The 60,948-nt window shown below is 41.6% G+C and overlaps 1 long non-coding RNA gene across 2 annotated transcripts; it reads left to right on the plus strand.

Annotated features, from left to right (window-relative positions):
- Window positions 1-28,059: 28,059 nt before the first annotated feature.
- LOC144232071 (uncharacterized) lies at window positions 28,060-52,692 on the plus strand. 2 transcript variants are annotated; one of them, XR_013335305.1, is made up of 4 exons: window positions 28,060-28,196; window positions 43,169-43,256; window positions 50,678-50,869; window positions 52,343-52,692. It is a non-coding gene; the product is annotated as an uncharacterized LOC144232071 (long non-coding RNA). The 2 variants fall into 2 exon arrangements; XR_013335306.1 differs by lacking the exon at window positions 52,343-52,692 and adding an exon at window positions 50,976-51,132.
- Window positions 52,693-60,948: the final 8,256 nt, after the last annotated feature.

Genomic DNA, 60,948 nt, shown 5'->3' on the forward strand with positions numbered 1-60,948 from the left:
TCTTTTTTTGCTGTCTGACTCTTTTACAATGCTCTTCAGTTAGCACCATGATAACTCAACCCTGTTTGATCCTTACAGAAGGCTGATAAGGGGCATTTCTACGGTTATGGGTGTGTAGGGTGGGGTGCTGTTGGGGGAAGTTGATCCCTGCTCTGATTCTACAGAACTTGTCCCCTCCTCCTACAGACTGTGTCCTAACAGGTCCAACGTCTCAGATCCTGAGGTAAGCCTGCCTATGCCCTCTGGAAGAATGAAAGGTGAGCTACATTGCTAAGCTGCTCGCCCTGAAGGAGGAAACATGGAGATGCTGGGAGAAAGATCTGGGTATGGGGAGACTGGTGCCCAAGGCATGTGAAGTTGGGCAGAGTGCTGAGTGGGAGCCTGAAGAGAGGCGACACACTGAGTGGGGATAAAGCTGGTGAGGGTTGGGATGCCTGGGTGGCTCAGTCAGTGAAGCATCCCACTCCTGGTTTTGACTCAGGTCGTGATCTCACAGTTCATGAGTTCAGGCCCTGAGTCGGGCTCTGTGCTGAACATCACAGATCCTGCTTGGGATTCTCTCTCTCCTTCTCTCTCTGCCCCTCCCACAAGCACTTTCTCTCTCAAAATAAATAAACAAACTTAAAATTTAAAAAAGATGGTGACAACTGTGGACCAGCAATAAGAGAAGCCTCTTCCATCTACTCTTTGGAATCTTCAGGAACATCTTCAATCTTAATGCATTGTAGGGTTGAGTCTTTATTTCAGTAAATAGAGAAGCAAATTAGTACAGTGAGGACACAGGTCTCCTCACCATGAAACAGTCCATATGTATTCTCTTTCTCCTTTCTCTGTTTTCCTCCCTCCTTCCCCTGCCTTCCTTCTCTCCCCTCCCTCCTCTCTCTCTCCCCCTCTCTCTCTCTCCCTCACTTGCTCACATGCATTGTATATATTTATGGAAGCATTTTCCTTGTATAGATATGCAACATATGACAAAACATGCCAAAATCTTAACAGTTTTTAATTCCTCATGGTAGGGTTACCAACCCTTTTTATTTTTAATTTTAATTTTTTTTTGTATTTTCTAAACTTTGTGTAAGAAATGTATTAATTTTATCTCCAGAAGAAAATGAAAGGAAATAGCTCTTTATCAGTCATTTCACCTGAGACTTTTATTTCTTTAAAGTTTATTTATTTTGAGAGAGACTGAGCAAGTAAGCGTGCGAGTTGGGGAGAGGCAGAGAGACAGGTAGAGAGAGAGTCCCAAGCAGGCTTCAAGCGCTCAGCATGGAGCCCGATGTGGGGCTCGATTTCAGGAACCCTGAGATCATGACCTGATCTCACGAACCCTGAGATCATGACATGGGCTGAGATCAAGTCAGACGCTCAAACGACTGAGCCACCTACATGCCCCTTTGTCTCAGGGTTTTAAAGGGAGAGGAAAGGGAGAAAGACTTGTGAGAACACTGAGTATTTGAAAGGAGCTAAATGCGAGTGCTAGCAGGAAAACCCAGGGTCCAAAATCTTCCCATAGTTCGCTGTCACTGAGGGATGATTGGTTAAGGGCGTTAGAAAAGCATAAATATAGCATTGCATTTCCTTCCTGAAATCCCTCAAGGGAAAAGGCATGGGGTGGGTGTAGAGTGCAGGGTTGATGAGACGGTTTGGTTTCCCACGTTGTGTTCCAACGGAGAAAGGAGGTTACTTTAAATATGAGAAGGTGAGGAAATGGATATTGAACATGAGGTTCTGCATTTTTGTTTTACCTTATTTTAAAATACGCAGCATATTTGCATGTCCCCCTGCCTGTGCTCATTTCAGACAGTCTGATTTCTCTGAATCTCCAATTGCCATTTTATAGAGAGTTTGTTTCAGGTATGGGTTTGTTTTTGTTTTTGATTTTGTTTTGTTTTTGTTTTTTAGCAGTGGTGAAAATATGAAATGGAGAGGAATGGGGAGAAAAGCAGAGAATAGACAGAAGGTCTGGGGTCCTTCATCCAGTTCAAGGAATATTTCAAAAGTGCTTACTTGACGCTATTCATGGTAGCAGCAGATCAAAGAATAAGACAGAAATGTTGTCCCTCGGGGGTACTGTCTATTACAGCATGTATTGTCCCAGCAGCATGTTAGAATCACCTGGGGACTTTTTTTTCTTAATTAAAAAAAAATGTTTTATTTATTTCTGAGAGAGAGAGAGCTTGAGCAGGGGCGGGTCAGAGAGAGAGGGAGATACAGAATGTGAAGCAGGCTCCAGGCTCTGAGCTGGCAGTCAGCACAGAGCCCGACCCGGGGCTCAAACCCACGAACTGCGAGATCATGACCTGAGCGAAAGTCGGATGCTTAACTGACTAAGCCACCCAGGCGCCCCTGGGGGCTTTTTTAAAAACACTGATGCCAGAGCCCCACCCAGACCATTGGATCAGAATCTCCAGGGATACAGTATTTTTTTATTATGTTTTTTATTTTAATTCCAAAATAGTTAACACACAGTATTAGAGTAGTTCTAGGTGTGTAATACAGTGATTCAACAATTCCATACATTACTTAGAGCTCATCAGTCATGATAAATGTGCTCTTAATCCCTGTCACCTATTTCACTCACACACACCCCACCTCCCCTCTGGCATTCACCAGTTTGTTCTCTCTAGCCAAGAGTCCCTTTCTTGGTTTGCCTCTTTTCTTTTTCCCTTTGCTTGTTTGTTTGCTTTTTTACGTTCCACCTATGAGTGAAATCACATGGTATTTGTCTTTCTCTGACTGATCAGTATTTTTTTTTTAATGTTTTATTTATTTCTAGGAGAGAGAGAGAGAGACAGCGTGAGCAGGGGAGGGTCAGAGAGAGAGGGAGTCACAGACTGAAACAGGCTCCAGGCTCTGAGCCAGCAGTCAGCACAGAGCCCGACGCGGGGCTCGAACCCACGAACCGCGAGATCATGACCTAAGTGAAAGTCGGACGCTTAACCGACTAAGCCACCCAGGCACCCCTGACTGATCAGTATTTTTTAAAAAAAACACTTATGGGCGCCTGGGTGGCCCAGTCTGTTAAGCAACTGACTTCAGCTCAGGACATGATCTCACAGTTTGTGAGTTCGAGCCCCACGCTGGGCTCTGTGCTGACCTCTCAGAGCCCGGAGCCTGCCGATTTAGTGTCTCCCTCTCTCTTTGTCCCTCTCCTGCTCACGCTCTGTCTCTCTCAAAAATAAAAATCGAACATTAAAAGAAATTTTAAAAATCACTTGAGGTGACTCAAGTGTAGCGAAGATGGAGAACAACAACTGAAAACAAGCACAGATCAGGCAGGTGATTACAGCTCCACGTGCTATAACCCATGAGCCAAACAGACAGATGCATCCTGGTTAGTGAGGAGGAGGAGGAGATCAATTCTGGCTTGGGACGGGATGTCTTCTCAAAGAGTCACAGAAGAAGGAACACTTAAACTGACTCTGGAAGGATTAGCAGTTCACCAAATCAGACAAAGGGAGTGGGGTGCAAGGAAGTCAGCCCGGGGATAGGGTGCAAAAACAATCAGCCCATGCCAAGGCCTGGAGGACTGAAATGCCAGAGTGTATATACGCCCTGGAACTGCGTAGGGAGAGGCCGGCAGTATATTAGCTCGCTAGGGCCGCCATAACAGAATACCACACAGTGAGAGGCCTAAAGAAACAGAAATTTATTGTCTCCTACGCACTGAGCCGCAGCGTGGAGCATGTAGCTATTGTGACTTGTTCTGGCGCTGCAGCCCCAAGATGGGGTAATACAGGACTTTACACACATTCGAGGAGCCTTGAGACCTGGGGATCAGATGATACGCCAGGCGGGAATAGGAAAGGGGGCCTGGATTAACTCAGGAGGTGCCTGGGTGGCTCAGTCGGTTAAGCGCTGACTTCCACTCGGGTCATGATCTCGCAGTTCGTGAGTTCGAGCCCCGCGTCGGGCTCTAGGCTGACAGTTCAGAACCTGGAGCCTGCTTCAGATTCTGTGTCCCCCTCTCCTTCGCCCCTCCCCTATTCATGCTCTGTCTCTCAAAAATAAATATTTTTAAAAAAAGTAACTCAAAGGCAGAACTGGGAGGGTGGTGGGTTTTTTGTTTTTTTTTTTTTAAAAAAAAAAACCAGAAATGGAGATGTCCATCTTTCAAGGAGAAGAGTGAGTTTAGTTCCAGGTTTGGTGAGAAGGAGGTGATAGAAGGTGTCCAGTGGAGACCTCAGCAGACCCCTAGAGACACAGGACTAGAGCGTGAAATGACCTGGGGCTGGAGACCTGGAGAAGAAGCCCACCGTGAGGAGCAGAGAGTCGAGACGCTGAGCCATCAGTGGTCCCGAGGACAATAACCAAAAGGACAAGAGGGGGCTCCTCCATTTCACTCTCCTGGCACATTAACCCTCTCTTGTCCCACTGGTGCACAGGCACTAGTTCTGGAGGTCAATGATAGATGATGTCTTGGCTTCTCCTCGGCCGGCTAGGATGGCTGTGACCACTGAGGCACGGAGTCTCTCCGAGGCCGCCATGGGCTGTGTGAAAGTGTCAGAGACCAGTATCCCAGGGATGGCAGATGTGTTGTCCTTGAAAGTTTGGAAATTTGAGCTGCCCTCAAAAGCCTGGCGTGTAGTTTCCCCTAACATGTGTTTCAACATTCTGCTGGGCCTCTAAGAGGAGAAAAATAAGGCCTGTAGAGGTACTGGGACCCACATGGGTACAGAATGACTCTGAGGCTTCCTTGGGAGGTCCCTCTAAAAGTTGGCTTGCCACTGCTCCCCTCCTTTCCACAAGCAGATCTAGCCTAAAGGCTGTGCTCCACAATTTGAGCCATTAGACAGGGAAAGCCCCTTGAATGACACATGGAAAGACTACTGGATTAGAAGTTAGGAGACCGCAGATCTAATCCTGCTCAGCCTCTGGAACACTCAGCAAATCACTCTGTGGACACTGAGAAGAAACAGACCCTGAGTCTATTTTCTTCATCTCTGGAATGAGACAGGTAGACTATATTATCTTTGATGTTCTTTTCTTTTCTTTTTAACATTTATTTATTTTTCAGAGATAGAGAGCAGGAGCGGGGCAGGGTCAGAGAGAGAAGGAGACACAGAATCTGAAGCAGACTCCAGGCTCTGAGCTGTCAGCACAGAGCCTGACGCAGAGCTTGAACTCACAAACCATGAGATCATGACCTGAGCTGAAGTCGGATGCTTAGCCAGCTGGGCCACCCAGGGGCCCCATCTCTGAAGTTCTTTAAAGCTCCCAAATCCCCTGATTTGTGTGTTCTAACTGGAGCTCAGACCGAGGACATACCCAAAGTGGGCAGGTCAGTCTGAAAACAGTGGATTTGTGAGGATGAACAGGTGACTCGATTCTCTTCTTGCTGTTTTGCCTTCTCTGGCCCCATAGCTGGTTTCCTTCCCTGTCATCCTCTGTCCCCTGATGTTTACTCAGAGAACTACAATCAACAAAAATTGCTACACGCAAGCAGCTTGGGCTTGATTGACTTCTCGGTGATTAAACCACAGTTGCTCTAAGAATCTGGTTGCCCTTTCTCAGCCACGGCGGCACCACAGACGAATTCCTCCCGTGGCAGGGGACCCCGTTTGCCAATTCATGCAGGTAACAAGCGCGCTTTTTCCCTGGTCATGGGAGTGTTCCTGCTGTGGTATGAAAGGAAGGCATTGTGAGTTTTATTATTATTTTCAAACGAAAATGTTTTGTGTCATTTGTGTGATGACTTCCTCCGTAGAATGGGGTGGAGTTGTGACTAAGTTCAGGGAGGACTTTCCAGGGCAGAGGAGGCCTCCTGATAGCTATGGGAGGACACTTTTTCTTGAACAGCAAATACCTTACTTGACTAATTCCTGGGGGCCACGGGATAGTCATCCCATGTTCCACGGTTTGAACTTTGGTTCTTGAGATGTAAACATGAAACCAGAGAATACCAGACCCACGTTTCATAGAGGGAAGTACAACACTGATGCTCCTTCATGTGTAAATACATGCATTTGGTACCTTCTAAGGAAGATACTGGGGACCTTCTAACCTCTGGTGTTCCACATGGGTTCCTTCTTAATACTTCAGATTTCCCCATTGTATAATGCAGAGTGGTGTCTAATGCTAGAGACTGGTGCTGGGCTGAGTTAGAATGCTTTCGGGCATTAGTACTTCCAAAGAGCAGAAATAATACTATATTTTAAAAACCCTATATTTAATTTTTATGGTTTATTTTCCAGAGATAGAGTGAAGTGGGACAGAGAGAGAGGGAGACACAGAATCCAAAGCAGGCTCCAGGCTCTGAGCTGTCAGCACAGAGCCCGAAGTGGAGCTTGAACCTATGGACTGTGAGATCATGACCTGAGCCAAAGCTGGACTGAGCCACCCAGGCACCTCTCTCCTAGTTGTTTTTATTTTTATTTGTTAGTTGAAGGAAGTGTTCTTATCTTATCTTATCTATCTTCCAACAAAAACCTAGCTATTAAAGAGAGTAGCATAGTTTTGAATCCATGGACAAGATAGCTTAAACATGTATAAAGGTACAGGGGGACCATAGGGAAATGAGCTTTCTGAATTCTGAAGTTAGACAAAAATTGGAGCACCCCCTCATAGCATCCACTCCCTCATTCACCCCCCGACCTTGTCCCTCAGCCTGGGGTTCCAGAAAAATTTAGGAAGCCATGCTAGGTGTACGGATCACAAGCCTGGCCGATTCTGTAACTCCGTTTGTAAGGACATTTCAAGTAACCTTCATAGTCATTTTCTTTCTTTCTCCACTCTGTCTCCTTTTCTCTAATTGGAGTCGCATATGCTCCAAAATGTAACAACTGTTTGAGAGGCAAGATTTAATCATTCATCAGACTTATTTTCTAAGTTAAATGGCACAAATTTCTTAATCTTTGCTTCAAATCTTGAAAAAATATTTTTAGACGTCTGATGAATTGTCAGTTTATTGCTAATTCCTAGAATGTTCTCATTTCATAACAACTCTCAAATTGTGAAGATTCCTCTTCGATCAGCTCCTGCATAATTCAGAGCAGAAATACACATGTGTATTAAAGCCCCAAGTGACCCCTCACCTGACCAGAGAGCTCCTTTTTTCGGGCTGTTTCATAGAAACAAGCATCCTGACAACAGCCACCCAGAATCCACAATGGAGGAGACAGAAAAGCTGCAAAAAGCAAACCACAGACTGAGCAAGTGCATTGGGCTGGGGCCAGTTATAAAAAGACCAAGTAGTGCTATACATCTTCTTAGCTTCTAGGCAGTCAGTGGATTTTAAATGCCTTAAAATCAATCATTGATTTTCACCATAATGACCATGGGTCATTTAGAAACGATGCTGTTCACAAAGGGGATGAGCAGTATCATCCATTTAAAGAGTTGGAGAAGTGTGTTTCTTACTCTAGAATGCTCTCCAACGGGGGTGCCAAGGTGGCTCAGTCCGTTAAGCTTCTGAGTTCGGCTCAGGGCATGATCTCGCAGTCTGTGAGTTCGAGCCCTGAGATGGGCTCTGTGCTGACAGCTCAGAGCCCGGAGCCTGCTTCGGATTCTGTGTCTCCCTCTCCCACTTGCTCTCTGTCTCTCAAAAATAAATAAATGTTAAAAAAATTAAAAGGCAACAACAACAACAAAGATTCAGAATGCTCTCCAACAAAGTGTATTGTAAGCAAATTTAGTCTTGGCATGAAAAGTGGTCAATCAGCTAGCAATTTTGTTGGTATGTATTGTCAGGAAAATGTAAGCCAAGAGATTTTTTTGTTAGCAATGCAAAAAGGAAGGACAGTGATGGGGAAAAAGAGGAGGGACAAGTCCCCTTGGGCACTTGAAATAGGTAGAGGGCTAGGTAGAACCAGGTAGGGGTAAGAAGGATGTGCCTGACTCTGGGCTTTTATTCCACTCAGAAATTTATTTTGAATACTCAATTTGAAAATGCATAGCAACTTCTGGGTTAAAAATGTCACCACAAGGGGCACCTGGGTGGCCCAGTCAGTTAAGTAACTGACTTCAGCTCAGGTCATGATCTCACTGCTCATGGGTTCAAGCCCCGCATTGGGGTCAGAGCTTGGAGCCTGCTTTGAATTCTGTGTCTCCCTCTCTCTGCCCCTTCTCCTCTCTCTCTCTCTCTCTCTCTCTCAAAAATGAATAAATATTTAAATGTTACCACAAGTCCTCTGGATGTATGTTAATAGTGTAGAGCAGGGGAACGTCGAATTAAGGTTTCACCTCAAAAGTACCTCCCCATATAGGCAGTAGCTTTCCCGGCTTTTAGCATAAACCGCTCTGTCTAGTGGAATACACACCACACTTCCAAGGACAGATGGGGAGAAATTCCAGGAAAGCCACTAGTTCGAAATTATACCTATATGCAGCAACTGACTCAGCTCTGATGATGAATTCACCTTTATCAAGATCACTTGTTTATAAATATGGAGCTTAGGTCACATCCTCCTTGAGCTACCAACTTGAACTCATCTCAACCCTGCAAAGCGCTGTGAACGTTCTCCGTAAATCATCCATTTAACATTCATGTAACAAATCCTTACTGAGAGTCAACCATGTGCCAGGCAGTGTTCTAGACCTGAAAAAATTAGACCAAAATTCCACCCTAATGGAGATCACCTTTTCTGGAGGATATATATAGTTTCTGTATGTGCTGTATTTCCTGGTTTCTAACCAAAATGAAATCAAAGAGAGTGAAAAGTGAAGCAAGAACAAAGAACACTGATGGAAAAAATAAAAAGGGTCCAGCTGCACCAGAGGGCTCAGCGGTGAACTCTCCCCAGATCTGTTCTGCAGCAGAATTAGCAGGAAAACTGCTGGAAACACAGGTCTCACCCAAGGCTCCTCCTAATCAGTGTTTCAGGTCCAGGAATCTATAGTCTCTCTTTTTTAAAAAAAAAGTTTTTTTTAATGTTTTATTTATTTTTGAGAGAGAGATAGAGACAGTGTGAGCAGGGGAGGGTCAAAGAGAGAGGGAGTTACAGAATCTGAAACAGGCTCCAGGCTCTGGGTTAGCTGTCAGCACAGAGCCCGACGCGGGGCTCGAACCCACGAACCGTGAGATCACGACCTGAGCGGAAGTCGGATGCTTAACCGACTGAGCCACCCAGGCGCCCCAGGATTCCATATTCTCAAAAGTTCCTCACGTGATTCTGATGTGGCCAGTCTGGAACTGTGCCCCAACTTGTGTTTGGAAATCACTGAATTAAATGTTCCCCCGATATTTGTGTCTCTCAGCCTTCTTGCAGGAAATGAAAAACACATTTAGTTGGATAAATTGAGAGTTTACAATGGGATGATTTACAAATGGGTGGTCAGGCTATTGGGGAAGCCCAGAGGATGGTGCAGAGCTCCAAGGCTGGTCAGGGAAATAACCATTAACATCTCCAAGCCCGAAGGAGTGACAGGAGTAGGGAGCCAGAGACCTGGAGGCAAGGAGGGTTGGGTGAAGAGGGTTCTTGACAGAAGCCATGACTTTCAGTTCCGGGAAGCAGTCAGCTGGCTTGAGCCAAATCCAAGGGCCAGGAGTCCACTGATGCCAACCACAGAGGCCAGCCTCCGGGGCCCAAAGATGGATGGAGGAAAAGATGGACGGTGAAACTGGACAGGCAAATAAAGGTGTTCATTCAGCTCAAGGCTGAATATATGAAAATAGGAATATATGGAAACATAGTAACTAAATTAATCTGAAGCCATATTCCTAATACTTCATAGCAAAACTGTTTTCATGAGTTATCCAACTCTTAGCCCCTTGCTAACTTTACTTGGTGCCCCAGAGATAACAAAATGGTGGATCTTGCTCTTCCTCTCGTTTTTCTTTTGATAGAAGTGAATATTTGTTGAGTAATCATTATATTTCATATATTGTGATCATTGTAATTTATAAGACGTTGAAGAAGGAATTATTATTTTACAGAAAAGGAAATCAATGCACAGAGAGGTTAAAAAATTTACCTTGGGCCACACAGTCTATAAGCCTAAAGCCAAGCTTCAAGGTCAGATTTGTCTTATATCACTGCCCATGCTGTTAACTTCTGTGCTATTTTGTTAAGCGTCTCCAGGAAAATGTAAAGCCTAGTCTTCCTCAGAAACTTGGAAGTGTATTCTCTAGGCCTTTTGTCAAAAACAAGAAACCACAATTTCTTGTATTTTTAAATACAGTCTCATATTCGTTCAGTACCTCACTAGTTTTTGTGTTTGAGAAATATATATCTCTACATTCATACTCAGAAAGCTACTTGGGCCTTGTGGATGGGCCATTTATTAGTTCGTGGATCCAGGCTGAAGCAATGGGTTGTTACGTTATCTCTGTGCTCTGCTGGTACTTCTGTGTTCAGAACACACCTAGTGTGACTGACTGTCCCAGTGTGTCCCCACGGAGGGGTGTCCCAGGTCATGGAACTTTCAGTGTGAAAACTGGAACAGCCCCAGAAAAACCAAGATAGTTGGTAAATGCCAGTTTGTTTGCTCATTTGTTTTTAAGATAGTTTCCATTTTGTAACTGAGAGCCTCACGATAAGTTCTAAAAACACATTTAAAACCATTTTAAAAGTCCAATTTTCTTCACATTTTCCCTTCTGTTTAGGCCTTGGTTAGATCTGTTCCTGCAGTATTCAAAGTCTAGTTTCCGGTCCTTATTTAAAACAAATAAGCTGAGGCACAGAAGTCACAGGAGAGGACAGTGACAGAGAATTCAAAGAAGGTTCAGCCCAGACAAGTTATGGGGGCGGCCAAAGACGGGGTGGCAAGCGATGGAAGATGTGGGTCATCCTCAGTAGAGCCTAGACCCTCGTCTCCTGCAGTGTCCGTCCTAGGCCTGCTTGGCTCCAAATATGGAGCTCATTACATGATGTTGTCATAGATTGTTGATTGCTGGTCTCCCTCGGTTGAGAAATATCATTGAGGACAAAGGCCCAGCCACCTCAGGATTTAAACTGGGCCTCTTCCATGGCAGCAGCCCAATGGCTTGTTGGGTAATATCCGGGATGTAAGGGAGGTACATTTACTCAAGATTTGTGCCTGCATTTTCTCTACTCATCATAGAACTTGGCTTAGGTATCACCTTTGAAACATGTGAAGCACTTGAGGTAGGGATGGGGAAGCAGGGTGCCTCACGTCATGAGGAAGTTTCCAATCTCATTCTCCCGAGATTTCTGTGTCCCAGGGACTCTGCCAACTCTCCCCAGCTCCACGAGAGTGGGGGTACAGAGATGAAGACAGCCCAGGGCCCCTGGCTTTCTGAGGCTCACGTCGGCCTTCATGCTTCCTTGTTCTCTGGGGGTGCCAGACCAATGAAAAAAAGTTTCTTTTGAAGAGGGCAAAGATTCGGTTCCAGTAAGTGACTGTAGAAAACCTTACAGGAATCCATCCATCCTGGGTGGTATTATTACTTTTTTCAAACTTTTTAAATGTTTTATTTATTTCTGAGAGAGGGAGAGAGACAGTGTGAGCAGGGGAGGGTCAGAGAGAGAGAGATACAGAATCTGAAACAGGCTCCAGGCTCTGAGCTGTCAGCACAGAGCCTGACGCGGGGCTCAAACCCACGAACCGTGAGATCATGACCTGAGCCCAAGTTGGACACTTAACCAACTGAGCCACCCAGGTGCCCCCTGGGTGGTATTATTAAAGGTAGTGAGAAGGATGTTGAGGAAGGAACTAATTCTCACAAAGCACTTATTTTGTGCCAGGGACAGCACTCGCATTTTATATGTCCAAATGAGTTTATTCTCTGCCAAACTCTTATGAGATTAATTATCATTTCCACTTACAAGTAAGGCTTATCCAAAGTCATACAGCCAGCGGGAGGCAGAGGTAAGATCCGAAACCAGATCTTTTAACCTCAAAAACCTCCATCCTTGTTTGCTAACATACAGTTGTGAAGCATCATGGCTGCCTCCTGGTGGCCTTGAAAGTCTCTGGACCGGCTCCCTGGGCCACCAGGTTTCTTCTGGTGTCTGATGTTACCCAGATATTAAGCATGACCAAGAAATGTTGAGGATTTCCAGAGAAAGCCTACAAGATGCATGGAGCTAGTAGTGAGGAGGTGAGGGAACCTTTCTAAGAGGGGGACCTGAAGAGTAGCCAAAACCATGGTTTGGGGACTTCCTTATATTATCAGGGGGAAGAAATCCCATTTATAAGTGCTAAAGAAGTCTCTGGTTCAATTTCACCAGTATCAATTATTCACAGAGAATTAGCAACTGGTGAGGATTTCCCCACCCTGTTCAGCCAACAGCTGGCTTTCTGCCATGCCCAGCCTTGGGGTTTGGGTTTAGTCTTTTGAAGATCAGTGCCCTCTGGAGGTTGAAGTCAGAGAAGCAAATGCAAGAGAGAAAAAGGACGCTCAAAAACTTGTCTGCCTCTGGTCCTTATCTAAGTCCCTTCCTCGAGATACATTAAAACAAAGGCTGGGGGACTTGGGAGGAAAAAAAAAATTAGTTTTCTAGTGTGACCCGAGTGTGAAATACCTTGGAGCCACTCTACTGGGTTAGTCATGAGGAAGTCAGGTGGTGCCTCAAGTCCAAGCCCCAGGTGCTGGTCTGTTTCCTGTGCTGGCTCTTTGCACGTGCTCTATCCCGTTGGCCTGGCTAATGAGGTCTGGACAGTGACTTGCCCGCAAAGCAGATTCCCAGTGAAAAAGCATTAACACTACGCATTGGAGGACTCGGTGTCAATGTCAGTGTCTTCTGTGTTGAGAAACAAGAAGGTCTGGAGTGCAGAATTGGATTAACATTAATACCCTGTTCCTGGCTGGCTGTCCCAAGGCAGTGGTGGCAGGGGCTGGGAAGAAACCAGCTTAACATTTGTGAGCACTGATGATCTCCCAGGCCCTGCTTTAACTCACTGATTTCCTTAAGAGGAGGAGTGCTGTCTTTTGGTTCTTTAAAGCCCTTGGTGAATTTATTTTGGAATCACCAACTTGTCTCTTCAATAGGATGGCCCACAGCAGGAGGAGCTGCTTCAGGTGAGAGTGTCCAGCAAGGAAAGGAAGTGGTAGTATGGGGGCGCCCGGGTGGCTCAGTCGGTTAAGCGTCCAACTTCCACTCAGGTCGTGATCTCACAGTTCGTGGGTTCGAGCCCCATGTCGGGCTCTGTGCTGACAGCTCAGAGCCTGGAGCCTGTTTCAGATTCTGTGTCTCCCTCCCTCTCTGCCCCTCCCCTGCTCACACTGTCTCTCTCTCTCTCTCTCAGAAATATATAAAACATTAAAAAAAAATCTGAATCGGAGCACGGTCCCAACAGGGTGAGCCTGGCAGATTGTGTGCCCGCGGTTAGGGTGGAGGGTCATGGGAGCGATTCCCAGTCTTTAAGCCTCCTCCATTTTCCTCCCAGCAAGAGTGATTGATTTAGGAAGGTCAGACTTACCATCAGGTCTAGGAGGCTTCTGCTACTAGTCTGGCCCTGCCTTGAACACCCACATGGATAGCTGGGCTCTGACTGTGCTTCTTAGTCCCAGATCTGTGCCTTCTTCCTGTGGCTGAGGCCTTGGCTTGGTAACTGAGGCAGATGGTGCCCCCCCCACCCACATCCCACTACCTGATGCCATTTCTGAGTTCATTGGTTCAACTTGTAACCACCAGCACCTGTGTTCACTTGCCTGCTGGCTTTATCTACAGGAAGGGACCCACTCTGGCCATGTGCATAGCAAGCCAGAAGTGCCAGGGAGATGATGTCCACCTCTCTGGTAGTCTTCGACCAATAACTATGGGAAATCCAACGTATCATCTACGGAATGTAAAGACAATGTGAAACCCAGCACATCTGCAAGATCATGCTCAGAGGCAATGTTTAAAAGGTTTATTCCTTTGGGTCCGCCTGGGCGGCTCAGTTGATTTAGTGTCTGACTCTTGACTTCCGCTCAGGTCATGATCTCACAGTTCTCGGTTTCAAGTCCCACATCGGGCTCTGCACTGGCAGCATGGAGCTGCTTCTCTGCCCCTTCCCCGCTTGTTCTTTCTCTCTCTCTCTCAAAACAAATAAAACTAAACTAAAAAAAAAGGTTTATTCATTTAAAATGTCCATGAGTGTCTTAAAGGCAAAGATCAGCCCTTAACTACTACTGAAAACCCAATGCCAATTTCAGGTAATAGTTCTCTAGAAATCACTGCCGTGGTGTTGGGCAAAACGGTAGAGCATTAATTGGAATCTAGAATCAGAGGATTTAACAGACTGTCGTGTCTTCCACTCAATCCCAGTAACTCAGAAGTGGTTTTGTATTAGTTATCACCCTCTGTGTAACAAACTGCCCCAAACTTAGTGGCTTAAAATAAAACAATAATAATTTCTTACCCCTCACAGTATGGGTCAGGAACTTGGGAGTGGCTTCTCCCAGGTGGTGGCTCAGAGTCTCTCATTAGGTTGTAAGCAGATGTTGCTGAGGACGCAGTCATTGGAGGGCTTGACTGGGGCTGCAGGTCCATGTCCAAGGCTGCTCATTGACATGCCTGTCTGTGGGTGAGATGCAGCTGTTCTTCATGCGAGCCTCTCTGGAGATCTGCTTGACCATTCTTATGGGGTGGTGGCTTACTTACCGCAGAGGGCATAATCTAAGAGGGCAAGGTTGGAGCTGCAGTGTCTTTTCTGACCTAGCCTCCGAAATTACACATTGTCATTTCTGCTCGATTCTATTGACCACACAAATCAGTACTGATTCACTGTGGAGGAGGGCTGCATAAGGGCATGAGTAGCAGGATGTGAGGATCGCTAGGGATCTGGAAGCCAGTTAGCCTGGGTTTCCAGGGTAAAGCTCACTCTCCACAGTGTTTTAGGTGAGGGACATATGAACAATGACAGATTCAAGTTACACTGGAAAGTGGCTGTTGACTGGACAGCCAGAACCATTGAAAATGCTTTTCTTACTTTATAATTTCCCATAATGCTACCTCTGAGAATAGATCATGATCTGTAACCTGTTTGTTAAATATTCTACAGCCTCCAGTAAAGCTTTGCCCTGACATGGAGGTGGACACACCTTAGAAATGTATATACTGAGTCACACTTGAGCCAAACAGAAAGTTTTGCTTTCGATGAGGAAGTGTCAACTCTCAAGTGCCTTCCTTTGGAAACCCCTTTAAAACTCTAAACTCCATGAATTCGCAGAGATGTAAGTCAGAACCTTGAGCCCAAGAGTCAGGCTAGGGCATGGGCAGGGTGTTACTACCTTCAGGCATTTTCTGGGCCAGGATGTGGCTGCACAGAGGGGCCCTTTGTTATGCTCCGGGCAGATGGAGTCCACTGGGCCTGATTGCTTCAGGGCTCATTTCCTGAACAGGAAGGTTCTACCACCTGGTGGATGGATCTCTCCAAAACAAACAGGCCTCACACCTCCAAAACTTGAGCCCTGTGCTGAGCCCTGAGTGCTGGGGAACCGAGATGGACCCAGGATACACCATCAGTGGTATCAACTACCACGGCTCCAAGATGTTTTTACATTCATTAACTTCTTGCTACCAGAGAGGTCAAGTTCCCTCTGCAGGAATGGCGGAAAACAAAACAGAACAAAGCAAAGCAAAAGAAAACAGAACAACACACCCCCAAACCTAAGGAGGCAGCATTAAAAGGACCCAGGGAAAGTGAAATGAGAGCAATAGGCATGCGCAGCTGATTTCTCAGTCATGGACACGGCCTTACTCTTATCTTATGGGGAGTAGTTCTGTGAGCTGTTCAAACATTCAGTGCTACGGTACGTTTGCTTCATGATGTAATCTGTTAAAATATATTCCCTTTTAGCTTTTCCACAAGAATCTTCTGAGGTTGATATTACTTGCCTCTGGCTACTCTAACTAAAATGGCAAACCCTCCCTCTTTCCTTCTCCTGCCTTATTTATTTTTTCATAGAGCTTATACCATCTGGTGTTATATCCCATGTCCCCATATTTGTTTATTTCTGATTATCTCTTTGCCTGTCCAGAGGTATAAGGTCTCCAAGAACAAGGATTCGGTCAGTTTTGCTCTTTGCCACATTCCCAGAGTCTAGTAAATGCTTCATAAATAATTGCTGGAAAAAAACCTTTTGCGTTGAGTCAGCTATGAGAGGTTAAATGACATTCTGCAGGCCCATGGTATCCAAAGTTGATGCACTGTTTGTTTGTTTGTTTTTTTTGTTTGTTTTTTTTTTTTTTACCATGTTGTGCTGCCTCTCTGTTTTCTGTTTCAGGAGCCCAGGTTTTAGGAAACTGAGGTCACAAAGCTGCCAAGCTGGATAATGAAAGAGTTCACACAAGAACCCAGGTCTTCTGGGATTTCATTACTCAGCCTTGATTTTTCCTGCCATGGACAAACTAAGGATTTTGCCTCAGTTTATAAAGTTAATAATGAGGTTAGAAATGTTCGTTTGCTTTTCCCGCTGTGGCCGATTTGCTTCTCAGGTGGTTCGTGGGTCTCTAAATACACTTAGGGTATAACTCAGCATTGTTACAATCCGCCCCTCTGCCCATTCCACCTCTGTAATAAACATGGCACATAAGGAAATAGCTTGAAAGCGGTTACACATGGCTTCTCAAACGTCTCTATCTAGGTTTCTACATGGGAAGAGCTTACGTCTACAGCTCTAAGCAAAACATCTGAATCAGCGCAGGGATGAAGTCCAGTGGAAGTTCAGAATAGATCTCACTTGTCTTATTTGTGGATTTTCAGGGTCATTTGACAATTCTTTCTCCATCTTCGGCTTGCCCTCGGTCTTCTTCTTTGCCCACCACCTGGCTTTCTTCTTTGCCTCTGCCTTTCTCTCTCCTGAGAGCTGAACATAGCTGTCAGGATTGAAAACACCCAGTGAACACCCAAGAGCATTGGTTGCCAAGTTGTGGAAGCCGCAGCAATCACTCCCTTATGGCCATTTGCTCACAGAGCCAAGAACAACCAAAAACATCAGCTGGGAGTCGACCCTCAAAAGCAAACAGATTGGTCCAGCTTATATCTCTGAAACAGCTTGCTGGGAGAGTCTGTGTCTTCTGAGAAGAAACACATGTTTATACCCAAACGATGCAGTTCAGCATGTTCCTCTTGGAAGAGTTAGAGCCCATGGGTCTTTAGCACTCATTTGGTGGATTTGATACAGTGGACTCACCTTGCCCATCACTACTGGGGTGAACTGCTTTTCTAAGTTCTCCCTCTGCTCTATGCTTTAGGAGCCCATGAAAACAGCACTGCCTGATCAACTATTAGAGAAGTGCACCAATGAGGCAGAAAATAAATGAAAGATTGTTTTGTCCCCAGTTTACATGGCATCAAGTGATTGATAGTAAATTTTCCTAATAATGTGTCACATTTCCATATTGTTTTTTTTTTTCCCTTTGGAAAGATACCATAAAAGGAGAAGAATCAATGGAAAGAGCTCATGAGTCTTGGAATGTGGGTTCAAATCCCAGATTGACCATTTACGGACTTTGCCCCTTTGAGTGAGGTGGACTCACTGTAAGCTCAGAGCTTACACGTAAGGACACAGAACCCCAGAGAGGTTAAGTCATTGGGGCAAAACCATGACACTATTGAAGGGCAGGGTTGGAATTGGAGCCTGGATTTTTTGAGATGTGTTTAGACATCAGTTATAAAATGAGATATTATATTAAAACTTAATAAGTGCTAGGTTTATCATTACTATTTTTGTCAAATTCTCACTGATTATGTCATAAATGCAGGATTAGGTGATTGGGATACAAAGAAAATAGGAAATAAACCCTGACATTGAGGGACTGTCAGAGACTGAGAATCTCTTAGGGATCTTGTGTTCTTTGGCACATAAAACTTGCCTTCCTAAAATAGAAATAATGTTCTCGTTTAAAAAAAAGACATTAAAATAGTGTAATTAGTGTTTCATTTGGTGAAGGAGAAAGTATAACGGAGGCTACCCCAAAGCATTGTGCAGATCAAATGAAATAATATCTAAGGCTCTTGGAAAATAAAAAGCAGGTTTTAGACATAAAGCATTGTTGTTCTTGTCTATTGTTATTAAATACCAATTGCTTTTAAGGTGCTGCAATCCTGAAGAGGAGACTGAAAGATCGTGTCCTCTAGAAGAAAGGGTGTAGAAGGTGTTGAGTAAGGGGTAGAATGAAAGACACATGGGAGTTCAGAGAAAGACCCACCGTGGTAATATTTACAGACTGTCTGAAACTCAGAGATGCCTAGACTACAACAAAGGACCTTGGAGACAATTCATCCTCATGGCACTTGAAGTGTAGACCTAAAGTATTTGAAAGGTTCTTAAGTCATCCAGTTTATCTTGGAAGGGTGGGGCTGGGTACCGAGGGTACATGTAAGTGTTATCTTTACAGAGAGGAAATTGAAGTCTACTGTCATGCCCAGAGTCAGATAGTAAGGTTGAGGTAGAGACCAGATATCTCCAAGTTTGCTTAATGAGAGTGGAAAGAAACAAGAGTTTAGAATCAATCCCTCCCTTTACTAGGGACGAGACTATAGACAATTACATTAAACCTTTTAGGGCATCATTTTTGTTTTGTTTTGTTTTGTTTTGCATCTGTAATAGGAGGGAAAAGAATAAAGCATCAATTACATCTCTTGAGTTGGTTTGGGGGAAAGTGAAATAGGACAGGCAAGGATACACATGGTACAGAGTTGTGTTTACATGTGGAACAGAACTGTGTTTCTTTCTACCATCTCCATCAGTTGTGGTCATGAATTGAACCCCTTCTTTTCCCAGCGAAGGCAATAGATAGCTCACATGTTATAGGCCATAAGGAAAGGAAAGTTGTATTTCCCTCTTAACTGGAATAAAAGTGTAACCTCCTTCAAAGACAGAGCTGGTGGGCTCTGTCACAGGGCGTAGAACTAAGAAGGTGCTCCAAAAATATTTATGAAGCTGGAAATATCACAACATTGTTAATAAAACTTCAAATTGTCCTTCCACCTGCCCTATGCCATTTTTACCTAAGAATTATCCAACCACTATTATTTGAGAGCTTTCGGTTTTTGGTTTTGTTAAGTGGTCTCTATTGAGCCAACCTTTGTAAAGATAAAAACGATGAACTCCAGACAAAAGATACTGAAAAAATCAATTACTTGAAGTTACTACAAAGTGAATCAAAGCACATAGACACTAGAAGAGTATGACAACAGACAAAGTAGAGAGCACTGGGTGTATTCCCTCCTGCCCCCTTTTCTAATAGCTGTTAGCCTGAGGCAGGACCCCAGTCTGTGGCTTGTGGGGGTGAATAAAGCAAGTGGAAAATCACATCTTACTGGTTTGAAGAAGAGAAAATTCTGAAAAAGAAAGGATCAGAGAAGGAAAGCCCCAGACTCTAGTTTCTCAACTGCCTAAATCTCTGAATAGTTTCTGAATCATGCATGCACAAGGAATTGACTTTACAAAATATATCAATACTCTTCAGAGGAACATAACAGAATCCAAATTCTCTAGAATACATTTTTCATAATGTCCAGCATATAATCCAAAAATTGCGGAGATATGAAGAAACAGAACAACATCATCTACATATAAAGAAACCCAAATTATAACATTGTCATGTGGAATTTATGATGTATGAGGATGTAACACATATTAAGATTATAGTAAAACTGATGTGGATTTCTGTATTTTACATGAAGTGGTACAATATTAACTTGAAATTGATTTTAACAAATTAAGAATGTATATTGTAATCTCTACAGCAAACACCAAAACCATAATGCATTCGGTACGACTAGAAAGTCAACAAATTACAATTATCTTCATTGGATTCAGATATGAATCTCACAGCAGATGTTCAGACCCATCCCACAGCAGGCTCAGATTATAACCATGGAACAAAAGGGTAGCAAAATCCAGATGTGAGCATCCAAAACAGCTCCTCAGTGACCTAACTCCTTCTGGCCTTAATGAGAACAAGAAGGAAAGAAATGGAGTTCAGAAGGGACATCCCAGATTTAATGATGTGAGCAAAACTAAGGACACATAAACAGAAATGGGCAGAGTCAGTAGAGTGGAAGGTGGAGAGGGTGGAAGAAGCTCAGGATGCTGGTGCGTCAGCCTGATTTCTGCAGTTGGTTGCCCTACCACTGAGAGAAGGCTGGTAAGGCTTTGGGAAGTGAATGCCAGTCATAGCCAACCACAGCCAGCCACTTTGGACTAATTTGGGTAAGCCAATGGCTAAGCAGGTTGCTAACCACATTTCTAAGATATTGCTAGAAGAAGGAAAAGGGCAAAACCACGTTCCTGACCCTCTTCAACCTTGTGTTTTTGCACCTGTGTTGGTGTGTTGCAAAGCAGGGGGCATTGCACAACTTATTTGCGCCCAGTCCTTCAGTTTGTTCACAGACCACACACTTTATTAGCAGATGGTTTCTGAGTCAGTGTTGGTTGCTTCAAAATCAATAGCTGTGAGGGAATGAAGGCGCCTGAAAAGTACATACTAGGACAGCCCCAAATTCCTTTTGTCTAAACAAGGAACGGTAATGACTGAAGTAATTTGGGGGAGACAAATGAAACTAGGAACTTCAAACCACGTGTGAACATTTTGGAAACTCCTTCATGTAGTTTTCTAGAATGTATATGTCTGATTCTGTCCTAAAGGTAACCAAGTCTTGCCCTCGTTCCGATTCAGCAGCATAAGAGGAGGAATTGCTAGGTGGAGGGAGAACATAGCCCTTTCCAAAAAAGAATTCTGATTTGGGGGAGAATTCTTTATTGGAGCTGGTGAGAGTGGGTGGAGAGGGCTAAGATAAATAATAAAATAAGAATGTGAATGGAAAGCAAGCTGGTCATCAGACAGCAGGGCTGATGGAGAGACGGGTAAAATAGGTGAAGGAAATGAAGAGGTACAAACTTCCAGTTATAAAATAAATGTCATGGGGATGAAAAGCAGAGCATAAGGGAATGTAGTCAATAATATTGTAGTAATGTTATATGGTGACTACATATATATACACACATTGTACATATAACTACATATATGTACACATGACTACATATATACATATATGTACACACATACATAGATGTATCATGTTGAGCATTTTGTAATGTATGTAATTGCCAGGTCACTACACTGGACACCTGAAACTAATATAATATTATGTCAACTATACTTCACTGTAAAAAAATAAATAAACATGCTATTCTGGGAGTTTCTACTAACAAAATGACAGTGTCAGCCTTCAGATTTTCAAGGAGAATAAAAGAGATAAAATACTGGCTGGCTACACGGGCAATTGTATTTTTGGGTTCTATAAAGGACTAGACGGGGTCAGGAAGCCCCAGATGGGAGATGCTGTCGAGACCATGCAAGTGAGTGAGAGCACTGGAATAAGGTCAGGTGCGGGAGGCACAAAATTTGAAGGAGTGCCCCCCAAAATCTCAAGAATCAAGAATCAAGCAACCATGAATTATTTTTATCAAAGATACAAATTTTAACACCAAACTTAATCAAATTTCATGAAAAACAATCCACGATGAACAAAAAAATCAAAAACTTTACATAAAAGCAAGCTGCTGCTGCCTGTCTGTATCATGACCCTGAGTTACTGTTCTGCAGTGACGGCCATTTCCAATCAGCCCTTGGGTCCTGGGTCTGCAGACCCAGTGCGTGTATGATGGTTGGTAATGCTGAACAAAAAAACAGGGCATCACACGACTTTATGTATAGATAAATTTTTTAATTGTAGAACTTTCACCCATGTTTCTACTTGGTTCAAAGTCTGGGAGGATGTGTCGGTGGGAGTACAGAGGTGGGCACATCATTCCTTCGTCTTTGGTTTCGACAGGGCACAGCCCGGCGTGCCGCAGAGAAGGATGTGCTGTGAACGCAGCCGAGGAGGGAAGAGCCGAGAACACTTTTACTGAAAGCTTGCTACACAGAGGGCTTTTGAGAATTCAGGATGTGTTGATTTACAACTGAGGGTCTGGGGGAATAGCTGGCTGTAAATCCATAGAATGAAGACCTAGCACAAAGGAAACAGGGGACTCTGTGTGATAATGGAGCCCAGAGAGTAAAAAGAGAGCTTTGGCTGCCAAGTGAGCCACGAAGCCTAGTCCAGCCACTGACTTCCCATGTGCTTGCCTGCATTAAGCCCTCCCTGAGCCTCAGTTTCTACACCACTAAAATGAAGTGGTTCTCACATTTGTTTCCGCTGGGAGCCCTTTCTCCAAGTAAACCTTATGTGGCAGCTACAGGCAGACGTAGAACTGATCTGGTTGAACTTGGGGTGTGACCACCCTCGATCCCCCACAGGGGCCTTTATGGAAAGCTCCTCCATCATCTCAGGGCTCTCCAAGCTGTATTAGGGAAACGCTGATGTCAATTCTAGTTCTAACGTCCTATTCTAGCCCAGAAGAAAGCTCTGCCTGTATTTGCATGTTGACAATTTGACAGTGAAATGTTTACTCATTTTAAGGAGCCAGAGGAGCCTCCAGCCTTTGGATTGCACTTTTGGGTGCGCCCTGTTCTGTTTCTAGGCTTCCAGCCTACAGGGCCCATGGAGTTAGCAGAGGCATCAAGAGGATTTAGTCAGCCTTGCTATGGCCAGCACAATTATACAGTGGAGTGAGGCCCACTGCCAGGATTTTAACATGAAGCAGGCCCCCCTGGGACCATAGACAAATGGCCAAGGGTTGTCTACGCATGGCCAGGAGCCAGCGGCAGCCAGCTGGGCCTTACTTCCTGATGAATGTGACAGTTCCAGACCTCTGAGTGTTCCAGAACTGAGAGTGAATGAATTCTAGTGGTATTCAAAACAACAACAAGGTCTTTGTCATCTTTCTTAAGACTGCTCTCCTCTTGATTATGTTGGCTGGTATTGATCTTCAAGGATGTAACAGCCTACTTTAAAACACAGGTGGCAAGGAAGCAATAGAAGCTATAGAAAGGGAAGGAGTTCCAGGCTCTAACAGATCTAAGTTGGAACCCCAGTCCTGCCTCTTACTGGTTGTATGATCTTGGTCTGGTTTCTTTTAACTTGTCTGAGCTTCAAATTTCTTAGCTATACAATGGAAATAAAGTGCTATAAATGGGATTACATGAATAAAATACTATTAGCAGGCATTAGCAGGTGCTCAGTAAATGTTCCCTTCCTTTTCTCCCCCTCTTTTCTGCAACTCTCATCTCCTTAAAGAAATAGGTCTAGAAAAGTTTTATGTTTAATTCAGCTCTGAGATCCCTTGCATGGGATTATGCTGATTGTTATTTTTTCTTTTCCTATTTTCCAAGTTTTCTATAGTAAATGTGTATCAGGATGTTTGAAGTAGTCCAGGATCTAAACAAATGTAGGGTTGGGAAGCAGAATGGGATTTGCCAATGTGCTAATTTCTTTAACTTATAAAGGGCTTCTAGAAATTAATAAAAGAAAGACCAACAATCCAATAGGATTCTGAGTAAAGGAGAGGACCTGGCAGTTCAGAAAGTAGGAAATGCAAAGGACTCTTAAATACATAACATACTTCCTATCATCATTCTGAGTAAGATAAATATAAATTCAAATTACACAAAGATATCATTTTTTTTCACCCATCAAACCTCTAAAAATACATGTTTGAAAATATGTTCTGTTGGAAAGTTCTTCAGAGGGTAATCTAATACGTTTACATGTATCACAGATATATCCATGCCCATGAGTTCATGTGGAAAGATCTCCAAGATATACACAACAAAGGTAAGCTGTGTATATTAGAATATGAAAAATAACCAACCTTTTATGTAAAAGGAAGACAAAAAGGAAAACCTACATTTATATTATTTTCCTGATACACAACAAAATCTGGAAAGATATGCTAAGAAAAGTTGTGGGAGCTGGGCAGATGACTGGGCTGGAAAAAAGACTTCACCACATATCTTTTATTTGTTGTTATTATTATTTTTAGAGAGAGAGACAGAGAGAGAGAGCATGTGAGCAGGGGAGACGGAGAAAGAGAGAGAAAGAGAATCGCAAGCAGGCTCCAAGCTGAGTGGGACTTGGTCCCATTACCTTGGGAACATGACCTGAGTGGAAACCAAGAGTCAGACACACAACTGACTGAGCCACTCAGGTGCCCTTTCACTGCATATATTCTTATATTTTGTCAATTTTTAAGTTTAAATGTTGCCCCAACTTAAAAATATTTTCAATAAAAAAAGTATGTTAAAAAAAGAAAATGAATTGGGCACCTGGGTGGCTCAGTTGGTTAAGTGTCTGACTCTTGATTTNCAATAAAAAATAAAGACAATCATCTCCCAACATAGAGAACTTTATTCCTGATACACAGTGGGTAGAGTAGTCTTCTAATTTGCTACAATTTTGATTCTGTGGGAGAGTTTACCAATCCTTTACCAAAGCCACACTCCATCAGTACGTTATTTTTATAACTTTTTCTAAATCTATGGCCCTTTATATAATACATCATCTACTGGTGAAGCCAAATTTATTTTTTTTTAATGTTTTATTTATTTCTGAGAGAGACAGCGTGAGCAGGGGAGGGTCAGAAAGAGAGGGAGATACAGAATCTGAAACAGTCTCCAGGCTCTGAGCTAGCTGTCAGCACAGAGCCCAACACAGGGCTCGAACCCACGAACTGTGAGATCATGACCTGAGCTGAAGTTGGACGCTCAACCGACTGAGCCACCCAGGTGCCCCAACATTTATTATTACTAAAAATGATAGTGCATCATAATTGCATCACTCAGAATAGGGGTGGCTTCAGAATTTTTTGTTTAGGAAGAGGTTAAAGACAATGAACTGGTTGGAAGTTGACAACTAGGGAGGTGTGTTAAAGCTTCACGTGCTAAATACTTTCTTTAAATCGAGTCATGGTGACAATTCCAGAGTGTCCCCCACCACTCTGCCCCCAAGTTTTCAAGCTGCCCCAGCTAATAGCATGGAGCACAGACACAAATTGTCCCAAACAAACCTTGCTCAAATTATAGATTTGTAAAGAAAATAAATGATTGCTGTTGTTTTCAGTTACTAAGTTTGGGGTGGTTTCCGACACAGAGCCCAAATCCCTTTTATCCAGCCAGTGCATGGATCCTCCAGCTGCTGTGAATGTGGGCTGCTAACCATTTACAGCTGCTTCCTTCTCCAGAGAACTGCCCTGTTCTGGCTGGAGTCACAAGGGAGGTCATGTCCAGCACCCCCACCCCAGGGGCAGCCTCCAGCCAGTGACTGATTGGGGGAAAAAAGGTGGTCTCCTTCCCTCCAGGCAGAATTGATGCTATGGTACAATTTACACTCCAGTGCTTCCCCAGTGAGGCTGCGTTCTTGTCTAGTGACTTTCCCTACCCCGTCCTCTTCTCTCTTTCCCTTTCTCATGAAAGTTGCATCAATGCATCGCACGGGCTGTAATCCTTGTCTCAGGCTCTGCATCTCGGTCTTACCTTAAACAGACGCTAATGGAAGTTTTAAGAAGTGTGAGGGAGGGGCGCCTGAGTGGCTCAGTCCTTTAAGAGGCCAACTTCAGCTTCGGTTATGATCTCATGGTTCACGAGTTCGAGCCACGCATCCATCTCTCTCTGCCCCTCCCCTGCTCGTACTCTGTCTCTCTCTCTCTCAAAAATAAATTTAAAAAACATTTAAAAAAAAGTGTGGGGAGAAATCTTTCCAAGCCATCTCTTGATACCTCACCTGCCCAGAGATACCTTTGTTAACATTTTGGTGTACGTGAAAGTATCTAACGCTTGTAGAGTATGTATAACATTCCCTGGTACATAGTAAGCACTCAGTAAATGCTAGCTATTATTATCATATTCGCCCAGTACTTTTTCCTGTATTTAATAATCATATCAATTTCTGAAGCACCTACCATGGGTCAGGCACTGTTCTAACATATTTCGTGTATGATTCCATTAGTCCTCACAGTAATCCTGTCTAGTGGGGATTATCATCTCAAACAAGGCAACTGAGGCTCAGAGAGGGTAAATAACTGATCCAAGGATGTACAGCCAAAAAGTGGCAGAGCTGGATGAGTTATATATATATGTCTGTGTTATATTTTAATCATCATTTTACTGATAACTTTTTTGTGGCCAACTGCCTCAGGGTGGGGCTGGATACTTTTCTGCTTTGAAGAACCGCAAGCTTGCATAGTCATGCACTTCCGGCTGTTGCTATTTCCACCCTGTCCTGGGAACTGCCCTCCTCATAATCTCCGATGGTCTTTTTTCCTGGAATGGCCTCACCTCTTCTCTCCACTTGTCCAAATCCTAACCATCCTTTAGGAGTTACATCAAATCTTACCTTTCCATGTAGTTTGCCCTGATTTCTGTTGCATTTGCTCATCTCATCTGTAATGACCTCCTACAGCATTTGCTGAATGGCCAAGTCATTTTGGTCCCTATCAATGGCCTGACACATTCCCTTTTAATAGAGGTTATGTTTATGGATGGGCCTGTTTCCTGAGGTGGACTGCAAGCTTTTTAAGGACAGGTTCAAGACTTACTTCTCTGTTATTTCTCTAATATCTTACTCAATGCTTGCCACAAAGTAGGATTCTTAATAAAAATGTGTTCACTGGAGGAATGAATCAATAAACTATGTTGTGGGTGTTTGTTTCCTGTCTTTTTGTCCATATTGTAAGATCCCTCAGGCCCAGACCTGCTTTCCAATGTCTTTTGTGACCTTCGTGTTTAGCAAATGGTAGGTCCAGGGCAGAAATTTCGTGAAACTGAACAGGAACTGTCTGCCCCAAAGAATTGGTCACACTTGGGTCATGCTCTGGGAAAAGGACAGCTCTCTTTCAAAGGGAATCAGTCCCATGTGACATCCTACATGGAATTAGAGGAATGTTTCATCTTTGAGTTTGTTGCATGGCCAGCCCTATGTGTGCTATTTCCATAACTCCGCATGTGACCAAATGTCCTTGACTTGACCTTGTGGGAATATGTAAACCATGAGATTCAAAGAGGGATGTTTGTGGGAGGAGGGGATCATGTGATGTGGAACAATCTTTATTTGCAATTCCCTGACTCAGGAGTGATTTCTGAGAAGTGGCAAGGGGTGACTCTACAGAGAGCCTTGGCGGCCTCTACAAAGACAAGACTTTTCACGGGGTGGCACTCTGCCAGCCTGACAGGAAGTAGAAAACAAAGGGGCAGCTGACTCCAGGTCCCATCCTGACCAGCAACAGCTTTTCACAGGCAAATTTTTTAGCATAAAGCTTCTCCTTCTGGAGTTGAAAGCTGAGCTAAAAGAAGGCTGGAATGTTCCGTTGTACTGGAAGACCACATTCACCTATTTCTTATTTTATAAATGAAAACTAAGTTTTAAAATGCATCAAAGAGCACACAATTCAGAGTATCTCAGTGCACACTTTTCGTCGTAAACCATCCGACTCTCCTCAAGTTTATCTAGTTCGTAAACAGACGTGATCAATATTAGGGTTTGTTCAAACACATGCATTTATGTTCAAAGAATAGGAAAAAGGCAGTGAGCCACAGGGGGGTTAGGAAAGTTCGTTATGCTTTGGAGAATATTTCAATCTTGCTTTTCGAATGGGACGCCCGGATAACTCCATCTTCAACCTCAAGGTCACTATGCGGACACACTGCTTTAAACCAGAAAAGATGAGGGCTCCTTGGTTTGGGGTCAGGATTGGGATAGGGTAGGGAGAAATTCTGGCATCCACAGCTGTAGGAAGTGCTTGTTCTGTCTTAATTTTGTTTACTTAAATAGAGAAAAAGAAGTCTACATATCTCTTTGAAGCCCTGTGGGACTGTTTTTACTGGGAGCACACAGAGAAAGCCCGTGATTGTTCTTGGAATGCTTGTCTCACCATTTATTGTCCTTGGATTCAAGCCTGCTTTGCATTTGGGATAAAGATTCATTCATTCTCGTGCCAAGAAATAAGGAATTCTATTGCCTTCCTGCCCAAATTGTTTCAAGGCGATCTTTCTTTCTGAGACCAACAAGCCCAGATAGCATCTTGCTTGGCTCCATGATCTAGTCGCCAAAGGAGATGCCATGTCCTTTTCGGTCAGAGCTTTTCTGCCACAGTACCCGTTACACGGGGCAGACCTGCTCCCCTCAGCACCAGGAGGCTCGCTCTGTTCACAAGGATCCTTGACAACCTCCGCAGATTGCCAGCCCAGGCTTACGGTAATTCTGCACCGCAAGAATTGTTGCGTCACTTCAGCAGACAGAGTGATGATGAGCTCTCGGGGGGGCTGCTAACTCGATCCGCAGGGAGAAATGAGAGGAGCGTTATTGCGTGCTGTGACATGCCTCATCCTAGAATCTTCCATGATCATTCACAAGAATAAAGGCCAATTTAATTAAAATGAACACAGAAGTGTGAAAAATAAAGGGCAAAGAAACTCCAAGTAAGTTGGTTATCTCGTCAGAGGAAAACCACCCCCCGGGGGACTGCAGCCTCAACAAATTCCTGGTTCGTTTCTGACAACGTTCTGGTTCGTTTAAAGGGTTTAGTGCCAATCAGCACGACAGTGGTCCTCTTGTCACTTCCACATCTGCCCCCCCTAAACCTTCCTCACTCCCCTCAGACTTTTCCCCTAAGTCCCAACTGTTTCCTTCAAGAAGATCTCTTTCCCTGGATGTCACATGTAGGCAGCTGAAACTCAGTATAATCAAAATTGCACTTACCTTTTCTATAAAACCAGTTCTTCCCTCCCTACCCCCATCAAGGAAATGATAGCACCATCCATCTATTTACTCAAGTCAGAATCCTGTGTTGGGGGTGGGGACGGGGGAGGGTTATCCTAGCTTTCTCTCTTCCTCTCACTCCGATAGCCAATCAGTTGCCAGACTTGTACACTGGACCTTTTCAGCGTCTCTGGCATATCTGCTGGTCTTTTTCCCAGCTCTCAACTTCCCAAGAGCAAATGCTCTTGCCCGCAGTTTTTCGCTTTGCAGTGCATCTCTCCAAAGCAGCTGAAGTGAACTTCCTTCAATAACTCCCTATTGCTTTTAGGATGAGGTCTCTACTCCTTAGTGGGACCAATAAAGCCTGATAGCATATCTCCAAGCCTACTCCTCTGTTCTCCCTGTCTGCCTCTCACCTAAATCTCTTGAATTCCACTCACCACACATACATATACTGTCTTTTCACCTTGTCCAGAAAGAGGCTTTGTTTTCTTTTCTGATTTCCTGTACTTATTATTGGTCCATTTACTTCTACCCTCAACCACTTCAATGTCACATTATCTGCATATCTGCTTATCTCCTGCATAAGTCCTTTAATAACCCAGTACCAGGGTTATTCCACCTCTGAATACTAGGAGGCTTTTCCTGAATACTACCTATCTCCTACCTCTGGGTGTAACTGTTCTCCTCTGTGTCTCATGGTACTCTTACATTCTTCATCCATGGAATCTCTAGCCCTCGATCACCAACATTGTTCATTTTTGTTTCAGCTCTTTTTACCATGCCAGCATTGAATAAATGTTCCTCTGAATGAACGAACGAATGAATGAACTCTTAGCATTTCTAGTTGGATAAGGGTAACTTACAAATCTCAAGTACTGATAACTGAAGAGTTTTTCCCCTAGAAGATAAATCTGCTATGAGAAAGGAAATAAAAGCCGTTTGGCTTACCTGATATTTTTAATAATCAAGAATATGATTTTTCTCTTATTGAGCATTTATGGCGTGTTTCCTGAGGGTTACGTAGCAGAAACATACCCTGCTCTTAGTCAAAATTAAAATAGCTCTGTCAGGGTAAGTGCTTTTAATGTTCTTTAATATTTTGGTTAGAGAACACTTCAGCAATTTGAATTGAAAAGTGTTGCAGATGGATTTGTATTTGACTTGTATGTACTAGCAACACAACGAACTTGAATGGGGGTGTGGGCTGTTTTACTTTTCGGAAGCACAAGTCCACTCGTTGATAGCTGCAAGGGTCACATCCTCAGGTCTACCTTTGGAGAATATTTGCCTAAAGGGGACAGAGGAAAGATACATCATATCTACCACTATTTACTGAGCACTTAGTCTGTATTGGGTACATTCTACATACAATATTTACATATTTACCACATTCATTTAACATTTACAACAACTTCTGGGTGCAAGGGTTCATTTACAAAAGAGGAAACTGAGGATCTACACATGCCATCCAGTAGAAAGATTTCAGCCCAGCTGTGGATTTTTATCAGTGGGTTTTGGTGATGTTTTTGTACAGAGTAGGGTAAGGAGGCAGAGATGCTTGCCTGCAAATCCTTGCCAAAAACCGGCCTTTCAAAATTGCTAATTATCTTGGTTCTTGCTCTACCCAGAAACTTTCATCCTTTCTAACTATCTGCCATAAAAACTTGATTGCATCATTCTACTGTGATTCTTTTTTTTTTTTTTTTGAGAGAGAGAGAAAGAGGGTGCAGGTGAGGAAGGGCCAGAAACAGAGAGAAAGAAAGAAGGGGGGCTCATCCAAAGCAGGGCTCATGTTCACCCAATGTGGGACTCGAACTCATGAACTGTGAGATCATGACCTGAGCCGAAGTCAGATGCTTAACCCATTGAGCCACCCAGGTGCCCCCATTCTACTGTGATTCTCACATCACTAGTTTTGATGATCCCTGACTACTTACATGTCAATTTGTTTCTTTTGCTCAAATTTAACACCTCTGAAATTCAACTTGAGCCAGATGTTCTTTTCAAAATCAAATACTAACTCTCCGATCTTATAATCCATGTTAATAAGTAATTGGAGGAGGGTTAGAGAATCTCTATCTTTCCCATTCATATTGAAAATTCATAAGTTTGTTCTTGAAACTATGCCATACTGTGCCAGTATTGTTTATCCAAAGGATGGGTCTAGAATCAATTTCAAGGAATGAAGTGGGAAAGGGTCATGCCATGTTTGGTTGGAAGACATGCAATTTTAGGAAAGTATGAGGCCTTAAGTTGGGAAAAAGCCCAGATTAGTTAGAATACTGCTCTCCAATAGAAATATAATATTAGCTCCATAGTTAGATATGTAATTTAAAACTTTCTAGGAGACACATTCCACAAAAATAAAAAGAAACAGGTGAACTTAATTTTAAAAATATACTTGAGCCTAATTGATTTCAAATATTATTATTTCAACATATTATCAATATAACAAGTATGAGGTGTTTTATAATTATTTAGTACCAAGTCTTTGAAATCTGGTGTGTACTTTACATACTTGAGCAGCCCACATTTCAGGAGCTCTATAGATAGACGCTACCCTATTGGATAGCACAGCTCTAGAATCCCAGGGTAGGAAGAAAACCTGAAGTTATCAAATCCTACAACTCTTTGTGGGCTGAAACCCATAGAGAGAATCCAGACTAAGTGGAGCTTGGCCCCTGAGTGAGCACATCTAGCAACACAACTTTGCTGACCTCTAGCAAGCTTTTGGACTCCGATCCCCCAAGTTGAGAGAGAACAAACCTAATACCCCTTTCACAGGAGAACTTTTCAACTACCTTAAGAAGATCAATGTAATCCCTGAGTTTGTTCTTTTGGCTCAGCTTTCCTCATGTTTTCAGCTTCTCTCTGTGTGCAGTGGAGGATGTCCAGAGTCTGAGGGCATGGACATGATTCTCTCTTAAGTGTTTTCCACCTCAAATATTCTCTGTCCCCAAATATTTAGCTGCCAACTTAAAGACTCTGTTTATAGTAGAAGTGAAAAGCTTCAAAGGAAGACATAGGCCAAGTAGATTGATGAGCCATGTGTTCGTGGGCACATATTAAGGGACCTAGAATCGATTAAAAGGGAAAATTGTGATGTTTCTGTGCAAGTCCATGCTTCCCCTTGCTATGGTTCGTAACTCCCTGTGTGATATACTTTTCTCTTTTGGGCTACTAAAGTTCTTCACCTGGTCCACATATACAGAGCCCACCTCCCAAAATGTCTCAGAAAATAATGAATGAGTAGTCATTTATTAGTGTGATTTCAAGCTAGTGAGTTTCTCTCCCAAGGATAATTGCAGTTAAAACCTTATCTCTGGGGCACCTGAGTGGCTTAGTCGGTTAAGCGTCTGACTTCAGCTCAGGTCATGATCTTATGGTTTGTGGGTTCGAGCCCTGCGTCGGGCTCTGTGCTGACTGCCAGTTCAGAGCCTGGAGACTGCTTCAGATTCTGTATCTCTCTCTCTCCCTGACCCTCCCCTGCTCACGGTCTCTCTCTCTCTCTCTCAGAAACAAAACATTAAAAAAAATTTAAAACCTTATCTCTAATTATAGGTATTGAAGACACAAAATACCTTTCTCATCCATTAAATCATTGTTTTAAGCAAAAAAAATCATATTTAGTTCTTTGGTTTGTCTTGTAGATTGAACAAGTAGCATTACTTAAGCAGAACATACCTTCTTCCTTCACTTTTTCTAGGCCTTTCAACTATTTATTTAACAGCTGATAGATTATAAAAGGGTCACCATCTCCAGTTTATGGTATTAGGTTCAGCAGTAAGGACTTAACCAAGAACTTTGAATGGATTTGCCCAAATTCTTCACTGCTGTTAGAAAAACAATTCACATTATTATGATATACACAAAGATGGAGGGACCCTTAGAGTTGGAAACAGAAATCGTATCCTAAAGGAAATAGTTGGCAAATTTTTGCCAAATAGGTAAAGGATACCCTTTGTTTTTTGCAGAACTGATAAACTTAGGATGATTTAACTTATAAATTCAGGAAAGATGTATGAAAGCATTTATTAAAGTTGATTATAAAATTCTTTCAACAATACAGTCTCCTAAAGAACTTTAGGAGATAACTTAATTTACAAAATACAATTTACCTTTTCAGAAACAATTTTTTTTGAGTAAACTTAGACCTACCATTAGTACCTATTTGTATATGTTCTAACATCCCAAAATTAAAATTCAGAAGTCTCCAGCCAACCATGTCAACATCAAGAAGTCTTTGAAAAACAGTCTAAGAAAGCAGAAACCTAAATAAAGGGAGCTGGAGAACAGTTATGAATGAGAAGGGGTATGATAAAAATAGGATAAAAGGATTCACTCATTTATTCTCCAGCCCTTTTCCAAAAGGGGGGAAAAAAGAAAATGGTGGTAAATAACACTCTGGGATTGTGTTTTCAAAAGATGGCCACATCTCCCATTCCACATGCCTTTCTATAATGTGACCTTGTTATGCCCTCATCAATAGGTGGGGTCTAATTCTCCTCTGCTTGAATGCAGAGTGGTATTATGACTCATTTGGAACCCACAGAACTGGGTAGAATTCTGTTTGCATGACTTTTGTTTGTTTGCTTTCTTAAAAGCTTAGCGGGCACTCTATTTACCGTGCATTGCTGCATGATGTGCCCTTTTACTTCTTTTTTAAATTAAGCTTTTAATTTTGATGTAAAATTGTAGAATCACTTACGGTTGTAGGAAACAGTAGGGATATCCAACATACTTTTACCCCTAATAGTAACTGTAAACATCTTGCAAAACTACAGGTCACCATCACCGTCTAATATAGATACTGGCATTGATACAGTCAAGATACAGAATGCTTCTCTCATCACAAGGATCACTAATGTTGCCCTTTTATTGTCACATCTATTTCCTTCTCACCCACACCCCTTTCTTAAGCCCTTGAAGCCACTCATCTGTTCTCCATTTCTATCATTGTGACATTTTGAGGATATTATGTAAATACAACTATATGGTATATAATCTTTTAGGACTGGCCTTTTTTTATTCAGCATAATTCTCTGGAAATTCCCTCAGAGGATGTTGCAGGTATCAGGAGTTTGTTTCTTTTCACTGCTGTGAAGTATTTCATGGTAGGGTGCAACACAGTTTGTTAACCATTCCGCTGCTGAAGGATATCTGAGTTTCCAGTTTTTGGCCATTAGTTTTTTTTTTTTAAGTTTACTTATTTATTTTGAGAGAGAGAGAGAGAGAGAGAGAGAGCTCAAATAGGGGAGGGGCATAGAGAAAGGGAGACAAAGAATCCCAAGTAGGTTCCTTGCTATCAGCCCCAATGTGAGGCTGGATCCCATGAACTGTGACATCATGACCTGAGCCAAACTTAAGAGCCGGATGCTTAACCAACTGAGCCACCCAACTGAGTGAATATAAATATGAATTTATAGGAATACAAATACATTCATATTATTTATGAATAAAGCTGCTATGAACATTCACATACAGCTTTTCGTGTGACCATAGGTTTACACAAATGCCTGGGAATGCAATTGCTAGTATATAGAAATACAATTGATTTTACATGGGAAGTCTGCAGCTTTGCTAAATGTACATATTAGTTCAAACAGTTGTGTGTGTGTGTGTGCACATGTGCACGTGCATGTGTTCATTTTAGTTTCTCTGGGATTTTCTATGTAAGCAATCATATTATCTACAAATAGGGACAGTTTTAATTCTTAATTTCTGGTCTATATACCTTTTATTCCCTTGATTGCCCTTTTGCATTGGCTAGAATTTCAAGCATCATGCTGAGCAAGAGTGATGAGAGTGGATATACTTTTCTGTTTCCAATCTTAGAAAAGCACTCAGTTTTTTCCTATTAAGGCTATTGTTGGCTGTAGGCATTTTGTAGATGTTCTTTATCAAATTGAGGAAATCCCTCTTTATTACAGTTTTCTAAGAGGCTTTTTTAATATCACAAATAGATGCTGAACTTTAATATGTTTTTTGCATCAATTGATATGATCATTTGATATTTCCTCTTTCACTTGTTAATATGATTGATTTTTCAATATTGAAATAATCTCACATTCCTGGAATAGGCTTCACTTGGTCATTATATATAATTCTTTTTCTATTTTGCTGAATTCTATTTATTAATATTTTAAATTTTTGTCTATATTCATGAGGCATACTGGTCTATAGTTGTTTTTTTTTTTTTTTAATTCTGTGTTTGTCTATCTGTGTATTTGTCTGGGTTTCATCCGTGTAATACTATCTCTATTAAACAAATTGGAAGTGTGCACTCTTCTCCCATTTCCTGGAAGAGATTTTGTAGAATTTATATTAATTCTTCTTTAAATGTTTTGTAGAATTCTGCAGTGAAATAATCTAGATCTGGAGATTTTTCATGGGGGAGGGCAGTTTCTAAATTATAATTTCAATTTCCTTACTTCTGGGGTTATTCAAATTGTCTATCTCATACTGGGTGAGTTGTGGTGGTTTTTAAAAAATAGTCCATTTCATCTAAGTTGTCAATTTTATGGGTATAATGTTGTTTGTAGTGTTGTATTATTATTATTATTTTTTATTGCTTTGTTATTCTTTTAATATCTCCAATGATATCCCTTGTTTCATTCCTAGTATTGGTAATTTGAGGATTCTGTTATTTTTTAAACCAGTCTTGCTATAGATTGTTAGTTTTATTGATCTTATCAAAGAACCAGATCTTTGTGTCATTGACATTATTATTTTTCTGTTTTTAGTCCCATTGATTTATGCTCTTATCTTTATTATTTCCCTTACAATTGCTTTATTTTGCTCTTCTTTTCCTAGATTTTTGAGGCGGGAGCCTAGAATATTGATTTGTGATTTTCCCACTTTCCTATTTTTTAATGTTTGTTTATTTTTCAGAAAGAGAGAGAGTGTGTGAGCAGAGAAATGGCAGAGAGAGAGGGAGACACAGAATCTGAAGTGGGCTCCAGGTCCTAAGCTGTCAGCACAGAGCCCAATGTGGGGCTAGAACTCACAAACTGCAAGATTGTGACCTGAGCTGAAGTTAGATGCTTAACCAACTGAGCCACCCAGGCACCTCATTCCACTTTTCTAAAGTATTCATGTAGTGTTATAAAATTCCCTCTCTGCATTGCTTACACTTTGTCCTGCAAGCTTTAGTATGTTATTTCTTCAAATCTTCATTCAGTTTAATGTATTTTTTTTTTTATTCCCTTGATAACTCCCTTTTTCAACCAGGTATTATTTCAAGACCTATTAGGTTGCTAGAAGTTTGGAGATTTTCTTGTAATTTTTCTGTTATTGGTTTTTAGTTTGATGATGTTGTGGTTGGAGAACATTTTCTGTATGATTTCAATCCTGAATTTTTGAAGATTTGCCCTATTGTTCAGGATATGGGTTATCTTTGCATATGTTCTATGGGCAACTGAAAGATGTATATTCTACAGTTGTGGAGTGGAGTGCTCTAGAGGTTTTGATTAGATTCTGTTGTTGATAGTATTGAGTTCTTCTATATCCTTGTTGCTCTTCTGTCTAGTTGTTCTATTAGTTGCTAGGTGAAGCATGTTGAAATCTCCAACTATAATTGTGGATTTGTCCATTTCTCCTTTCAGTTCTTGCTTCACATAGTTTGAAGCTCTGTTCTTTGGTCCATATACATGTAAGATTGTTATGTCTTCGGGTGGATTGACCTTTTATCATCTCATAATGCCTTTCTCTGTCTCTGATAATTGCTTTTCTCCGAACTTTATTTGATCTTATGCTAATATAGACACTCCTCCTGCTGCTGCTCTTCCTCCTCCTCCTCCTCCTCCTCCTCCTTCTTTTCACCTAATGATTCTATAATGTCCGTTTACTTTTAACCTGCCCATCTGATTATATTTTGAAAAGAGTTTCTTGTGATAGCATATAATTGGGTCATGATTCTTACTACATCCTGTCAATCTCTGTCCTTTATTTGCTGTTTTGAGACCATTTGTTTCAGACCATTTAAGGTAACACATTGATACGTTAGGGTTCAAGCCTGCCATTTTATTTTTGGTTTTTGTTTATTCTCTCTGCCTAATCATTATTCTGTCTTGTTTTTCCTGCCTTCCTGTGGGTTACTTGAATATTTTTATAATTCTTTTTTTTAGTTATTTATGGTGCTTTTGAGTGTGTCTCTTTGTAGAGCTTTTTTAGTGATTGTATGAGGTGTATATATACATAATACACTCTACTGGTGTTAGTTGTAGTTAAGTGTGGAAATTCTACCTCCTTGTATATCTCTCTACCCTCTGCCATTTATAATTGTCTTAAATATTTCCTCCATATACCTTTAGAACCACACCAAATAACAGTATAATTTTGTTTCAACCTTAAAATATAGTTTGGAAAACTCAAAAGAAGAAAAGTCTATTGTATTTATGCATATTTTCGCTTGCCAGTTTCCTTCTTCTTTTTTAAAAGTTTATTTATTTATTTTGAGGGAGAAAGAAAGCATGAATGGGGGAAGGGCAGAGACAGAGAGAAGAGAGAGTAAATCCCAAATGGGTTCAGCACTGTCAAAGTGGAACGTGATGTGGGGCTTAAACTCATGGACAACAAGATCATGACCTGAGGTGAAGTTGGATGCTCAACTGACTGAGCCATCCAGGCACCCCTGAAAATTCCTTCTTTTATTGTTTTCTTTCTATTTAGAGAATTTCTTTTTTTTTTTTTTAAACATTGTGCTTTATTATCTTTTTCCAGAGAATTTCTTTTAGCCATTCTTTTAGGGTAGGATTGCTATTGCTAAATTTTCTTAGTTTTCTCTCATCTGAGAATACCTTGATTTGCTCTTCATTCTTGGTGGATAATTTTTTGGGTAAGGAATTCTTTTCTTTCAATGCTTGAAGAATGTCTCCTTCTGGTCTCATAGTTTCTGATGAAAAATTAACTGTCATTTAGTTGTTTCTCATTACAGGTAAAAATATCATTTTTCTCTAACTGCTTTGAAGATTTTTTCCATGTGTTTGTTTTCAGATACTTGAATTTAATGTTTCTTGGTGTGGATTTGTCTGGATTCATCTTATTTAAGATTTGGTTAACTTCTTTAGTTTTTCAAATTTGGAAATATTTCTGTCATTTTAAGTACTTTTTCAGCCCTGCCAGCTTTCTTCTCTCTTTTGAGGACTCTAATGACTCCAATGAATATTAAATCTTTTGTTATAGTCCCACAGGTCACTAAGAGTTTGTTCATTTTTTTCCAGTCTATTTTCTCTCTGTTGTTCAAGTTGGGTAATTTCTATTGTTATACTTTCAAATTCATCAGTTCTTTCTCTGGTGACTTTTATTTTACTGGTGAAGTTATACATTGAGTGTTGTCCCCCAGTCTTATTGAGAAATCATGTATATACATCACTGTATACATTTAAGGCATATAGCATGATTGTTTGATTTACATATATTGTGAAATAATTACCTCAGAAATTCAGCTAACATCTATTTTCTCATGTACTGTTATATGAGAAATAAAGAGAAAAAAGAGAAAAAGGAGAAAAATTTTTCTTGTGATGAGAATTAGGATGTATTCTCTTAACAACTTTCCTGCATATCATACAGCAGTGTTAGCTCTAGTTCTCATGAAGAACATTACATCCCTAGTACTTACTTATCTTATACATTGGGTTTTTATTTTGGTTATTTTACTTCTCCATTCTAAGATTTCCATTTGCTTCTTCTTTATATCTTCTATTTCTTTGCTAAGACTTTTCACTTTTACCTTTGTTTCAAGCATGCTTATAATTGCTCATTGAAACATTGTTATTATAGCTGCTTTAAAATATTTGTCAGATAATACTAACACCTCTGTCATCTCAGTGTTGGTATCTGTTGGTTGCTTCTTTTTATTCACTTCATGATCTTTCCAGTTCCTTATATGACAAATGATTTGCTACTGATACCTGGACATTTTGAGCATTATAATATGAGATAATACAATGGTTTGGCAAATGGAGACCTGGCTGAGTTTCAGCCTTTACTGTGCCAGGCGCTCTTGGGGGAAGATACAACCTATGGAGTTGTATGCAGTGCTTTGATAATGGCCTCCGAAGACTGCTGCCTTCCCATTGTGTGTGAGGTACAGCATTGGCCTTGGGCTCATGGCCACTCTCACCAGGGACCTTCTCCTGTAATGTTTAGGGCAGACCTGGAGGCAGATGGGCCTTGCCTGGTTACAGATTGGATCATAACTCTTGGCTCACAAGTCCCCCTCTTCCCCAGCCAGAAGAAGTCCTCAGTCCCTTCTTCTGTCTGTTTGTCATTTCTCCCTGAGATTAGTCACCAGGCCAGTATGAAAGAATGTAGGGAAGCTGGCTGTCTTTCCCAGAATCCTCCCCAATTATAAGAGGTCTAAAGGGCAGGGGCTCTTCGGTCCTTGCTGGTTCTTTCTTTTGAGACAGCAGCCAGAAGGAGGGGTAGCCGTTGAGGCAGGAAGGAAGAATAATGTTGTTGTTTAACACTGTTCACATGAAAGCCTGCAGGCCTTTGGCTGAAGATAGCACAGAAAGGACAGACAGAGCCAAACTTCAATCATTCCTCAGCAGTGTTTACATCAGCAAGCCCCGGGCACTGCCCTGCTGGCAGCCTGGGTTCTAGTAGCTGTTGGCTCGTGAGCCTGACTGGAGAGAGATTCCAGATTTTGGAGGGAGTGGAGGGAAGCAAGAACAACATGTCCTGTTCACTTGGAGGGTATGGAGGCCTCTAGAGAGGCCAGATGTACCAGTCACCTGGCTTCAGGGTGATGCAGTCTCCCACACCCAGGAGCATGAGTGCCAGGAGAATTTCAGATCCGGACGTAAAAGAGGTTTTACAATTGAGGCCTGGTTCACCTTTCCTACTACAGCTAGGGAAAATGGGATCCTTTCCATTTACAGGTAAACCAGCCAAACCTGGCCTTACTTTGGAGTACACAGCTAGAAAATAGATTGAGGAGGAAGGGACGTAAGGTAGAACTATAGTCTTTGGTCCCCTCTTGTCCCCTCTTGGGAACACTCTGACAATCTGGCCAGCCTGGACCAGCACGGGCAACTCTGTGCTTGCCTGTTTATCCCTTACCCACCCCAACCAACCTCCTCTTCAAGAGTTGCCAGAATCTAATAAACCTATTATCCGGGGCTTACGTGTGTGGTGTTGGTTATTTAAAGGAAATCATTTCCATGAAGAGCCAGAATCGTCAGGGAGAAAGTAGCCATGGAGAAGAGAACTTGATTCAGTCTTTTAATTCACTGCAGGGCTTGATGAGGTGGAGAAGAGGGAAATGGACATTCACTGGAGGAGGCCACTTTAAACATTTATTTTATTTTTTTGGAGCCACTTTTTGGAAAAGCATTTATACTACGCCACTTGTTAGCAAAGCTTTCTACATACATTGTCCTACTTAATCTGCTCAGCAACCCTCTGAGGTAGGCATGAGGTGCTATAGGTTTAAGATGAGTTCAGGGGATGATGCTTATTTAGCATCATTGGCCCATAAAGTGGCATTGGATTTAAACCTGGCAGTTGTCCCCATGAGCCTCTGTTCTTAACCCCTGCACTACCCACTTCTCATGGTGGAATAGGAGAGGCACCAGGGAGTTCTGGGAAGAAATGCAGAGTGGATTTGCTTGACAAAACGGTGCAATTTATATACATTTTCTGTGGTCAGACATGGGTTAGGGGCTCAGTACTTCTTTGGGCATCTGCTGATCTAACACTTAGGTATTATATTAATGTTAGAGAAAATGCAGCTGTAACAACATAAATGAGATCCCCCGAATTCGGTTTCATGTGGTATAAGGTCAGCTCGTTGTGAGGTTAATGAAATGATCTGGATAAGTCTGGTCATCACCAGCTCTATAACACCCAAATTCCCTAGTTTATAGGTGAGGTGATTACACTATTATTGTTTTTTGGTCCATGTCCTTTATTAATTTGTATGTCCCTTGAGGGTAAGATTACTAGTAAATAGCTCAGTTAAGTCCCTCCGTAATTAAAGAAACTCCAGTTACTTCAATCCTTTCAAGAGGTCCTCAAGTTGAGTTAGTGAAATCAAATTATTTTGTGGTGATCCTTTCACAATAGACACATAGGTCAAGTCAACACTTTGTACACTTTAAATGTGCACAATGGTATATGTCAATTACAGCTCAATAAAGTTGGGGAAAAGAAAAAAGGGAAAAAATGTCAGCCGTATGATTTTTGAGTAAAGTTACAAAACAGGTAGGCTCAAGGCTCCCATTGCCTCCTCAAACAGTCAAACTTGTTTTAAGAATCTAAAGCAGTAATTTAAATTTATGTTCTGGGACCCAAATAAAGTCTCTGAAGTGGCATTTCTTTAAACCAATAGGTCCAGAAAATGTTATGCATTGCACATATGGAGGAATTTCATCCTTTGAAATATCCCAAGACTGGTAAAGTTTGCTTTAAACCATATACTTAAAGTCTCATGATTTCTAAATTTGGACGGAGAGGCATTAAGGCATGATTTAAAGATAAATAAGGAAAAGCTCAGAAACCCAAGGGAGACAGACTTCATTTCCACAGTCAGCTTTTCCACCGATTCTGTGACCTTGAGTGAAGGGGCTTTCAAAGCCTTGGTTTTGTCATTATAAAATGGAAGAAAAAAATAGAACCCATCATAGGTGGTTGGTGTGAAATATAATTGAGAAAGTGCACTCCAAATATTTCCTGGCACTTGTGTGTTCCATAAATGTGAAATTAGTAGGTGAAATAAATGAGTAGAATTGCCTTGGTTATTTCCATTCAAGGGCTATTTGTGTCTCCTAGGAAGGAGTGGGTGGCTCAGGGGGATGGGCAGTTGAAGGAAGCATTGTGGTCTGTTTGTTGCGGGACAACCACAGGGAAAAGCTGCTTCAACAGGCTCCATGAGTCAGTGGCTGAATTGCATAGGTATTGTTATGCCTGAATGAAATTCACTGCTCCCTCTCTCCACACCATAGAGAAAGGTAGATCCTTACATTTCTCCTTGTTTCTTAGTTCAGGAACCTGTTCTATATCATCCACTTCTTTTCCAAAGATATTCTGAAATAGTCTACTCTCAGAAAAATCTTCTTTTCTTTCTCTTGGAATTTGTTTCTTATATCGAGTAGGCAAGCCAATTCTTTAAAGTGCCTTAATGTAGGGAAGGTCTGAAATTTATAATTCTCAGTGTATTCCCCATTCTCATGTGTTTGCTCTGAAAAGGCGTTGCCCTTGGAGACCTCTTGAAATGTTGGGTCATGTGAAACACAGCATTGATGCTTGTTGAGTGAGTCTGAAGGGTCTAGATATTGTTTTAGCTAGTTGTTGGGGACAGTTGGATTTAATATTTGGCTCTTCATGTATTATGTGTCCAACTACCTGATATCTACCAAGTGATAGGAGCTATCTGTGGGATCAGGGTGGCTAAGGTGATCTAGATGAAGTGTCAGAAATTTTCCATACCATTGACAAAGATGGCAGCTTTTGATTTACTGATGGTTTCTGTGCCACACCCAATATCTCATTGATTTTTTAAAATCTATTTCTGGCTGGTTAATAGATGAGTCTCAACAAAATAGTACAGTATTATAATTTTGAAGAACGTGATAGAAATCACGAGGAGGCGGATACGAGTAGCATGAAAAATCCAGAGGGTTGGGTTGGACAGTCTCTGGCTGATTAGTTTGTAACGAGGGTGAGGGTGTTTTTGAATGAGATTAACATTTGGATTGGCACACTAAATAAAGCAAATTACTCTCTATAATGTGAGTAGCCCTCATCCAATCAGGTGAAGGCCTGAGTAGAACAAAAATACCGACTTCCCTGGAATAGAGAGAACATTGTCACCTGATTGATAGAGCTGGGACATTAGTCTTTCCCAGCCTTCAGACTTGGATTCTTCTTGGAACTTGGACCTTGAACTTGCCAGCTTTCTAACTGGAACTCACACCATTGGCTCTCTTGGTTCTTAAGGCTTCGGTTTTGGAATGGAACCACACATCAGCTGTCTTGGGTCTTCAGCCTGCCGATGGGAAATCTTGGACTTCTCAGCCTCTATAATCATCTGAGCCAATCCCTTATAATAAATCTCTTACCAAGCAGATATATACATATATCCTATTGGCCCTATTTCTGCAGAGAACCCTAACTAATAATAAATGAGTAAAGAAAACATACTTTTGCTTAGCCATGTTATTATGTTCAGGCATTTGATGAGCCATTTAAATTTGCTTTCCCACTTTAAGTAACTGCACCCCAGATCCTCTATATGTATTTAGGTGGATTTTTATTTAAGTTTTTGTTAAAAGGTTTTGTATATGAAAAATTATAAGTTAGGTCTCCAGCTTGCAAAGTGTACATGTGAGAATGTGTTTGATCAAGTTTATGAATAAAGGCTTACAGAATATGTGAAAGACACATTAAATTTGAGAATACTTTACATAAAAGTATGCTTTTGAGGTCTAAGAATTAGAGTTAAGTCAAGTTAAAAGAAGTCTTTTAGGAGAGATTGTCAGTAATCAGTGTCGATGCTTACCCGGGTACTGAACACATATTTCAAAAGAAAGGTTTTGGATTCACTCTTCAACATTTGCAGTACCCTCCCCCACCACGTCAAGGTGAGGAAAAGGTGGAAAGGAGAGGGGAAAAAAGGAGGGCAACAAACATAGATTGATAATTGAGCATGCTCTGAGCCTGTTGAAATTTCATCTGCGTGCAGGAAAATAGAAGCTGTCTGCAAATACACATCATACCCCAAGGCCATCAAGAAGGAACAGCAATAACCAGAAATTGCCAGAGCAGCAAAAGTGAGTGTATATTTTTTGTCTCCCTGTCTTCTCTCCTTTCCCTTGCCACCCTTTCTTTATGAAAGAAATCTATCTCTTTTTAAAGATGTGTCTTTGTAGAGAGCAGACTGAGGGTTGATGGAGGGCGGTGGGTGGGGGATGGGCTAGACGGGTGATGGCCACTAAGGAGGGCACTAGTTGGGATGAGCCCTGGGTGTCGTATGCAAGTGATGAATCACTGAATGCTACTCTTGAAACCAGTGTTTGTCTGTATGTATGTTAACTAACTGGAATTTAAATAAAAATTTGAAAAGACAAACAAAATTATACCTTTTACCCATTTATTCCAGAAGCTCCTCTTTGCAATTTCATGATAAACTTGCAATGGAACATCATCCTGAGTGGAAATATTTCTCAACATCAGGTTAATTTTATTTTACATTTTATTTTATTTATTTTTTAATTTTTTAAAAACATTTATTTATTTTTGAGAGAGACAGAGACAGAGTGCGAGCCAGGGAGGGGCAGAGAGAGGGGGAGACACAGAACTCAAAGCAGGCTCCAGACTCTGAGCTGTCAGCACAGAGCCTGATGCAGGGCTTGAACCCATGAACCACGAGATCATGACCTGAGCTAAAGTCGGACACTTAACTGACTGAGCTACCCATGTGCCCCTTATATTTTAATGACACATGTGAGCATTCACACATGCCTCACAGGCTTTGGATGTAACTGAAAATTCTCTTTTATGTTCTTTAGTACATTTAGAAAGATTTCTTCATATTGATCTTGTATATTTGTTAGAATCATTCCTTATTATTTTATTTTATTTGAACAAGTAGAAAAACAAACCATATACTTAATTATGGGAATTCAACATTTGAAAGACATTAATTATCCCCAAGTTTATCTATACATTTAACAAAATCTCAATAAATATGTAAATAGATTTGGCGGGGGTGGTTTTTGTTTGAGGGAGGAACTCACACTCTGATTTTAACTCTACATGGAAAATTATTCTAAAGTTTATATAAAACATTATTATTATTATTTCTTAATGGGGCGCTTGGGTGGCTCCATTGGTTAAGCATCGGACTTTGACTCAGGTCATGATCTCGCAGTCTGTGGGTTCAGGCCCTGCATGGGGCTCAGTGCTGACAGCTCAGAACCTGGAGCCTGCTTCAGATCTGTGCCTCCCTCTTTCTCTGCTCCTCCCCCACTCACACTCTGTCTCTCTCTCTTTCTGTTTCTCAAAAATAAATAAAAATTTAAAAATAATAAAACTATTTCTTAAATGTTTATTTATGTATTTATTTTTGTGAGAGAGCACAAGCATGTGAGTGGGAAAGGGGCAGAAAGAAAGGGAGACAGAGAATCCCAAGTAGGCTCCATGCCGTCAATGCAGAGCCCCACAAAGGACTTGAACTCACAAACTGTGAGATCATGACCTGAGCTAAAATCAAGAGTCGGATGCTTAACTGACTGACCCAACCAGGTGCCCCTCTATAAGAAATTATTAAAGATTAGAAAGAAAAACATTTGACAAGGAAGAATGATAAGAGAGAACTATTATATTGGATATGAAAATGTATCACAAAGCTACAGCAAATAGTGTTGAGCTTATTCCTGTGTAAACACAGATGAGTGAAAAAAACAACACAGTCCATAAGACCCAAAGATGCATGGGAATTTAATATTTAATGAAGGTAGCATCTCAAAACAATGAAAGAAAGATGGGTTGTTCAGTCACTGGTGTTGGAAAAAGGCTAGATCACTGAAATGCCAGTTATTAGCATGACTTAGCTGCTATTGGCCTGCTTAAACTGCGTGTTGCAAGAAAACAATGATGAGTTCTCACACAGGTGTTAAGAGGGAAAAAATAAGAACAAAAGTTCCAGACAGAAGATGCAACATGTTCCTACCTCTCACTAAACTAGTAACTAATTTCTACCTCTAACAGGTAAACTATGAAACTGAGATGGACCTTCAGTGATTAGGACTAATTCTAGCTAAGACTCATGACAAGGAACAAGTCAGGGTATGGACACCAAATCTGTTGCTTAAACAGCTGGAATGATTAAGGTGCTTCTGAGTAAATCCCCTCCTTTGGAAAAAGTTGCTCAGGAAAGGAGACCAAAGGTGTGCCTCTCCCTCTGAAGCCCGATTCCCTCAAGGTATCTGTCTGGAAAAGAACTGGGTGCATAGCTACTGGCATTAAAAGTTCTGCATCCACCTAATCCTCCTATACATGCAAACATATGGTATCTGTCCTTTCTGCCTGACTTATTTCGCTCAGCATAACACCCTCAAGGTCCATCCATGTTGCTACACATGGCCAGATTTCATTCTTTCTCATTGCCATGTAGTATTCCATGGTATAGATAAACCACATCTTCTTGATCCATTCGTCCGTTGATGGACACTTAGGCTCTTTCCATGTTTTGGCTATTGTTGAGAGTGCTGCTATGAACATTGGGGTTCATGTGCCCCTATGCATCAGCACTCCTGTATCCCTTGGGTAAATTCCTAGTAGTGCTATTGCTGGGTCATAGGAGAGTTCTATTGTTAACGGAGGACCATGGGGGAGAAGAAGGGGGGAAATGGTGGGGGAGAGGGAGAGAGGCAAACCATGAGAGACTCTTGAATGCTGAGAACAAACTGAGGACTGATGGATGTGGGGGGAGGGGGGAGATGGACATGGAGGAGGGCACTTGTGGGGATGAGCACTGGGTGTTATATGGAAACCAACTTGACAATAAACTATTTGTAAAACAAAACAAAACAAAACAAAAACAAAAAAAGTTCTGAATCCAGTTCCATTGTGTGTGGGGGGTGGGGGGAAAGGACAGGGGGAGGGTTTTCTCCAGAAATCCCAGCAATTCTTGGATACCAGCTGGGTGTCCTACAATTTAATTCAATTCTGACCCCGTGTATCTGGAGGTAGCGTCGGGTTCCATAGGATAAGGGCGAGTCCCAGAGGACTGTCCCCCACACCCCACATTTCAGATGCAGTTGCAACTCCAGGGTGTTACCTATACCTCTAACCCACCGACTATAAATCAGAGGTTCCCACGACCTCCTCCTTGGGTTTGCTCAATTTGCTGGAGTGGCTCATAAAACTCAGAGAAACGTTTTACTTACAAGATTACCAATGTGTTACAAGAGGATCTTCCTCAGGAGCTACCAGATAAATCAGACGCATAGAGCGAGGCTGGGGAGAGGGCTGGAGCTTCTGTGCCATCTCCACAGGTGCCACTTTCCCCAAATTGCCACGTGTTTACCAACCTGGAGGCTCTCTGAAATCTGTCCTTTTGGACTGGTATGGAGGTTTCATTACACAGCCATGCTCGATGAAATCACTGGCCATTAGCGATTGATTCAACCTCCAGCACCCATCTCTTGCCCCAGGAGGGAGATCGGGGCAGTGGGGTTAAAAGTTCTAATCCTTTAACCACTCAGCTGGTTCTCTTGGCAGCCAGCTGGCCTCCCGCCCCCACCACCATCCTAGGTGCTAAACAAATCATCTCATTAACATAAGACAATTTTACTGCATTCATCATTTAGGCAATTCCAAGGATTAATTAGGAGTCCTGAGCCAGTCACAGGAAAAAGGCCAAATATATGTTTCTTCTGATTAATCGTATCACAGGCACCTAGCGTTAGGTGGAATAAAATAGGTAAAAAGCCAAGTATATTTTAAAGAGACTTGCACCGTCAGGAGAACCACTTTTACACTAAAAGGGATTCTAACTTCTTTGCCTAAAGCCACAAGCTCGGTTAGCATGTTATCTGCCCTCCGAGTTCGTACAAACGTTTCACTGCATTACATATATGCCTCTGTTCATTTCCAATAAATTTCCTTGCTTCCTATCGGCATACCGGGAGCAAATGCCTCATACTTTCAGATCTCTCTTATGAAAGCTTTTGCCCCACTTTTAGGACCGATTTCTGTTTTAGCTTAAGCTAGTTTACATTGTAGTAACAATTTCAGGATTTCAATTGCTTAAAATAAAACAAAAAGGTTTATGATTTGAGCATATAACACATTTTAAACAAATATAATCCACCACATCTATTAAAAGACTTTTATACCGCTTATAATTTTCACATACTAGAACTAATTCTGCACTGGATATATTTGTATGGGTATCATTTTGCACACGAGTGAGCATATTTGTAGGTTATTTTCTAGAAATACAGGCATGCTTTGGTGATACTGCCAGTCTGGTTCCTTACCACCGCAGTAAAGCAGAGAGCACTAAAGCAAGTCAAACAAAAATTTTGGTGTCCTAATGCATATGAAAGTTGTGTTCATACTATATGGGAGTCTACTGAGTGTCCAGTAACATTACGTCTAAAAAACAATGTACATGCCTTCATTAAAAACTAGTTTATTGCTAAAAACTGCTAACCATCATCTGAACTTTCAGCAAGCTGTAATCACCGATCACAAATTACCATAACCAATGCATTAAAAATGAAAAAGTTTGAAATGTTGTGAGAATTGCCAAAATATGACACAGAGACATGAAACGGGCAAACGCTGTTGGAAAAATGGCATTGATCGATTGGCTTGACTCAGGGTTGCCACCAGCCTTCTATTTGTAAAAAGCACATTATCTGTGGAGCGCAGCAAAATGAGGGGCAATAAAAGGAGGCGTGCTTGTAGAATTGCTAGGCCAAAGGACAGGCACATTTTAAAATTTGATACAGACCTACTAGTTTATACACCCACTAGCTGAGCAGGAGACAGCCTGTTTCTTCCTACCTACAAAACTGTTGTCAATTGTTTTGAATTTTTTCCCACCTGGGAGCTGAAAAATAGCTTTTCATCTTTTTAATATATTTCAGAACTATTTGTATTCTTTTTTGGTTTATTCCTGTTTGCCCATTTGTCTCCTTGGATGTGTCTTTTTCTTTTAATGTTTATTTATTTTGAGAGAGAGAGAAAGCAAGAGAGGAGGAGGGACAGAGAGAGGGTAGAGAGAGAATCCCAAGCAGGCTCCATGCTACCAGCACAGAGCCTCACATGGGACTCAAACTCATGAACCGTGCTAACATGACCTGAACCAAAATCAAGTCAGCTGCTTAACCTACTGAGCCACCCAGGTGCCCCTGGTGTCTCTTTCTTATTGATTTATAAGAACTACTTACATATTCAAGATACAGTCACTTATGATATGAATCAAAAATATTTTTCTAGATACTCATTTACATTTGGAGGCTGTTCATTGTATTTTTTGCCATGAAGAACTTTTTCTCCCTTTTTAATGTAGTCAAATATCAATTGTGTGTGTGTGTGTATGTGTGTGTGTGTGTGTGTGTGTGTGTGTGTGATGTCTGAGTTATGGTCTTTCTTTCTTTATCACAAATGAACATATTATTTAAAGGATAGAAAAAATAACTTTTTTGTTTCCTTCTAGCATTTGTAGTTTCATATTTTGTTTTAAAATTTGTCATATGGATGACATTAATTTTGATGTAAGGGGTGAGGGAGGGATACACCGAATCTCTACCTGATAATAGGAGTGAGTGCCTTTGTAGGTGATGATTTGTTGGCTGTAGAACAGGGCATAGCAGGAGACTGATTTTTCAATGAACACATTTTTGTAATTTTTACTTTTGTACCCCATTCAATGACATCCACCAAAACAACGAAATAAGTAAATTCTTTATTGTCATGAAAGAAGGAACAGGAAGGTTAAGCAGTCCCTGCCCAGCTAGGTTTAACATCTCCCTAAAGCAATGTGGAAACAATGCTGTCAGATCTTCCCATTTTTCAAAAGAAGCTTCAGTCTGGATTTTCATGTGAAATCCCCTGTTGTTTAAAATGTTAGCAACTAATTCAGAGGTTTAAAAACATTGCACAGGCCAAACAAAACACATCTGCAAGCCAGATGGGACCCGCAGGGTGCCAGTTTGGGAACTGTGGTGTAGACCTTTATTCTTCTCGCGCTTGGAGATTCATTTAAGTGACTTTTCTATGGGCTACTATAACAGTGCGACCAGCCCTTATCACCTTATCACCTTTAATGGATTGTTGCTGGTCTAGTCTTGCTCTTAAGCTACAAAAAGGCAGTATATATAAATTTTGAGGTCCCCATGGCCTAGCAGAGTCTTGTACCTAGTCACTATTTAATAAGTTAGTTGAATGAGTGAATGAATGAATGAATGAATGAATGAATGAATTCCACCACAAGCAGATCCTTGTCAAGCATCTGAACAAAGTAACTCAGGGTCTCAGGGGTTACCTTATCCAGATCACTCCTTCCTTCTCCTCCCTTCTGGCCAAGTGCCCCAGTTCATCCTCAGGACAACTAAACCTCTGTACCTTACAGTGATTTCATGAACAGGTGGCCTCTTCTACGGTGCAAATAGTGGCCACTAGATGTCTCCCTTTGCTCGAAGGACATCCTGAAGCCCTGGGGTCAACCAGAGGTTTGCTAAACAGAAACCAAACTTGTGCGAAAAATAGACTGTCTCCATCCCAGGCCGCATCTTCAGATGTTTGTCCTCAGGAGGAAGTTGAGTACAGCCGCAATGTCAAAGACAAAATGCCCAGGGACAGAATCGAATTTATTTTGTTCGGGGAGAGCTTCTCACCCACAAGAATTCTCCCTTGGGGAACTCAGTGACAGTCTGTTGGGTTTTAGCCTCGAACCCAGCAGACTCCTGACTGTTCTTCGGGCCACTTGTTTGTGTGACATTTGTCTGCTGCTATAGGCCGGTGGAGAAATAGCATTACTGTTAAGGGTCTGGTGATCTGGAACCTACATGGTAAAAGCAGGATTCTTGTAAACTGCCTCAGACTGAGCATTTCCCCAGAGGCTGCCCTGATGCACAGATGAAGTTGTCCACATCACGTTGAATGCAGGTGGATGAGCTCTGTTGCCTACGGTTGTACCATCCCTGTCACCCCAGAAGGGTCCCCTGAGCTTAGAGAGGTGGCTGCTTGATGTTGTATAATTCTCATTTTAAAGACAAGTGGAGGGGGAAAAACCAAAGTTCATTACTTTCATAGTGTTATCTCTGACATTCAAATACTGTAAGCTCTGAATGGATGAAAGACCGATGGTGGAATTCTGCCTGGCCTTTCTAAATTTGTCCAGGGCTTTGAATTGAGGGACACTTGAAGTTTATTTGGCGAATGAAATGGAAACGTGGATTCTATGGCTTTGGTGGCTCTTGATTTCACTAGGAAAGTTTCCAATGTAAGAATGCTGTGTCTCGGGTGCCTGGGTGGCTCAGTTGGTTAAGCCTCCAACTTCAGTTCAGCTCGTGATCTCGTAGTTTGTGAGTTTGAGCCCCGTGTGGGGCTCTGTGCTGACAGCTCAGAGCCTGGAGCCTGCTTCCGATTCTGTGTCTTCCTCTCCCTTCCAGGGCTTCCCTCCCTCTTTAAATTATACTTGAAATATTTCTTATTGTATTTAATCATTTCACAGATTGGAATAAAGTCATCTGAAATGGCTCAGGGCCTATCACACTCTTGAATCACCATATGATCCAAGGTGACCAGCTGCATTTACAGCCCCTGGATTAGAGCTTCTCTAAGACCAAGAGCAAAGCCCAGCACCTCTGATGGATAAACACTGCCCTCCAGGTTCCCCTCCAGCTCCTCTGCTGACTTCATTCAGGTAGTGCCCCACACCCAGTGATAAGGTGTGGATAAGGTTTAGAAAACTAGTTTCAATAATGTGATTTGGTTTGCCGTTGATTCCTGTGACTCTACTCTTTCATCAGGAAACTAAGCCATCAGGCTGCTCAGGAAGCCAGTGCAACCAAAAAATGACTTGACAGGTTGCAAAGCGCTTCCTCAGCCCCTGGTCTTCCTCCTGGTTCTCTCGGACGTCTATAGGATGCTGGGCCTGGTCCAGTCAAGGAAGCTCTGTGGCCAAGATTACCAGAGAGGAGCTGTAAAGTATACCAGAGGGACCAAAACACATTTGTTTAGCTGTCTTTGTGTGCTCAGGTGAACACCTTGTGCCTGCCTCACATGTGAGTGTGTGTGAGATTTTGTAGCAGAAAGAACGTTGCAGTTATACCAGAGGAGCAACCTCCTCAACGCTGCCTTCACAGAAAGTCAGCTCTTCTAGGGCTCCGAACAATATGTCACAATGCTGCTATGGTGCTCAAAAACCCGTGTTACTTTCTTTCGCTTTCTGTCTGCTGAAGGGACTGAGGAGCCCTGTAACCTAACCAGGAAGTATTGAGGAATTCAGCATCGCATGTGTTAGTAGATCATTAGGAGGAAACTAGAAGGGGTGAGTAAGTGGCTTACTAGTGAGTCATCCATCGATAATTCAAAAGCACACCCTATTTGCAAAACAACCTAAATATTGGGCATACAATGATCTCCTTCCATTAAGTGGGGAATTAACAAACAATTAAATATAGTCATTTGTTTGGATTCAGATTTTCTCCAAAACCAATGTACTCAAGAAATTATTGATGTCTGTTGGTTGCCTAATTTTCTACTACATACTAACGTGGTTTTGGTCTAATAAGAAACTATAGGGATCCCTTTGTTTCCAAGGGCCATATGCCAGCCCCTAGGAAGTTGCCGGGCTTTACAACACATTGAGCTGGAGGTCAGTAACAGAGCTTCTATCTGAGCTTCAAGCCCTCCCCCCGTAAAGCTCCACGGTGACTGGTCATTTTGTCTGTCTTACCTCTTCACCTTACCCCCTTCCAATTCCACAGCCACTTTCCTCCCTAAGTAATTAATAGATGATTGGTACCATTTTATAAACACACTCCCACTAAGATATCAGTGATTTTTGTGCTCCTACGTGCACTTGCATTTTAACACAGACAATAGGAAAAGGACAGCACTAAACCGAAAAGATAGCATCAATTCCTAGAACATTAGACATGAGATCAACTGAGTGAGGTCCTTCTGGAAGCCCTCGACCTTCTGTACTGAATGGAAATTTGGTCTCCATTTGCAATTGCAAAACCCTGCAGAATGGGCACAGCAGAGAGTGGTGTTAACTTGATTAGATTGTGAGATCAGCTCTATTCAGCCCAGGCTGGTGGTTGACAAAGGAGGGATGGTTGATGCCTTTTAACAGTTAGGGATTGTCAGGTCAGCTTTGTTCTCTTGACAGCTTCTTCACTGGACCAGACTTGGGCTTGATCATGAAGAATTACGCTGTAGACCAAGTGGCTCAACTGGTGGTGAAAACAAGAGGGATACATTGTGTTTAGGCCTTCTTGGAACCAAAGGTCTTCAACATGAAATGATGGGCTCCAGTTTATTAGAATTGTTCACTCTAAAAGAAATATTTCTACTAGAACCCCGTGCTCTGAAGACCATTTCCTCCTTCTGAAGAAGATGAATGCTTCCTCTTCTATAATAAGAACAATGTCCCTGCTTACCTTCCCCTTTTCTTTGAATGCTAGGAAGCTCTTCTCCTATAGTTAAGTTTCAAATTTATAAAATAGTGTAGTTACCTCATAGGTTTTTAGTAGCATTCTTTTTCTTAATTGACACTCTAATTTTATAGCTTCCCTTTTTATCGTTTGTACAGTATGTACATTGTTGTGCTTTGGGGCCCCACCCCAGGGCCCTCGCCTGAAGCTTCGGGTGGGAAGAGGGACCCACCCCCACTGCGAGCTCAGGCTCAGGACAGGGCAGCCTGGCTCCTCGCCAGTGAGCCATGGAAGTTTATATGGAAGTTTTACAGTTCATGTGTCCTTATTTCTAGTCAAATATAATGTTTTAAATGCATTGGCATTGTGAGCCACCTCAGGTCATTTGCAGAATGTAAGGGTGGTAGGGGGATCTGGATGGCTCAGTCAGTTAAACGTCCGATGCTTGATTTCGGCTCAGGTCGTGATCTTGTAGTTTGTGAGCTCGAGCTCCACATCGCACTCTGTGCTGACAGTGCTGAACCTGCTTGGGATTCTCTCTCTCTCCCTCTTTCTCTCTCCCTCCCCTGCATGCCCTGTCTCTCTGTCAAAAATAAATAAACATTAAAAAATGATACGTGTGTGCGTTTGTGTGTGTGTTGATTTTCAGTTTGGATGGGTTGTTAGAAAGCAAAGAGGCATTTGTTAAAAAGTTGAAAAGATTTAGCTCTAGGTTTTCTAAGCCCAAAGAGCATTCCACCCTCAGCAAGTATACTTTTGTTCTCTTTTGCCAGCCCTCATTCCATATTATCCCATGGGTAAGGCTGGGGTTTCTTTGTCTGGGAAAGAACCACATTGGTTCTTCGGCCTTGAATGAGAAAGTCAGAAAAGGAAAAATAATATTGACCCCTATCTTCACTCCACTGGAATTGCCCACCTCCCTCCCATTGGAATTATACATGAAGGGCCGCATTCCTTCCATTTTATGGGGTTTGACCTGTGATGTCCTGAGGCTGGATGTGAAAGCTCAACAGGATGGCATTTTATAGCAAACTGATCTAGGACAGAAGTGTTCCGCATTCCCCTGGAGCATTTTTCTCCCACTTTCCTTTTGTGGTTTCAGAAACCTGTCTATGTCTGCTGCAAGAATCATTAGGTCTTGGGCTCAGATCTCCTTCCTCTTACCAGGCCTGGTATTGACTCCAAGTGGGAGGGAGAGTCAGCATAAAAGTATTTCTCTTTTCCTTCTTGAAGGGGGTGTGTCCTGGGTTTGTCTGCCTACAAGGGCAGCAACATGCACAAGGAGTTGCTTATGAATCAGTGGACTTGCGTGAGTGCCAGTGAGCTACTATTCAGATACTAGCAATGTCTTTCCAAACAGCAGTAAGAAGCGATTGAGCCACAGGTGCACTGGAGGAAAGACTCCCTAAGGCTGTGACGTGAAGAGAGGAATCACCAGGTAAGCCCAAAGCTGTGATTTGATTCCTTAGAATGTGTATTACTATCACCCAGTACTACCAGTAAATTTGAGATCCCTTCCCCCTGCGGAAAACTCTGATTTCAACAACTCATTTCCTAAAGACGGTTAAATAAGGGAACAGAGAATGGAAAAAGCAATGAGCAGAGACAACAGAGATCATCCTCTTGGTGTCTATATAAATTGAGGAGATTTGCTGATTCGAAGACTCCAGGTTTTCTAACTCAAAGCACACACGTCTCTCTATCAATTATAACCCAGTACCCCCTATTCTTCAGGTGTGCCTGGGAGGTAGATTGGCTGGAATAAAGAAGGAGCCACCAAAGAAATTTAAAATATCAATCCCATGACTTCTACTGGTTAGTAATATATTAGCTTTAACAATCCCTTAAAATATAAATATGCTTGAGAAGATTAAGTTTATTTTCACTTTAGGATGAATTCATATAAGTTTTGCATGAACCAGTATAAATCTGGGAAGTACTTCCAATTTACCTCTGTCCCTGGACTCAGAAAAATCCCAAAATTGACCCTTACAATCATCTCCCTGATCCTTCCCACTAATAAATATAAAGCGATACTCTGTATTTTCTGACCAAAAGGCCTTGAAAATTGGTAATTTTTCTTTTCCTTTTTCTTTTTCCCCTTTTTTAATGAAAAATCTATGTGTGTAAACTTGATATCCCAGATATGGGAAGTTACTGAAGAAAGTACAGAAGGAAGATCAAGGTGGAGGAGATGTAGATAAATGATATCTGTGGCTTTTCCGTAACGATATCTGTTAAACTAATCCTGATAATAACACACAGAGGTGCGAAATTACAGATAGGAAAGAGGTAATAAAAATAGGTAAGCATATGTTCTATAATTTATTAGAATATTAGCACAGCCTTTTATTTATTTTTTCTTTTCCTGTAACAGACCACTGCTAATTTTACAACCATAATCAAAATTAAAAACAATCTTACAAAATAGACACAGAATACTTTATTCAACTACTAGTAAGTATTAACACTTTGAGCACATTATTTAAGCTTTTCGTGCTCTGGTGACTAAATGTGCTAAATGGTGGCAAAAAGCATTAGGACGTAAAATCAGAGCATATGTGTGTTGAGATTTTCCAGGTTGATGTGCAAACACTTCTGTTTTGTACACAGCAACAAGCTGTTGGGAACTGTTGCTGACATGCCTCACAGGTATGCATGCCCTGCTTCTCTAAAATGACAGTAAATTTCTATAATATTTTTAAAGTTTATTTTCATTCATTTATTTTTGAGACAGAGAACATGAGCAGTGGGAGGGCAGAAAGAGAGGAACAGAGAGAATCCCAAGCAGGCTCTGCGTTCTCAGCCTGGAGCCCAGCGTGAGGTTGGATCCCATGAACCCCGTGGGGCTCGAGCTGATGAACTCGACTGTGAGATTACGACCAGAGCCGAAATCCAGAGTCTGCACTTAACTGAATGAGCCATCCAGGCACCCCTAATTATTTTTTTAAGTAAGGGTAGGGTTCCCATTACAGGGTTTGTCTCTTGCTGTGCTGAGGGTAAGGGGAACACCAGACCTTTGCATCCACATGCCCTCTGATGTCATTCATTCATTCATTCCCCAATTAAAGGACTGCGAATATTCTCCTAAAAAAATAAATGAACCCATTCATTTAAACTAGGGTCTAAGTGAGTGATTTAGCACTTTGGTTGGGAGCAACGGTAAACCGGAAGCATCCAGAGGGTACTGAGTATCGAAGGGCATTACCAGAGGTAGGGGCGTGTCGTAAGGGTGAAGAAGTCAGAAAGTGGAGAAGTGGCATCCTTGGGACAATGTCACTGAATTCTCAGTTTTGCTTAGTGCCACTCCTTATGAAACCATACTCCACCCAATCTAAACACGTATTTACAACTTTAACAATATTCCGCCTTGTTTTCTTTCTCAAGTTCTTTGGCAGGAAATACCCGTAGCTTCAGAAAAGGGGAATCGCTGTTCCCAAACACACCAGGGAGTTCTAGTTGTGCTCGAGCAGGGAAGTGCTCCCTGGGTGTCAGGGTCTCCAGAGTTCAAGGATAGACAGACACATGGTCTTACTAGCTGTGAAAATAACCGAGAAAGTTGGAGGGATAGTGCAAGAGGTCTATAGACCCTCTTACCACACCTCTTCCCTCAAAGCCAAAGATAATCTCAGGAGCTCCTGTTCAATGGTAGGTGGAAACCTGGTGTCTGCAAATGTTGAGAATGAAAATCCATAAGAATAAGTGTGAAAGTGTCCTGGAATCTCATAGGGTCATAGTAAAATTCCCTGTGCAGTCAGTTGAATAAATAACAAGTAAAGAGGAGAACAGCAGAGAGAGGGTATGTAGTTCTCAAACTGTGAAACTATAGTTAAATCTCGTTGATGAGGGTTATCAGGGCCCGATGGTGTTTTTGGGTCCTCATTGCAAGTGTCACTTTTTAATCTCCGAGGCCCACGACCCTTGGAAACTCTCGTTTTTTGTTTTGTTTTAAATAAAGTCTTTTAAAATTAAGACGTTAAATAAAGTCTAAGATAATTTCTTTATTTGATTTATTTATACTAAGATTAAGTAAACTGATTGTTTAAGTTCCTTTCTTGTTTGGGGATAAGCAGCCATTTACTATAAATTTGTGATATTAGGATAGCTTGACGCAATGGAACACATTCACACCTGCAAAGTTTTGGGTAAAAAAATCTCCTTGTCTTCCTTCAGGAGATTATATTTTCTGTGAAAACCTTGCACACTTGTGTTTGTAGTTTAGCCTAATTTTGCTCAAAGACTTCTGTATACTTAGTCTCTTAGAGAATCCAGCTGATTGTTTCTCATAAGAAAGTTAATGATATATTTCTTAGGCATGTAGCACTCTACAGTATTGTTGATCAAGATACCAATTAAACAAGTAAATAGTAAAAAAAAAAAGACACAGTGGTACAATTCACAAAAATATAAGTCAGAACTTTACTATATGACAAGGATTATCAAGGTGTCTTGATAAAGAATGGTTGAGTCAAGAAACATAGTGGCCATAACTGGTTGTTCATTTGGGGGAAAATGAAAGTAAACGCCTATTTCATACCAAAACCTAAAGTAAGTCCAGAAGAATTAAAAGTTTAAGTGTACTTTTTAAAAAATTAAAAAAATTGTTTTACATTTATTTATTTTTGAAAGACAGAGACAGAGCACAGTGGGGGAAGGGCAGAGAGAGAATGAGACACAGAATCTGAAGCAGGCTCCAGGCTCTGAGCTGTCAGTACAGAGCCCGACATGGGACTTGAACCCACAAATCGAGAGATCATGACCTGAACTGAAGTCAGACGCTCAACCGACTGAGCCACCCAGGTGCCCCTAAATGTATTTTAAAATGAAGGTTTAGAAGGAAATGTAGAGTACTTTTATAATCATTTTATAAAACATGTTTTTGAGGTTGACTCCTAGTTTGAAATACAGAATGGAAAAGATTGACAGATGTGATTTCATGAACATTTTGAGCTCTTGCGCAGAACATAAGAAGTTAAGACCAAAGACAAATGAACCCAGGTTTATAACAGAAGTGAAAAAAGAGCCAATATCCGTGTTACATAAAAGCTCCAAAGAAACAGTTCCTAAGAAAAAGTAAACATTTCAATAGAAAAGCTTAGAACAATGACTTAAAAAGTCAAGCCAGGAAAAAAAATACAAACGGCTAATACACATCTGAAAACCAACGCTAATTCTTAGTGATAATCAAAGACATGGAAATTAAAGCAATGAGGAAGAAAATTTGCCTATCAATTTGGCAAACATTAAGAAAGGTGCTGGGGGCAGTGTGATGAAGCTGGCATTTCTACACCTCATGGGGTGGGGAGAGGAGTGCAAATGAGGAGGACATGTTGGCCATGGGGATTAGATGACAAAGTGCTTAGAAGCAGCAATCCACTAACCTGGAAAAAACCCCGTTTGCCTAGAATTAAATATACACAAGAAAAAGCTTAACAGAAGGAACATTTGAGGGCAGATGGTAAGTAAGAGTCCAAACAATAAATTTGCCACAATAATGCGTCTTTATCTGAACGTAGAGTGGAGCCTGGAAGGTTTCGGAATATGGACTGACATAACAGTTGCAGGATAGGTGGAATGCCAGGAAACTGGTTCTATTTCTAGAAGAATCACTTGGGGAATATGATTGAAAAACTTGGTTTTACTCTTCAGGAAATTATGATGAAAATACTGTTAACAGGCAGAGGGAAACCAAGAATGATTGTTTGTTAGTGTATTTGAAATAATTACGACTTATCAGTCTACGCATTGAATGCAAGTCGGAGATTTGTTTTATTTAAAAAGATCCCAAGAAGAGTTTGTTTCGTCTTTAATCTGACCTTTCACATAAGAAGTTGCCACGAAGCCTAGTTCTTTCCAGTAGGCCTGACAAAGTGTATTTTCATCCTTTGACACTGAGGACACTCATGTTTGTTAGAGGGATAGCTTTAAAATGTATATTCTCTTTCTTGAACAAAGAAAGCCTATTTTTAAGGAACTCAGATGGAGATCAAATTAACAATTAGGATTTTACTGAAACCATGTCCCAAGCAACAAAATGCATTGGCTCAAAGTCCAAGAGGAAGATTAGATTCTTTTAGGGAGAGGACTTTAGAGAAATAGTTGATAAATACATTTTAATGAGTAAACATCACTTTAAAGAATCAATATTTACAGATAACTCTCTATTTAGGATTCGTATCTACCTTTTTGTTTTCTGCACGTGTGAAATGGAAATAATTCCCACTTTATTTACAAGATTGCCAAAATAACCAAATCGATACATACGAACGTGTTTTGTAAACTAGAAAGAATTATTCTGATGTCTTTTTCTTACATAACCATCGCCTCCCTCAAGTGCCGTGCAAGTACTTTTTCAAAGGAACAATCTAAGAGGAAGTTCAAATTCCATGGGTTTCACCCACGGAGTGATGTGGGGAAGATGGGAAATAAACCCGGTCTGGGGATTCCAGAAAGGCTGGGTGCCCATTGCTGAGCTGAAGGCTTGCCTGGAAGAAACAGCTTGGCACTTTCTCTGGAATGCCATTAATCATCTTTAAGGGCTTGGTGGTAATGTTGACTCCACTGAACCATGAGTGACAGGAGAAAACCTTCAGTTACAAGGGGTTGGAATAGAGCCAATTGCTGAGGCTGGCAGTCAGGCTCTTACTACAGAATTGAGCTGCACTTGTCTATAGGAAATGAACTGGATTAGAACATTTGCGTTGGGTGATGAGCTCAGAACAACAGATTGACCTGTATCTAAGATACGAAGCACAGATGAAATGACTTTAAAAAGCCCAGAATCTTTGTTCTTGGAGAGCACGCAGCGTGCTAGGCTGACAGCACCAGCAGCAGGAGAAGTCCTCTGCAACTGAAGTTCCCATGAGCGACAAAGGACACACAGACTTGTAAAAAAATGTATCTTAATTTTTGGAACAAGAAGGATCAGATGAGGTGGTAGGGTCACAAACTGGACTCTGAAGGGAGATGCATTCAATGAAATGTTGGAGAGTTTACATAGGAAACAGACACCCCAGCAGCCCAGCAGTTCTTCTCAAAAGTGGGTCTGGATCACTCTTATGGGCAGAGATAGGATGTATGAACCGCCCCCCTGACTGTGCTGTGGACGCCAGTCCCTGGCACAGTGCCTGGGAAATTGGAGGCTCCCAAATTAATTAGAGTTTAGCAGATCGGTAAAGTGTCCTGGGGAAGGAATGACTGAGCTAAGTCCTTCCTTTGGTCTCTTCTAGCCTTATAATTCTAGGATTCTTAAAAATCACACCTATTCTCAACCCAAGGACTCATTCTTAGTAGGCTTTCAGCCCATCTCAAAGGATGTTCCAGAATTAGGATAACCAGTTTGAAGAGAAAACAGGTCTAAAGCCCAGTAAAAACTTTTGATCTTTCTCAGGTTCGATTTGATGACTGACACACACTAAGGAAAAGAATAATAAATAAATAATATGCAAAAAGAACTTGAGAAATGGGCATATAACAATAGAATCAGAATGTGAATGGATCTGAACTTAACTTTTTCCGTTGGTTATTTTATAGAGGAGGAAACTGAGTCCAGTGAATTTTTTTTTAACTTTCACAAGTTCTGACAGGTTAGAGACAAACCTGGGGTTAGATTCTAATTAATCAAGGTCTTTTCCACAATGTTTATACAACAGAAGCATACTAAAAACACACTAAAATGTAAAATACGTGCTTAAGATTGAACCATGCACACTATTTATACAGATATTCACTGAGATTTCAAATAACTTTAAATTATAGTTCTTCCAGAAGTTTGTCTAGCTCATAAGATTAGCCAAATCTCCCAACACTTTTCCAGATGTAAATTCGTTGTCTTCTCTGTTCCCATCTATGTTTTCATGTTTTCTACTACATCTGCCTACTTAAAGGAAGGAGCACAAAGAAACTCTTCTTGAAGGCAACAGGCCCAAGGATTCCTACACAAAGACAGATCCTGATGAAAATGTTACCAAAGAGTTATAACATAAGACACAAAATAAAACCAAGGTTTTACAGGTCTTCTGCCTATAAAACAATCAGTTCTATCTGAGTCATGATTTCCTTCAGATCCTAGCTGGAGATCTGCTCTTTGCATTAGCGTGTATGTGTGTGTACATGTGTGTGTGTGTTTGTGTGTGTGGTATGCACATGCCCATGTGAGTCCAAGATAGAGAGGAGGGAGACAACTCTACTGGGATTTCTTCTATTTATAGAGGAAGAAATAATCCCATAAATATGGGTGCCAGGAAAGCAGCCCAAGGGGTCAATTGTGCCTAAGATTAGAAAGTTGCTAAAAATTCTGGGAAGTGTAGGTGTGAGCAGTTCTAACCAAGCACCACTGTTG

Source organism: Crocuta crocuta, unplaced genomic scaffold, assembly GCF_008692635.1.
Source record: "Crocuta crocuta isolate KB4526 unplaced genomic scaffold, BGI_CrCroc_1.0 scaffold44, whole genome shotgun sequence".
NCBI classification, from domain to species: Eukaryota; Metazoa; Chordata; class Mammalia; order Carnivora; family Hyaenidae; genus Crocuta; species Crocuta crocuta.